General features: G+C 50.7%; 1 protein-coding gene across 1 annotated transcript; it reads left to right on the forward strand.

Moving 5' to 3' along the window:
* Positions 1-1,115: 1,115 nt before the first annotated feature.
* On the forward strand, positions 1,116-31,965 carry ZBTB40 (zinc finger and BTB domain containing 40; the record flags this gene model as incomplete). Its single annotated transcript, XM_083802433.1, is given in 15 exon segments — positions 1,116-1,133; positions 1,137-1,157; positions 1,161-1,745; positions 1,749-1,848; positions 2,469-2,602; positions 9,622-9,817; positions 10,396-10,538; positions 14,986-15,034; positions 18,242-18,323; positions 18,325-18,367; positions 19,261-19,429; positions 23,936-24,261; positions 24,264-24,359; positions 24,821-25,318; positions 26,084-31,965. Coding segments are annotated over 15 exon segments (2,658 nt in total). The 3' UTR covers positions 26,282-31,965.
* Positions 31,966-55,091: the final 23,126 nt, after the last annotated feature.

The following is a 55,091-nucleotide window of genomic DNA, read 5'->3' on the forward strand; positions in this document are numbered from 1 at the left end:
GGAGGCCTCATGGCGGCCTGCAGCTCCCGCATGAGGGGAGGCCTCATGGCACCTTGCAGCTCCCTCACAAGGGGAGCAGAGGGACAGGCGCTGAGCTCTGCTCTCTGGGGACAGCGACAGGACCCGAGGGAACGGCATGGAGCTGTGACAGGGGAGGGTCAGGCTGGGTGTTACGAAAAGGTTCTTCACCGATAAGGTGGTTGGGCACTGGAATAGGCTCCCCGGGGTAGTGGTCACAGCACTGAGCCTGACGGAGTTCTGGAAGCGTTTGGACAACGGTCCCAGACATAGAGTTTGATTTTTGGGTGGTCCTGTGCAGACCCAGGAGTTAGACTCAATGATCTTTGTGGGATGATTCTGAGTTGTGATTCTGGATAGTCTATGATTCTGTGATCCCAGTCTTCCCTGTCTACTTGTCCTCCTAGAAATTAAACCCTGGGGGGAAGACGTGGACCACATCATGTCCCTGATAAGTCAACGTATTAGGATTGTGGTGTGCCAAGAAGGGAGGTGCTGACAAGCCCAGACTGCAAGCAGTCATCTGCCTTCATTGCTCAGATGCTCCTGCTGATCTTAGCAGTGATGTGGGGAGAAACTTAACTGCTCCCAAACTACTTAGTGCTTTGTAGGTCAAAACCAGCACTTCACATTCTGCTCTGCATTTGATAGATAGTCTGAGCAGGTGTTCCTGCATTGGTTCCTTTAGTTCTTGGGTGCGGACAGTGTGTGGCACTGCAGTGCCTGATCTGAAGAGCACTCACACATCTTAGAGCTCTGTGGTAGGAGTCATGTCTGGGAGTTTCTTTTCTCCTTTTTGTAACTCCTGGGACTTAATTTTCACACCTAAGCTCTTCCTGAAATATTTATGTTTGAACAGTATCTGGACTCTGCATCTTTAGTCGGGTAAGTTGCTGAATTTGGGGAGTCTCAGTTAAGAATGGAGCCTCTTCTTGCTGTAACCGCTAAACCACAATATAATAAACTACTAGGGGGTGTAAACTGAAAAATGATTTTTGCTTCCTTTTGCTAGTAGGATCCTTTGTTTTTTCTTTAGCTGGAACTTGTGAAAGCAGTGTGGAGACCAAGGCAAGAGGAGGCCACTAGATCCTGGAGCCATGGAGCTTCCCAGTTACTGAAAGCAGTTGCTGCAGCAGCTGTAAACACTCTGCAAGGAGCAGCAGTTCTGCAATTGCACCGTCTTCATTGGGACTGTTCATTTTAGAGCACACAAGGTTGTTTTGGCTGCTGCCAGCCTGCTTTTTAAATCCTTGTTGGATAGCACAGACACCATCTCCATTGATGCTTCTGTGGTGACACCTGAGGAGTTTGCGCTGTTGCTGGAGATGATGTACACTGGCAAACTCCCAATGGGGAAACACAACTTCACCAAAGCCATCTCTGTGTCAGACAGTCTGCAGATGTTTGATGTGGCTGTTAGTTGCAAAAACCTCCTTAGAGACCTCCTCAGCTGTTCATCTCAGGATCAGATAGTGAGAGAGGTCTCCAGCCAGCCAGCAGACACATCTGGAAACAGCGCTGAAGCTGATAACCTCCCTCAGTCTGAAAAACCTCCTGCCGAAGAAAAAACAGATACCTTGCACCCTCAGAGAGTGTCCCCTTCTCCTGACTCTGCAGAAGCAGAAATGGAGGGAGATGTTTCTCTTCCTGACCAGGAGCTTACCACAAATCACATCCGGGTTCCACAGGACACGATGCTGAGCAGCTCAGGGTCCCTCAGGGCAGATTGAGGCTCTCATCCTGACCAGCCTGCCTGCACAGAGCAGTGTGGCTGTGCAGAAGAGGAGCCTGCTGAGCCTCTGGAGAAGAAAGGAAGAATGAGTGATTTAGGTGAGACTTTACTGGTCTGGGCACAGCACTGACTCTTAATGATTTACAACCCAGTTGCATTACACTTTCTTGGTATGGGGGATCTTTTTCTCTGCATTTCTTCATTCTAGTTTGCCCTGGGTTGGTAGCAGCACTGGTGTGTACCCCGGTTTTGTAGGGACTTTCTTCCTTTGGCACAGTTCCTTAGGCCTTTGTGATTGTTTCTCTCAGTGCTTTACCAAAGCTGTAGCGAGCAAAACTTTTCTATCCATGCATGTGATTGCATCTGATGTACAGTGGGATCTGTGTTAGTGCAGAACATGGGGTTGGTAACACAATCCTTGTAACAGTAAGTGCACAGAGTTGCCTGCTAATCCTACCTTATCTTTTAAACTTGTGTTCAGCATGGGAGGAAAACAGAGGCTGCAATGGATTTAAAATAAATGTTCCATTTATAACTAGTGTTAAATAAACTGTTGGTTTTTCCTCCAGGCTGCGTGATATCTTTAGAAGGGATTTGTGAGTCACAGTTTTCATATTACAGCAAATGTGCTGGTTACAAACTGATGCTTTTCAATCACATCATGCTTTTTGTGAATCCCTTCAATTAGCAAATAACTTATCTTGTTTCTCTCACACAGCAGCAGAGAGCAAAAGCTGTAAACTGGATTTCTTTCTTCGATATGAAAGTGTTTTCTCTGAGGCCCTTTCTGATGCCCAGGCTGTGCTCAGAAGACTAGAAGAATGCAGAGAAATTGATGCCTCTCAAAGGGAGGTAGGTGTGTTTATTGGAAAAATAATACAAGTCTTTTCTTCTCCACCCTGCTGAGGGCTAGAATAGTTTGGGCCCTGTTCAGGAAATATTTTCATGGGGAAACTGGGGCTCTGGTGCTTTGTTGTTTGAAGCAAATCGTGCTCACCTGAATGACACCCTTGAGAAGCATCTGTAAGAGCAAGCTGCTCGTGCATGTAGGTAAGGAGGTAAGTAAGTAGGTAAGGTGTCCTGCCCTGAAGACATCTTCAGTGCATGGTAGGAGAGCTCTGACATTCTTTCTGTTTATGGCATTCGCTTCGGGAACTGTATCAACACGGCAATGACTGACACATGAGATCCCAAAATAGACTTCCTGAGCCCATGGCGGAGGCTTGCCGTGGAGCATCTGCTCTGCTCTGCTTTGCAGGCCGTTCACCAGGAGTGTCACGGGCAGGGACGGATGTGTGGCATGTTGGCCTGCTGTCCCATGACGCTTCTCCTGGTGGTGTGCCACTTTAAAAGCAGTCATTGCAGATGAATGATGCTCAGGTTGGTGTTGGAAGATAGCTGAGTCTAGTGCTTGGTTAACACTCTAGGATATTGTGGGCTCTGAACAACAGATGCCAGCCATCATAATAGCTCAAAGCCACCAAAGAAACAGCAGGTTACATCTTCAGTGGCACCACTGAAGTTCCTGTATTTGTGTAGTGGCCGTGCAGGGAGACTTGGGGGCACTGCTTGAGCACAGTGTCTGGGGAAGAGCCACAGCCGTCATGCGTTTGCTCTGCTCACCTGGGCTGCTTCGGATGGAGCTGTTTTCAGGCCAGGCTGCCTGGCTGCACGAATTGCCCTCTATAGCTTTTCTGTATGTAAAGAAATAAGAGCATGGCAGTTTTGTGGCCAACGTTTTGGTGACTCTGTGGTTAGCCTGACTTCCGACGTCGAGAACTCATGTTCCCTGGATTGGAGGGCTGAGACCTGTAGCTCTTAGAAGCTGTCTGGGTTTCAGTCACCTGTACCCAGCGGTACCAGCATGTCTGTGTGACACGGGATGTTTTGGCCAAGACAGCTTTCTGCTTTTGAAAATCGAAGTCAACATCTTTACTAGAAAAAGAAAAAAGTATGACAGCAGGTAGGAGAATTCCCTTGAGTCAGGGAATACAGATTTATTTTCTGATGAGCCTTTGAATGTTCATGGGAGGAAAGTCTGTGTTCTCTTAGTGGCTGACCCCTTTGATCGTGTTCAATTTAAAAATGCTGAAGCTTTAGGAGGGAGATGGGGGTCCTAATTCATGGTTGCAGTTGCAAGCCCAGCCAGGCTGATGAGCACCTTTGAGTGCATTGCTCTCTGCATGCCTGCCGAAAGATTACATTTCTGTGTGTTTGTTCATCTTCCAGATTAAAAAATGATGTCAGGTTTAAGGTTTTACCCATTCCACACTTTGGTAATTGAGGCTCGACTGGAGCAGCACCTCTGGGAGGGTGCTGTGCTCAAGGGACGTGGACAGATGCTGCCAGAGGGCAGCCTGTGCCAGCGTGTCCCCCTCACCTGCTAACACCCCGTGCTGCAGGTAGGCAAGTACACTGCCTTGCTTCTGTAATGGCCTAGGAGCCCCATTTTCTGTTGCTTTGCAGTAACTATAATGTTTCGAGTTTCTTCAGGCCTGGCAGATGAGGTTGGTGGGCCCTTATTTGCCATATGCCCTGCCCGTTTTGCTCCCAAATGAGTTGTTGCTGTAGGGCCCAAATGGGAAGCTGTGGAGCTCAGAGACAGTCTGGGTATCTGACTGCAGAATGGCACCTGGACAATTTTTCTGTAGCTGTAAATAAATGCTGAATAAATGAGAAATGGATTTTCTTTAAGCCTTGCAGAAAAATCACTTCTCAGCTGCAACAAGCATGAAAAGTGTCAGCCCCAAAGGCAGTGGGGAGGGGGGATGCAGCTCAGTGTAAGTAAGGGCTTAGGTGAAAACTCTCAGCTCAGACTATTCCGTTGCTCTCTGAGCTCCTGCTGGGATAAGCAGGATCTGTCGGCGCTGGCACCGGGCTGGGCTCTGTTTTCAGCAGAGGGTGTTGCTTTTTCCCCTAAGGGCTCTGTGTTTGATTTGGGGCCACCATACAGTGGTATATTTCATGCTTAACGTGTAAGTTTAGCTCGGAAGAGCCCAGCTCAGGGTGTGTAATCAGGGCTGAAATTGTGTCAGTGGTAGAAAGTCATTGGATTTTTTCCTCTCTCTTTATTATTATTTTTTTGGTTCCTTTTTGTATTATTTTACCAGGTATTTGCTTGAAGTCTCTTGGGTGCCTCAGGGCAAGTAAAGTCAATTTGGAAGCCAGTGAGATGGCTGTAGACGCAACCACGCTGTGAGAGGAGCTGCCTTTTCTTCATGCTACGCGGTCTGGTGGGGAGTGCTTGCGGTGCTGCAGAGGAGAGTTCCCCCATCCCTCGTGCACGTCCTTTTGCTCACGAGTCCTTTGTGGGTACATTGTCTCTACAGGCAAGCAGTATTGGGTTTTTGACGCACAGCACTGGGGCTTGGGAGTGTTGGTGGGGGTTTTGCCAGCTGCTTTTAGAGCCAAGGCTGCTCTGGCTTTAAGCTCCTTAGGTTTCAGTGAGAGTTTGCTTTAGACATCACCCTCTGTTTCTGTTCCTTTGCTCGTGAGCTCGTCTGTGAATGGGTGCCTTGTTTCCTGCGGCAGGCCAGTAGCCCTATGTTCTATGGGGTTGTGCTGTGCTTCCTTTCAGCGTTGCTGCCTTATTTCCAGGTACATCCAGTAGAAGTTTAAGTTGCAGGAGTTTTTGCCTTGCTTTTGTCAGAATTTTTACTTTTCTCTAAGTTTGTTGCTACCTTCTGCTCCCTGGGCTGAAAAATGCAGATGTACCCTTATAAGTTGGTTTTCTATTTAAGATGATGTGTTTTTTTGGGGGGTTGTTTTTGTTTTGAAGTCTCTCTGTGTAACTCACATAAACTATTCCTATCTAATTTGGTTCTGGCCTGGATGAAACCTGCTTGGAAATGAGAACAAGACTGAAATTGCAGTAATTTGGGGAAGCGTAGAAGAGCTTTGCTGGTGTCAAGTCTTATCTTCCTGTGCTCTCTTAGAGAAACTCAATTCAAATTATTGCACAGCTCATTTGTTCCCTCTACTACTGGTTTCAGATGAAGTGGGGGAGCGTTGATTCTCTAGTGCAGAATAAATGTCGCTGTGCTTGTGGATCATTTCCACTGCATATGGGCCTGTCCAATTATCGCTGTCCTTCATTTGCAGCTGCAGGAATTTCTGGATGTGGCATAAAAAAGTTTGCTGTTACCTTCTGCATCCTGATGAGGAGCGCGAGCTTGCAGGTTTGCCTGTTTTCCTGGTGGCAAAGCTGCAGGAACCTTTTCATTGTTCCAGTCTCCTTGCACGGAAGTTTTGGCTGAGCTTTAATTCTTGTTGTGTACAGCAAGCAGGAGCCAGCATCCTCCGTGGCACCGTCCTGATGCTGGAGCCTCCCTCACAGGTCACTTACAAATGCAGGTCTGGGGGGGGCGTGGGGGAGAACCACAAACAAAACATTTCAGCGAACTGAACTAGCAGTGGGAACTTAGTTTTCCCCTGATTACTGTGTGCCAATGGTATATCATATATATAATGTATTATACCAGTGGTAACTGGTTGACTTCATGGCTCAGTTGTAGTCGAGGAGCTTTTCTGTGGGTCAGATGCGAGCTGGGTGCTGTGCTGTTCGTGCCATTGGCTCTGCAGGCAGTGGCTTTGTCTGGGCTGGGCTGTGGTTTTCTGATGGCTTTTTTATATTTGCTTTATGTTATGCACTTCAAAAAGTACTCAGTAAAAAAACAAACAAGCAAAAAAAACCCACACACAAAACTAAACCAACTTGCATTCACAGAGGCCTGGTTGTTACGTCTCTGAACTGGTTGCCTGCAGTCGGAGACTTTGCAGCTGGCAGTGGCTTGTGCAGCTTTCCTCAGGGAAGGGAGGTAGGGCTGAGTTATTGACGCAGAATTTACCGTGCTCAGGGGTCAGTCGTGGAGCTGAGTGTGTCTGGGCTTATGAGGGAAGGGTTTAAAGCAAGGTTCGACTGCCATGCTAAGCCTCCTGGCTTTCCAGCCCACCTCTTGGAGATCCCTCCCACCACTTTAGGTGCTTCCATTAGTACTGAAGCTGCTGTTTAAGGGAGATCACTCAGCAGCAGTAAAGTGGCTTTTTGCAGAGATCTCTTGCACCTGAGGCATGTCTCACAGTGGGAGCAGAAGCATGGATGAGATGTGAAAATCCACCTACAGGGAAAAGGCAAGGCTGTGGATTAGTGGCCAGCTGGATTTGTGGTTGCACCGCCTGCTGCTCTGCCTCTCTCCCCACATCCCTGCGTGAAATCTGCAGGCTCAGTTATGGGCCATTGCACATGGGATATGCACTACTTGCCCACTTGGTTTAAGTGTTCCCTGGGTCAGTCAGCAGCTGCAGCTGCCGAATGTCCCCCAGGACACTGCCCGGGACCGTACATGAATTTAGTTAGCTCAGCTCTTGCCTCAGACTCATGCCGTGTAGGGCTGGCCCCCAGCCCCTCCTCAGGCATCTCTGTCCCCACCCAAAAACCCTTACTCTCACAATCCTGTCCAGCTATCTTCCTATGAATTTTGTGTTTGGTGTGAGGAGGGGAGTTGGTGCCTGGCTGGGAGGGCACAGCACTTTTGTCCATTTCAAAAGCAGGTTGTGGCATGGCATGAGCAGCCTTGGGCATCTTCGTGGCCAAAGCTCCAGGGAGTGTTAGAAGAAGTAAAATAATTTGGAGCATGAAGGAGCAATGGGGAAGAGCAAGAGATCCTGCAGCAGGATGAGGGGATGTAGCAGCGTAGGAACTGAAGGTATTAGGAAAGAAATCCCCCAAATGGGGAAGATGATATGGAGATAGGGGACCTATCTCCTGTGGTGTTTCTTACCTTGGGGCTGCCGTGGAATTGAGGAGGGTTAAGATGAACTGGGGGGACGTTCTCATGGTGTGTGATCATTGAGGTACTGGTAGGACTGTGAGCATCTGGGGCGTTGCGGGCACCACAAATGACACCTGCAGTCACGGCTGAATTTCTCAGTGGACTTTGAGAAAGTCCACCACCATTTGGTGGTACAACTCAAGCTGAAGTCAGTTCTTAGTGACTTGGTCTCCCTGCCCCCAGGGAAACTGCCCCAGGCTGTCCCTTGCCCCAGTCTGGAAGCTGACTGCATGCTGCTTTTCGCCAATTTGGCCATGAAGGGTTTTGCAAGTGTCCCGTGCAGTGAAAGCCTGATAGATGAGGCTACAACATGTGGGCACCTTACCCCTGAATGGAAGCTGGGATTCCAGCTTAATATCACTATTTCTCCAGTTCTTCCAGGTTCTTTGGGAGCTGTTTTTGCTTCAAAGTAAGTCTAAAATGCACTGTGCACTCTTTCAAAACAATGCTAAAAGGCTGTTGCTCCCACTGAGCAACATGTCTGAGGAAAGGTCTTCCAGAAAGAGACTATAAATAGCAGAGCCTTTCAGTTTCTGAAAACTCATTTCCATTAACGAAAACCATGCACCGAGAAAGGGATGTTAAGTGGATCTCTGGGTAGTGATGCTGTGCTGATTTTAATTAAAAAATAAATAAATAAATTACAGCAATGCAAGTTACTTTTCGTACATATTAAAAACATGCATTTGGCAAGGTGCTGAGCACCTTCAGGAAGGTGAGATTCGAGACATTTTGCAGGATCGGTCTCAGCTGGTAGCGGCCAGACATGCAAACCTTGAGAACAAACATGATCTGGTTATCAAGTCTTATTAAAAATTGATGCTTGGATTAAAAAAAATACCTTTAAGCTTGTTCTTTGGCACATCTGCTGCATCTCTTTTTTTATTTTTTTCCTTTATAACAGAGCCCTTCATGTCCACGTCTCTCTGTTTGGCAGGAAAAATGCCGTTAGTGGGTAAGAACTGGGACTCCTGCAGCTCCCCCTCTGTGGATGCTCCTTGCAATAGGTCATTGCACTGTCACGCTGCCCTAAAATATGAGCATTTACACCTGCTAGGAAAAGCAAGTCCAGCATCCCCCTGGTGTGGCCTCAAGCAGTTACATTCAGTCTTTTTATCATAGAAATAAAAATGACAATGACAGCAGAAAATGGCCGTTATCTCAGGAGCTGGGCTAAGCTCTCCACTTCAAAGGTGCTTTTATAGCATCCCTGGAGTCTCTAATAAAGGACGCCTGCTCTGAAAGGCTGGCATCTCTTGTGGAGAGCTGGGGAGCGTGTGTCTTTAGGGGCAATATTTACAGCATTAAAGGGCTCCGGGGAAATGGGAGCAAGAGTTCCAGCTTATTTCTTTTCCTTTTACTTCCATAACTGCACAGGCTTGTTTGCCTCTGGTTGCTCTTTTGGGTCACTGGAGTGGATTTTGGAGCTCTGAGCTTGATAACCAGGTGTGCTGAGAGCCCACAACAGACAGCACTTGTGTGCCTTATCTCCAAAGCTTGCGCCCAAAGCTAGGAGATGCGACTCCATTGTGATTTGGGAATGAGAATTCCTAGAAGTCCCACCTAAAATGCTCTCTGCTTTCTATGCAAGTGCTCTCCTTGTTCTGCACTGAAATCTTGTATTCCCTCCTCTAGTCTTGGGCTTCTTAAATAGGTTTTTACAATCTTATGAGGTCAGTTAGCTATTGGCATTTTGCTGTTAGGAGAGCCCTTGTCCGAAGAGGTGTGTTTGGTGCTGGAACGGGGCCATTCACCAGCTCCCATCGGCAGAGCTCGCTGCAAGGAGAAGAGCTGGCAGGCAGGGCTTGTTGCCCTCCTTGCTGGGGCTGGTGGCCACAGCCCAGATATCTCCTGGGGCTGAATTCCATGCAGGCAGGGCCTCAGCGAGCTCAACCTGTGTTGGTGTGCATGTGTATATGGGTTTCTGTGTTTTATTCTTTTTCCTCCCCTCAACAAAACCCCCAGAATTCTGCTTTTTGCTTGTATCAGGCAGTTGGCTGTGTTGTTAAACCTTCCCTGCGCTTGCCTGTTCTCTTGTAGGCTCTGGTTGCCTGTCTGGCAGAGGCAGGGGAACGGTCGGTGTTCACAAAGCTGTTGGGCAAAGTGAAGGATGCTCAGCCCCTGGATGCACAGACCCTTGTGTCCTTACTGAAGCTGTTTCAAGATGTGAATCCCACGCTGAGAGCAGCCTTGCTGGAGAGGGAACAGGGCAGTGGAGAAGCCCTGCAGCAAACAGGTAGAGAACTGGGCACGGTTCTGGCAAAGTGAGTGGGTAACCATACAGGCAAAGCACCTTCAGAAACCTGGTCACATCCCCCTGGCAGGCTGCAGTGCTCCAGCATTTGTTCAATCCTTGTATCCTTACTCAGATACAGGAGGCTTATTGCGTGCTGGCCAAGATCCTGGAGTGTTTCTGTCCCACAGCAGCGGGTTGCGGGCGGCGCAGGGCTCTCCCCATTGCTGCCTGGAGGGTTGGATCGATGGCTGCAAAGCCAACGTGGGCCAGAGCACAGCTGAGCCTCTGGATTGAAAGCTCCTTTCTTAGTGGAGGCTGACACAAAGCAGTGGCCTTGCAAACCTGGTGTTAACCTCCAGCTTGCTTTATGGCTTTGTGCTCTGTTAGATAAATGAGACGTTTTCCTTTCACAGAGTTTAAAGAGAATCGTAAAGTGGTTTTTCTCTGCTGCTTGTGCTTGGGATGAGCTTTGCTATTCACTTAGATCTTACACAAAGTCTCACTCGCTTCAGGAGCCTGTCGGTTCCTTCAGACTGACTTGTTTCTTCTCTTGTGCTTCTGAATCCCTTTCCCCCAAGAGAGCACGAAAGAGGGAGAGATGCTGACTGCTCGTTTGCCGGGATGCAGGGAGGAGCTGATCCAGAGCGTGACACAGCTGAGCCCCATCACAGAGTTCCTGGAGGCAGCAGAAGAGGGATTCCTGACCGCCTCGGAGAAGCGGGTAACAAATCCGTGAGAAGGAAAGCTTTGTGGGCGAGGGGTGTACGTGTGTGTCTGCAAGGCACTGTCTTTCCACATGGTGTGCCAAGCGAGGGGCTAGCCTCACAGGGTGATTTCCCTTTGCGTGGCATGGACTGCTTGTGGGAGTTGTCTCACGTCCTGTGCTGAGCTGTGGGAATAATGAGAGCTGAACTGCGAAGGGAGCCTCGGGGTGAACTGTCCAGTATGCCAGACTGTCCCTAAAAGCTGCGACTGGGGCAGAGGAGGCACCCAGTGTTTCTCAGTCTCTTTAAATACCTTTTTGTGAGCCTGAAGAAGGCTCTGCAGTGGTTTGTTTTCAGCAGAAGCATTAAAACACTGTGCTGCCTGCATGTCATTATGTCCTTGTGTACTCAGTCATCAGCTTACCTTTCAGCTGGCTCTCCCAGCATCTGCTTTCTTTAACTCTGGGCACACAGTTGCCTGCAAGTGTAGCACGCCCATTGACTGATTTTTATTTATTTATTTGCTTATTGGTTGATGTCTAGAACGCAGCAGTTGGTGTGGAGGACTATTGCTTTCCTGTAAGCAGTTGCATTATGTATGTTGATTTGAAGAAGCCATGAAATAAATAAATAAAAAAAAAGCAGCGTAAAACCTGCTTTCTTTTGTGTTTTGAGGCGAGCTGGCTGTGCCCTGCCTGTGCAGCTGAAACTTGCAGGTGCCCTGGCGTGCTGTGTTCAGCACATAGCTTGCAGACCTCCTGTCCTAGTCTGTCACATCGGTTAGTTCCCCTGACGTAGGATTATAGGGACTGGAAAGCACTGTTGTGCTCAGTGACATGAATGATGTCTGCTTTCTGTCTGAGTGAGCCTGACCGGAGCTGCGACATGCTTCTTGAAAACCCTTGCTCATCTTGTAAATGCCTCGGTTTCTGTCCTGCTCCCTTGCACGCAATCCCTGACAAGGTTTCCAGCATGGGGCAGCCTTGGATATAGCTACAGCGGATTGTAGGAAGGCCAGAGAAAGTGCTGCCAACAGAGCATCCGCCTTGTCCTCGTGGGCTGGGGGGTGAGTAGCAGCTGATGAATTTTCTCCTCTGAAAGCAGCACGTCTGAGCCTGGGAGGAGATGTGAGAAGAGGGAGAGAGGTGTGAGTACAGCAAAGGACTTTGCGTCTGCCGGGGATGTTGTGGCTGTCAGCAGAGATCTGCAAGGGTGCTGAGCTCCCAGCCATAAAAACTGCTTCGGAAGTGGGGACTTCAGAATTTTTCACATACCCCTGTTCACATCGTAACCCAGCCTTTGCTTTTAAAAGCTGCACCTTTTCCCTGCGCTCTTTATTTTTTTTTTTTTTTGGGTGTGTGGTCTTCATAAATTCAGGTAGTTAAAATGCAGGCATTTTTTTTATCTCCCTTCCCATGTGGGGAAAAAAAAAAACACAACAAAAAACATTCTGCTGTCATAGTTCTGACCCTTGGGCATAGGATCCGGTATTTAATTGCGTGATCATACACTCTGGTGTTCACAGGACTTCTGCCTTGGTGAAGGGATAGTGTTATTCAATATTTCTTTTATCCTCTTCAGTTGCTGCCTGCTCCCAGACTGTTTGCTGCAGAGCCTCCAAATCCTGCTCTGAATACAAAATTCTTTTCTTCTCTATGGGTTCCCTTTTTGCCCTTGTTTTAGCTGCACTGGGAGGTGAGGCACAGGAAAGTCAGGTGCAAATTGCCAAGTGTAGACGGAACTGAGGAGCAGGGGCCCTAGGGGTCCTTTTGTCCTTTTTTTTTTTAAGGTCTGCTTTATTTGTTTGCGCTTTTTTTCTTTTTTTTTTTTTCCTAGACAAGTGGAAATGTGCATAATTATTTCAAAGTTAACTTGATTACAACAGTGGAACTGTGGCATATGTGCACTTGAGATCTCTGGTGTCTTAGGTGTGGCACTGGGAAAACTTACATGGAATTTAGCTGCCACCTCTGAAGGTTTCATCTTACCTGATTCTTGCAGAATCACACGAGAGCTCTGGGCTGGCAGAGGTATGATCAAGTTCTCCAAGGTTTCATAAAGATGAGACTTTTATTTTTCTTCTTGCAGTTACTGCCTCATTAGTGACACATTTATTCATCAAGAGAAACATGAGTCTTACATGTAATAGCCTTTTTTTCTAGACAACTAGGATCTTTCTCTGCCTGGTCCAAGCTGTGCATGGAGCAAGTCCGTTTTTCTTTGCTCAAAAAATACTACATGGTAAAGTGAAGCCCCTTTGCAAATCCCAGGTTTTGTAGAGAGCTTTTTATCTAGCGATTCCATTTTTTGAGTGCTTAACTTTGTGTCTTTATTAGTGTTTGTGATGAGGGGAGGTAGGGTGGAGGATCTGGGGTATGGCTTGGGTGCAAAATCTTAAGAAAAGAAAAACAAATTTGGATAAAATGGAAGGGAGGGGTAATCCCTTGTGCATGGTGTCCCATGGCTTAGGTTGTCACATAGTTCAAAGTCACCGGTCCACGGAACTGCCCTGAACTTGGAGCAGTAGAGTGGCTGTAAAAAAAGACCACAACACACCCATCCTTTTCTTCTGTCCAGACCTCTTCTAGAAGAGACTGGGCATTTTACCAGCCGGTAGCCGTCTGGTCTGTGTGTTGACATCTCACGTCATTAAAGTGTTGGCATTCCCCCTTCACATCTGATTGCGGTAAGGCAGGGCTCTCAGGTGACTGCAGACCTTGCTGCTACGGTTTCCAGCTTGCCTCGCCCCACCTTTCTCTTCCTGCTTTGCACACCTGGCTCCTGCTTACTTCTCGCACCATCCCTCCATCACTCTAATCCTCTCCAGCTCCCATGCGTGAGCTCCTGCTGCTTTTCCCTCTTGGCCTTTTATGTTGTTCCTGTTTACCTCCCCTTTAGCTCCAGTGCCTACACAACTTGGTGCCCAAATCGAACTGCCTCCGAGCTAGGACAAGTGTTAAAGACCACACAAGCAAGAATACCTGCCTAGGATATTCACTGCCTAGGATATGCGCTGACCTTGGGGGCTGCAGGGCCGGTTCTCACTCTTGGCTCTCCCAGCTGCTTTTCTGCAGTATGTTTTTTTTTTTGAGCTATCTGAAACTGGCTCTTATCTAACACGGGTCACAGAGGCCACCCCTGCAGCCCCCACTACCAAAACTCTACCACTTAACCCCAATACAGGCTGGTTGAAGTGCAGTGCAGATACCTGCCTGGGAGCAGCAACAGGTTCCAGTAGGCGCTCTCCAAAAGGATGCTATTCTTGTACCCCTCTTGTGTTCTCTTCAAAGAAGGCTTCAGACTGAGAGACCAAAAGTCAGCTTAGTGTGAATTAGACGGAAGGATATGCCAACAGGTTCACTAACAGAGTTTTGGCTATAAAAGGACAGATTTTTAGAAATGAGAGAAACTAATTAATGAGTTCAGCTGCTCATAAGAGCTCCGGAGGAGCTGTTGGATTCTCTTCTTTTATGTTAGAGGTATGAGAACTGTCTGAAGTTTGCATCCCCAACAAGAGAGGAGAATTTGTATGAGAGGTTGCAGACCTGAGTGAATGTATAACTTGAGGAGGAATATTAGGCCAAGTAGAGAACCTGCCAGGAATGGCTGGAACAGCAGACAGACAAAGAAGTTTACTTTAGAGGTCTGAAAATGTATGTATGAAGAGAGGCTTGCTGCATGTCAGACTGCTGGGAATCACAATGTATACTGAGATAAGTAACAAACGTTTAATTAAGTAAAGAAAAAGGATAATGAGAGGAGATGGCCCACAAACTCATGGCTGAGCCAAAGGACAAATCCAGGAGAGCTCTGGCGAAGAGATACAAGAATGGAAATTTTCTGAAGTGAAACCACAACTCAGAGAGCAAAGGGGATTCGGGCTAATCATCCAGCAGACCGGAGGAGCTCACACACATAGTTTTGAGAGCAATGGCAAGGTTTATGGGTGCATTTTTCAAGCTGGGAGTAGTCCCTACAATGGGGCTAAAACTAGGACGTGTGTAGGAGTGGGAAGCAGTGATCAGGCAACCAGAGCTATGGCTGCACAGGAATATGCACTGGAAAAGGCTGGAAGGCATGTGTAATTGAAGCACTGCACGTAAGTAAAGAAATGGGATAAAATGCAGCAAAGGTGTTCAAGTAAATTGTTTCTGCCTGACCTGGAATCTTTATTTGATGAGATAAAAATGGGGTTTTCTGCCTCAATCTAGACTTGAGCAAAGCATTTGAATTTCATATGGGGAAATTGTTAATCTAAAGGACGTGGTGATACTAAAAAGAGGATGTAGCTGATTGGGAAATAACTACAGGTTGTGCTGAAGGCAGGACTGACATGTTGAAGCAAGGTTACCGGTGGCTTTCTTGGTACTCAATTGATTGCATCACTAATGTTGTTGACACAAATATCAAACCACGCTAGGAGGACTTGCTGATGAGCAAAACTGGGAACTTTTGTCTACACAGAGGAAGATCTGCAAGTGGGAGAAGAATTACCTGTACGGAGATGTAAGCAGTGAGAACTGAATGATGAAGTAGTATAAAGTGAAGAGGGTGTGTTCAGTAACAAGAGGTAAGAGTAGTACCTTGTCTGAAATACTGTGTGCAGTTCTAGTCCGGTTCAAAAAGGATGAATTTGTACTGAAGTAGAGGCAGTTCTGCAGCTGTTAAGATCAGGGAAGTGGAGAAGCTATTTTAAAAGAGAAGCTGCTTTATTTAGACAAGTGAACTGAAGACTGAGAAGGAATATGATCATGTTCTTATAAAGAAATTGGAGAGGAGGAATAGAGTAAATACAGAGTTTAGAAGAGCTTTTTAAGCTAAAAGATAGTGTTGGCACATGAACTAGCGGGTATACACTGGCCATGAATAAATTTAAGCTGAAAATTAGAAGAATCAACAGGGGAATGAGACTGTAGAAGAGCTTTCCAACCAGAAGAAAGGGAGCAAAATGGATAACTAGTTTTAGGATAGATCTTAATAATTTTATTAATGGGAATGTATAACGTAGTGTTTATGACAGCAGTGAGATGGACTGGTAACCTACCAAGTTTCTTCCAGTTCTACATTTTAAATGCTTAGGAATGCAGAGAGTAGGTCAACGTGTATTTGTGAGATGGCTTTCCCCTGTAGGACCCTCAAGCAGGAATTTAGTAGGACCCTTGTGCAGGAATCTCTGTGTGTGTGTGTGTACACACACTTCTGTGATCCTCTGTCATTCCCCTTGAATCTGTCTGTCTGTACTGGTTATGCTGGGGAGGTGTTACAGTGGCATGCTAGAGCTTTTCCAAGCTACACTGATTATGTCTCACACATGAGATGTCTCATGTGGCCTCATCATAGAAATCATTCAATTAATAGAGTGTTTATTTAATGAGTCATCTTTTTTCATCTCATCTTCAAGTGACAAACAGAAAAAATGGGGGAAATGAGGGAAAAGAGACTGCCAATTTAGAAAGTATTTGCTAAGAATATTTAATGAAAAATTGTTTTGAACTCTGTCCTTGAAATATTTTTGTTTGTTTGTTAACAACTTCCAAGAGCAAGACTTGGTGTAAGAAACCACCCGGATAGTTTTCAAGGTTTCATATCATAAAGTCATCTAGGTTGGAAAAGACCTTCACGATCATAGAACCATAGACTCGTTTAGGTTGGATAAGACTTCTAAGATCATAAAGTCCCACTGTTAACCTCTAAGATTTGTGCATTTCTTTGTGGTTGTCAGAGATTGTGGGCTTTTTCCAGATCTAATCTTTGACACATGAACATGATTTCTGAGGGCTATCTTATTATCACCATTTTGCCCTCCTGTGGGAACTACTAGAGAGATATTTTTGCTCAATTAGCCTCTTGCCTTGTAATTTTCATTAACATTAGAAGTGACCATGCGGTTCTGAGGCTTTAATCTGCTCAGTGCCAGGGAGGCTTAGTTGGGCTTTGGTCCTCCCCTAGATCCAGGTAGTGTTTCTGCAGATCACGATCATTAACTTGTGGTCTCCTGGCTGGAGCAGAGTGTGCTGATGGGTGTTCCGTACTTAGTGTCCCCATTAGACATCTTTATCACAGACAGCTAGTCCCCTTCTTATTTCTGGTGTTTTTTGTTGTTGTTGTTTTTGTTGCCTGCCTATGGTGGCGCTGGGACTTGGAGTACTCAGCTCTCAGTTGGTGGAACAGCCTTCCAAGCTGCGGTGGGTTTAGGCACAAGTCTGAGCAATTCAGATAGAGTGGCAAATTTCACTGGCTCTGAAGTCACTTGAAAATTAAAAGCTAAATCAATATGCAGTGAAATGTAAATGATTGTTTAATAGAAAGCAAAACTGCACTCATAATGCTGATAACTTCTATAGCAAACATTCCCGACAGGCAGTTTGCTTTGTCATTTGTTAAGCACGATTGCTTTCTTGAAACACCAGACTCCCAACATGGTTAATTATCTAGTGGTAATACCCATTCCGAGGAGGAGCATTGCTTAATTACATAGAGTTGAATCTCCTCAAATTGCAGCTTGAACAAACAGAAGCACAAATATTTCTTATCATGAAAATGAAGAGGGAGGGAACGATTTGAGCTGCTAATGGTAGCCCTGGCCTGTCCTGTAATGTAGTGCTAAGAGACAGGACCAGTGGAGAATACGCTCTGGTTATGGAGCTCACCTCGGTATGATGGTGGGATGCTGGGAATGCATTTCTGACAACTCAAGTCCGTGTAATAAAATCAGAAACATTTTGATAGGATAAGGGGAAAAATATTTTTATTTGTAAACCACTCCCTGATCCATATGGGGCATATACAAGTCATACCTAAACCTTACAGCGCTAAAGTGCTCGATGAGTTTCCTTCAGCTTCGCCAAGATGTTTCCAGTAAGTCTTTTTCCAAGGAGTTTTTCATATTAGCTCAAAATCATTCCTTGATTTTTCCACATTCTCCACTGCCTCCTTCACCACCTTGGAGAGCTTTCTCTTCCTACCTTACACTGTGTGTCTCCTGGATCCCAAGGACTGTATTTTCTTGTCACCAAGCTGTGTGTTTTTCACTGCTTTCCTCCCAAGTAGTGCCTTGTGAGTAATTGATCTTTCTGTTTGGTACTGAACCGAAATGATTAAAAAATCTAAGCATGCAAACAAAAAATATGCACAGATGTCTTGGATGAACTATAGTTTTTTATTTTGGGTTCTCCTATGAAAGTATCACTATGCATCTTCTCCAATTTTGTAACTCTAGCAGTGGAAAAAAAATAGGTTCATCTATTTAGCAATTCCCAGTTTTATTTATCAACTAGTCTGGGGACAAGTACAATCATATATTATTTTTGGTACAGAGTGTATTTTCCCCAAATCTCTTCATTGCCCTGAGTAAGGATTGTTTTTTTCTTGAATTAGTCCACTGTATTCTCATACTGTGGTATCTAAAAAAGGTTGTGGTTTTACTCTAGCGTCATTGTTTCTCAGATTCATCAGGTCAAGCCTCAGCAGATTCAGCTTGGAATTAGATATGAGAGGAAGGAATGAGGTTGAAGTTGCATTTTTTTGGTGTAAGGGAGAGAAGAAGGTGTTACTGCCACTTTACAGTCACAAGTCTGGTTTGTGTTCCCTTAACATTAGCACCAACGATGACTCAGCCCACTCAGTTCCTGATTCTGTTGGACCGTATGGGTGTTAGGTCTTTAGGTTCTCCTTGGATTTTGTGTTTGTAAGTACCTTTATTTTTTATTTTCCTCTTCAGTGGCCACCAGTGAAAGCACAGCCATTGAGATCATCCTGCGGCACAGCAAGTTGATTTCGGAGGCCATTAGGCAGAGAGCGGACCTTGGCTCCAGGGGAAGCAGGACTCACAGAAGCAGTAAAAGAGGTATGAGGGGATGATGCAGCGTGTACCCCAGCTGCCTTTGGAGCCAGCACAATCTGGGGCTCAGATTCTGGACAAGCCCTAGCATGCACTGAAATCAGGGGATGTTACTTAGGCCAGGCAAGGCATTCGAAGTTGGAGGCATCCCTCTACTGAAGTGAGAGCATACTGGGTGTTTTATATAAATCTGCAGGAGGTTCTAGGTGAAATAAATTGCCAGTGAGCTTTTCAGTTATTAAAAATGTGGATATGCAGGCACACAAAATTCGGTTCTAGTCTGTGTAGGTGTTGAAGTCTTAGAGAAAGCAGAACTGCCAGTGGATTGAAAGGGTTTCCCTTTGAGTAAGTTGTCTGAGGACTTTATCTAACATGATAATGAAATACTCCTAGAAAGTGCACTGAGGATGCTGTGATTCTGTATCACCATCGTGCCTTGCCTGTTTGCCCTTTGACAAAACAAATGGTCTCTGTTCATTAGTATGTAGCTTTGAGCTTTTTCCGTGAAGCAATCTGCAGTTGCACATTCCTGTCCTGTTTAGCTGCTGTTGGAGATCTGGAAGTGTAAGGTGCATAATGGCATACACAGATTCTGTCTTTGGCTCTCCTTGCAGTGGCTGGCTGAAGATGATTTGGATTTGGAAGGGAGAGAAAAGCCCGGGGAAAGTCGTGTGTGAAAGACAGGTTTACAATTTGGGTAAACTTGTAATTCTGTAAGGCATTGAGGAACCTCTATTTCCATGGAGAAGTAGTTTTAAGTAAGCTAATACCAAATCAGAAAGTCTGAGAATGAATTTATTGTAACTTGGTTTAGTCCTGAAATTCTTTCAGCTCATGCACATGTATCAGTGGAAGGGCAAAGACTTGTTTGGAAAGATTTTTTCTTCTTACTTCTGTAGCTACTGAGTATTTCTGCTCAGAAGGAAAGTTCAGAGGCCTCCTTGAAAGCAGCTCTGAGTACAGCACAGGAGAAGTCTGTCCTGGCCATCAAGATCTGTCAGCTGCTGTGCAATGTCCATGAGTCTTTCCCAGACCTGCAGCCAGTGATACAGGAGCTAGGGCATGTGGGTAAGAAATGCACAGGCTTTCGTCCTTCTGTGGTCGTTTACATCCAGTACTGGGAGTTTTGGGTAGTCTGAGTTGTAGTGGACCTCAGTATCCTGGTGGTCTGAGATTGTTTCACAGAACTGCTCGCTAATGTTGGGGTTGTACTTGCAGGAGAATTCCCAGGGGTGATCTCTAGATAAATGCCTTGGAGTATGAATTTCTCCTGCTGCTAAAGTGCATCAGACAAACGTGTCTGCTTTCTGAGAGCTGTGGAGACTGACTGACCCCACACTGGTATTCCTTAAGTGTGCTTGCAATTCTCCATGCTAGCCTTTGCTCTGGAGACATTTAAGCAACTCATTTACATTGTTTGTATCTATGTTAGGCTATTTCTCAGAATTTGTATCCATACCTGTGGGGTTTCTTTGATTCTTCTTGTTGCATACTGTTGGATCTATATGAATTTGGACTTCCATTATAATCCGTTGACTTTGTATATGTGTGGATACTTCACAGACTGATTGTGAAAAGCTCACATCTGAGTGCACTTATCTTGTGAAAGGATGACAGTGATGGTGCAGTTTGTAGCCCCAGACTATTTTCTGAGTTAATTGTCTCACCATGCCTTAATTTGGTTTTGCTATGTATACACTTTGCGAAGCAAATGATCCCCTAGGAGAGTCCCACAGCGGTAGGGAAATGTTACATACTGTACCAGTTTGGCAAACGTAATTTCCTGAACTCCAGAAACAAATGCATAGCAATAACCATGTGTGAGACCCTGCCCTGAGCTGTGGGATGCTTTCCGGCTGAGCTGAATTGTGCCTCTGCATCCGTCATTTGAAGGAGGAATGCTTAACAGGATGTGGTACTTTAATGGAAAAGATAAGAGAGAAAAGTAGCTGCAGGTTTGCAATCTCCTGAATGCAAATGTGACTTGCTTATTCTGTTTTCTCACATGTTTTTATGCCATCATGTTTCCCAGTTCGTCCAGGTACAGATTTTTGGGGCTGCACAGTCTGGTGGATGTACATGGTGTGTCTTTTATCCAAGCACAGACAGCAGTTCAGCTCAGTCCATCCCTATTTACTTGTGGTGTTAGAGCTGCATAGCTTACGGTGCAGTCTGGGAACACTCACAGACTGCTTGCTAGTTAGAGTAAACAGCTTTTATTAAAGTCTTGTCTTTTTTTAAGGGGTAGGAAGTTTAATTGGTTGGTTTGAAAATTTAAGTCAGAGCCACGATTGGTCTTTATGAATGAACATAAGCCTCCTGGCTTTGACACTTGCCATTGTTTCATGTGTGTCGGTAACAAGCAAAGGAAATGTTCCCTCTGTGCCAGGAAGGGGTAGGAGGGAGAGGAGGGGTAAAGAGAGAGCTGCCATTCATTAGCTTGTCTCATTCGTGAGCAATAAGGAAAGGTTATTAGGGTGGTAGATGGGATTGGGTGGCTCAGAGCAGTGCATGCATAGAAGAAATCAAGGACTGGGCTTACTGCTCCAGCCATGGGGCTCAGAAGGTCGCACACTCTGCTCCTCTTCCTCAAGTTCCTCCTGCTTATTGACTTCCTTAGCCTTAATGGTCCCCTGAGAGATGTCCTATACTGTAGATCCATTATTCATGCTCAGTTCAGATTTAGGTTCCCTCTTACAATGCCAGAAGAGCTGCTGCCAATCCAGTTGGCTTTTTTGCCTGGTCATGGCTCTGGTGAAGGTTTCCAGAGTAAAGTTGATTCCTTCTTATCTGCCATTCCTTCTCTGTTTCCTGCTGAAGCTCTGGCCACCTGCTTCACTTCTCTTGACCCTGTCTAACCGTGAGATCACAGAATCACAGAATGTCTCGGGTTGGAAGGGACCTTAAAGATCATCCAGTTCCAACCCCCCTGCCATGGGCAGGGATGCCACCCACTAGATCAGGTTGCCCAGGGCCTCGTCCAACCTGGTCTTGAACAACTCCAGGGATTGGGCAACCTGTGACAGTGCCTCACCACCCTCTGAGTGAAGAATTTCCTCCTAACATTCTAGAGGGTGTAAGGCAATAAAAATTGCACGTGTCTTTGAACGTGCAGACCACCTTAGCTGTTTGATACCTTGCAGAGGGGAGTCAGCTGAATCGCTCCGGCAGATGCCTGCTTCTCTGGCCCTGATATCAAAGAGAGCAGACTGCTGTTACTAAGTGTCTTTGCAGGGCTTCAAGCCAAGGTTGAGACAAAATCAGGCAAGAAGCAACGTGAAAAACAAGAGCCCTGGAAAAATGGTATTTATTTGGCAAAGACGTTTTTGTATGAATCAATCAGAGAAGAGTTGCCAGTTACCAGTCTTTCTTTGGCATTCTATGGATCTTTACAATGAACTTCCTTATCTTAGTTTTTCTACTGGTCTCCTTAACTCTGGTATCACAGCTTACCAGCCCTGAATGTTGCAGATTGCAGTTATGGATCAACAGCCATGTGGCTCGTAGCATGAGATGTGAATGACAACTGAGAGCCTCATGTTTGAGAGATGTGAGCTTGCACTAAAAACGGAGAAAATCTCACATTTCTGAAGAACATATGTGCCCCATGGAGACACATGCAGTTTGCATTTCCATTTGAAAGCTACATTTTTTTAACATCTCTATCACAGAGAGAAAGAAAAGGTATTTCTGATACCTAATGTAGGTGAGCTGAACCACTTGGCAAGCACCAGGACTTCCTGTGGAGGAAGCTTCATCCTTTGATGCCGCGCTCAGCATCATCAAAGTAATGGGTTGGCTTCTCTGATGGAGGTGCAATATGAAGTCTGTTGTTTTTTCCTCAGGTCCCTTCTGTAGCTGGGTTGCTTTTACTATTGGCAGCTGGTGCTTAGAAGGACAAGGTTTGTCTGTTTCGGCCAACTCCATAGCCTCTTCACTAGCTAGCTGCTTTTCAGGTCTCTGTAGAGTCACTCCTTGGGAGATCTTGTTTGTCAAAATATGCATAATTTTCAAATCTCAGAGATGTGTCAATAACTCCAGACAAGAGGGTTTTTGTCTGCATAATGCTGCATTTAAAAAAGACAGTTGGCATTTAACGTAGGCCTGAAGTCAGCCATTGCAATTGTTAAATTGGAGGGTCTGCAAGTACAATTCCATGCTCTCCTGTATAAGTTTTGTCCATGGCTCCATGTATGTCAGCAAACATTTGAATGACCTTCATGTGCTTGCTGACATGGGATAGATGCAAAAATGTAGGCGGGGTTTTCTTCCAGCTTAAGCTAAGAAGTGGGAGGCAGAATGGTCATACATCAAGGGGGTCTTTGCTTCTGGAGTCACGTACTTGCATATCCAGTTCTGGTTTCCTTAAAGCTCATATCTTCATGTACATTCATCTCTTTTCAATGTTCAACATTTCTGGGAGGTTTAAAGATTCTTATTTGCTTAGATCAGAAAAACTGACAGTGTTGGTCACGGGAATGTGGGAAGAGACCTTAGAGGTGAAGGGTGCGTAGTGCTGTTTTGACAGAGGAAGGCAAACTGGAAAACAGTCTTACAGTCTGTTTTTCTCCCTTGATATATTCAGGGGTTGGTGGGTCACCGCTTGACATCATCAGATTTCTGAGTCAGTGTGCATTGGAATTATGTCAACTGGTTTCTAGTTGGTTGGAAATTCGGGGTGATATCACCATGCAGGGAGAAAAATTTTCTGAGCTCTTCCCATAGTGAGGAAGGCAGAAATGAAGTTTTTCAAATACAGGGTGAATTTACTGTACATTGGCAAAAAGTCTGCAGTGGTTTCCATGGCCACACAATCGCATGGTTCTCATTATAACAAAGAAGCCAAATATATCTGTTTGTATTTTGATTTCTTCCATATGTGTATTCCCTGTGGGTCTTTTCTGTAGAATGAGATCCTAGGTGAGTTTTCCAGCTTTTGCTTTTTGAGATGATGGTGTTACAGGGACTCAGAAAAGCATTAAAGTTTGTCAGAAGTGAATGTAATGAGTGATTTAAAATACCTCGGGGCCCTAACCAGAAGACTCAAAAAGGTTGTAGCAAGATTGTGTTCTCTTTCAAAGAGTTTGTGTTTGGGAAGTGTTCCTGAGGTGTCTTGTAATTAATGGCTGGATATCCACTCTCAGTGGCAGAGTTAGTGAGACAGTATCATCCCCGAGGCTCAGATCTTCAAACATTTAAGCACGGCCATAACTTCACACGTTTGAGCAAGAGGCAGACTCTTAGAAGCAACAATTGTTCCCATTCTCGCCAGGTGAGGAGCAAGCTCTTTGGAAAATCTGGATGTTGCTCTTGTCACCTAACCCAGCCCCTAGTATGTGTGGGTGGAAAAGTTAAAGGGTCGCTGCTTCGTGCCTTGTACCATGCATTGCCACGACTGCTCTTGGGCAGAGTCTCGTGTCACCATGGTGGTGTCTCATTGTGTCTACTGATGAGTGCCCATTCCTACTGCATAGGGGTGACTCCCTGCTCAGGAGCATTCAGGAGATGGGGAACCAGGGGGCTGGTGTTCAGTCCTGCTGGTCACCACTGAAACAGGAGTTGTTTTGTATACAGGGCTCTTGACGGAAGGAAGTGGAGAGGAAACTGGGATCAGGAAGCGGAAGGTGAACAGTGAGTCCCAAGTTGAAGCTCTGGACAAAGAAAAGGACAGGACAGGAGGTGCTGGGACCAAGGAACCGAAGGAACCACAAGAGAAAGCTTCTTCCAAGAAGAGTTTTATCTGCAAAGCTTGTAATAAGAGCTTCCGCTTCTATTGCCGCCTAAAGGTGCACATGAAACGTTGTCCGGTGACCAAAGGAAAGCAAATCCAGTGTAAGGAGTGCACTGAAGTCAAAGCTACAAAGAATGAGCTGGAGAAACATCAGCTGGAGGTCCACGGAGAGGTCAGATGGCCAAGAAGAAGAGGTGTCTCCCTGCGGCATGTGACATCTATGGCCGAGAGTTTGCTCATGCCTCAGGTAGGGTTGGTGATAGCAGGGTGGGAAAAGGGGGGTTTATTCTGGGGCCCTGTGCACACACTGTGAAGAAGACTGGACAATATAATAAAGTGACAGTCTGAAATCTCCTCCACCCTGCAGCTCTGTGAGCGCCATGTGTGGGAAATGCAGCTCAGCTTGTTTCTCCTGCCCCACTGAGCACAACTACTTTCTGATTAGTTCTTCCCTAATTGGTTTTCAGCTTGGCTCATCAAGAAAAAGTGGGGCTACTAGCAAATTTAAAAGCCTCCAAAAATAACTGAGCCGTTCCAATTCTGCGGCTGGCACAGCAGGACCAATAACAGGAGCTGAGTCTCTTTGTTCTCCTCGTGGCCAGCTTGCGGTGCCCAGGTGGGCTGGGATGAAGCTGCGGGAGGTGCCTGGCTGTCAGAAGCGGTCACTGGGTTCCTGTGCTGGGCACTGGTGCTGCCCTGCTGTCCTGCCCGTGTCCCCGGGGATGCAGTACCACAAGCTGGCGGAGCATTTCGACGAGAAGCCCTTCTCCTGTGAGGAGTGCGGGGCCAAGTTCGCAGCCAACTCCACGCTGAAGAACCACCTGCGGCTGCACACAGGGGACCGGCCCTTCATGTGCAAGCACTGCCCGATGACCTTTATGCAGGCCTCGGCCCTTGCCTACCGCACCAAGAAGAAGCACTCTGAGGATGAGCCTTCCCCACAGGAGCCCATCCCCAGGGGCATGAGGCTCAGCTTGCTCCATCCACCCCTTTCTGCTCTGCTTCTCCATCTGCCTCCTGGCTGCTGGCCTCTTTCTCCATCTTTTGTGAGAGCCCTGGGCCGCAGGCCATTCTCCCAGCTCCTTCAGCTTCTTCACCTGCATGTTTTCAGCTGGTGTCCCTGCTCATTCCCAGCTCTGCTAGGGCTCCATCCCCCTTTTCCAGGTTCTTCCACTAGCCACCCAGTTAGAAGCTTGTCCTCAGCAAGAGACATCAGCACAGAGAAACAAGGAACTGAACCCTGAGCACTGGGGTGTGAGGCGGATAGAACTAGCAGGAGACTGGAAAAAAAGGGAGATTTGCACGAGAAAGAACAGAGAAGGACCTGCCTGGACTTGGGGAGACCACATAAAGGGCCTGTTGTGTGGGGAAGGGCAAAGACTCCAACCCAGCTGGATGCCAGTCGTCGGTGTCCCTTCCTTTACCTCCACACATTCTTTTTCACAGGCTGCAACTCACATTCATAAACTGGTTTTTGGGAGCCGAGGGAGAGGGACTGACAGTGTGTGCAGAGGTGCCTGGTTACTCAGAGGCTATTAAAAGCCAGATGACATACCCCATGAGATGATAGCTGTTTTGTTGGAGGCCAAATGCTAGGCCTGAACCCGGACTCTTTCTCTTAATACCTCAGCCATCAGTGCAGAATAGCTTCTTGGATGAGGAAGCCTAGCGTGTAAGATCCCCTGGGCTGGCATTCCTCTAGTGTGTAATCACAGTGTGTTTATTGTCTATGACTACTTGTGGAGCTAAATTATAGCAATTTTGTGGAGAGAAATATTTAAATTGTTCTTCTGTTTTCTCTTTTGCATCATTAGTGTGTGTAGCTTAGAGTTTACCATTAGTCTCACGCCTATTGTAATTGCAGTCCTCTGGTGTGAAGCTAAATGTTATTGCCGGAACAGGGCCAGGAAAGAAGGAAAGATGTGTGTAGCAAAGCGATTGCAAAGAAAGTGATGCTGTAAGTGTCTCACTCCATTTTGTCTTCTGCACAGGAGATTCAGATGTCAGAGGAAGGAGCAGCAGAACGCATCATCTCTTTCGATGAAGCCCAGGTTGCAGGCTCCCAAGTCTTTGCGACATTGCCCGAATCCCAAGCGAGCCAAGCTGTCTCGGAGCTGGTGCCAGTGACTATGGAGGACTTGTTTGATGACAAAGTCACTCTGATTTGTGAAGAAACCAAAGGAGAGTGAGCAGTGGGTGCCCATGTGTGGCACCTGGTATACACTGGACTAGTTCAGGAGCCATACCTAGTCATGTTGCTCTAGCTGGGAGATTCATGGTTTCTGTGGAAAAGCAGGTCTGGATGGCACGTAGCAAGCACAGCATGGCCAAGGACAGGAGAGGTTTGTAGACTTTCATAAGGACCTGGGAAGTCTCACTGTCCCTGCAGTCAGCAGCTGCTGGCTCGGGTGAGTGCGACCAGCCATCCCACCCAGCTCACGAGAAATAAAGCAGCAGGAAGGAAGATGGGAAATGGGTTTTCTTCATGTGTGGTCCTCCACTGCCCTGAGTAGGGTGGAAAGGAGGCGACTAGTGCAGCCTAGAATGAAGTTGAGGTAGGGTGGACTTGTGAGACCAAAGAAAAAGCTGTCCTGAGAATTTAGGGTGGAAGAGAGGGAGATTTTATGTCTGAATCAGTGATATTCTCACAGATGCCAGTTAGTCTGCAGGGTGAGGAAGGGCTGTTTTATTTTGTCTGTTTCTCTCCCCTTTACCATCTTGCTGCCACTGAGCCAGCTGGAAAAGTCCCCTAGTGCAGAGATGCTGATTGGGCTTTTCTACTTGAGTGGAGTCTTCTTTGGGAATTGGGTTAAATGGCTCTGCAGCCATTTAGGTAATACCTGGCGCAGTGCAGGTCTAATCTCATCCACACTTCGGAGGTGACTGTGCATTACAAAGAAGGGTCAGAGCACGGGCTGGGCAACCACATCCTCTTTCTGAGCAGACAACAGCCCTGAGACCTTCCACCCTTTCTCTAATTCAGGGAGGAGATGACAAAGCTGCCACATCCAAGGAAGAAGGAGCTGTGCCTGTAAGCCAGGGCCCCTTGTTGCTTGGGTGTTTAATACAGTTACAGAGGGATTGTCGCTCATGAAGGTATTTCTGTCTGAGTGACTGCCGATAGCTGTTCCTCGTGGCACACAGGACATTGCTTTGTAAAATGCATTCGGATACCTGAAGTAAAGCTTGCCTCCTTGGTGCCAGGATGATGCAACAAATTCGTTGCAGCACACCGGTCCCTTTAAGAATAAATTTCATAAAGCCTTTTTATCTGCAGTTTCCTAAAATATAATCTGATAATTAATGGTTTGCTGAATCCATTATGAAGTGCAATTAGATAGATGCAGGGTTCCTGTGGCTCAGAGGGGACTGATAGCATTTATCTTCCTTTCCCTAATGCCAAAAGGTTGAACTCTGCCACTGCAATATTTACATACTGAGGGGTGATCCCTGCCACATCTTGCACCCCGAGACCCTGCAGTGAGCAATGGCTGGTTCATCACGCAGCCCGGAGCCCCAGGGGTGCAGGAGATGAACAGATTGGAGTTTTCCAGCAGCATCTTCTGCTGGCTGCTCGCAGCCACCAGGCAGAGCTGGACAAGCAGGAGCTTTTGTGCCAGCAAGACAGTTTGTTGTTCCTGTTACAGCTTGAAGAGTAGGAGTATGCAGCAAGGAGCGCCCCTGCCATGGGGACTGCACCATGGCTTGGTGGAGCTAATGTCGCATCGTTTTTTTCATGTTTTTGGGAGTCAGCAGGCATATGACCCTGCTGAAACGTTGCGCGTGTAAAGTGCTGCAGCCTTCCTCTCCCTCAGTTGTGTGCATGGTTTGTCCCCAGGGCTTTGCCGTGACAGTGAAATGGAGGAGGCGTTAAGTTGCCACTGAAACCAGGAGTGACCAGGAGATGGTGCTCGAGGTCTTGAGTAGTGCCAGTGGCCAGGAGCGTCCGCTCCTCTGAGCCTTTGTGGGCCAGCCCCAGCCCCTGGGCTGGCAGGCGCGGAGGGTCCTTGAGCTACTGCCAGGCTGCAGCAGGGCACCAAGCCCCGGCCATCACCGCTTAAAGGAGAGCCTGAAACTGGGCTGTGCCCACCTGTGGAGAGAGTAAAATACAGGTGCTGCTGAGGTGAAGTGATGGAAAAGCCTGGGAGCTCACAGTCCTTGCAGCCAGCAGCAGAGCAGAGGGGAGACTGCTGGAGAGCATCATGCATCCGTCCAGACACAGAGACACAGGAAGAGCTGTGCATTGTGCTCAGGCTGAGCACAGAGACAATGACAGAACAGACGAGCATGCCTTGAAGTGTGTAGGAAGGTATGTGATGGATTTTGCCCCACAGGTTGGAGAGGTGGGAGCTGATCCCCATTTTCTGGCTCCGTGGGGACTTGCAGCTGCAGAAATCTTGCACAGGTCCTGTGAGTGCTCTGTGGAGCAGGAGGTGAATTACCCAGGCTACAGCCTGTAGCACTGAGCTCCAGTGTCCAGTCCTTCCCTCTTCCCTCATCGCTCTCCCCTTGCTTGCACACTGTGTGTCTTCTTGAACCCTGCCACTGCAAGAACTTGTCTTCTGCCTGGCCATCCCGTGGCATGCTGTCTGCACTGTCCTGGTGGCTGCAGTGACCTTATTTTCCTCGAGCATTTGCTTGTGCATGTGCTTTTCGTGTGACAATTAGGATGCTTTAATCCACAGAACTGTAGGGTACCTTTATTCCTCCCCAGAGGCTGGTGAATAGGTGGGAGCTCACAGCAGGCCCTGGCATTGCTTTAAGTCCTAGCCCTGATTTGGGAGCCAACACTTGCAGGGAGCACTTGGCGCAATTGATCTCCTTTTGTGGCTGAAAAATGCAGGAGGAAGAGAAAAGGTTTAGCAGGGCTTAGTGGGAAGTTACCTTCTTTATAGCCCTCTTAATAAGGCACAGGGAGCTTGGCTAGGGAAGAGCATGCACATGAAGCACTTTGGTTTTGACTTGTTTGGTCCCTGTTGACCGAGCCTTGCCACGGTGACGTGTAAGGCAACATAAATCACACACTGGGCACCGTTCAGGCTCACGTCTCCTGTTTTAGGGCCATCTCTCCTGTCTGTGGCCCAGATTTGAGAGCTGCCCGCACCAGTCCCCAGGAGCTGTGCACCCATGGGTGGCCTGGTGCTGGTTGGGAACACCAGCTGAGGCGCAGTGCAGCTCTGGTGCCCTGTGGGGCTTCCAGGGAACTGAGGTGGCACAGCACATCTGCCTGCAAGAGCCTGGGTGGCCGTGTCCTCAGCAGGGCCCTGCCAGCAGCACACACTGAGGGAGAGCTCTGCAGCTGTGAAGGACACCATCAGACACTGCTCATACCTCTGCAAGGAGATAAGTCAGATCCCCTCCCCTTTCCAGTTTCTTCTTGGTCGGTGAAATGCGTGTGTCAGAGCAAAGTGCAGCGTTAGTGACGTCTTTGTCCTGCACGTTTCCCAGGGCACAGCCGAGTCTCAGTATGCGCAGTGCCAAAGGTACTGGTCACTACTGATTTCTCGTTATGCTGCATATCCTTTTTTCTATGTAAGAATAAAACATAGGGAACGAAGTACCTAGTTACGTGTGTCATCTGAAGCAGTTGATTGATTGGAAGGCAAAATCCCCATTTCGGACAAAGTAATGTTTGCAGATCTCATAGGTGCTGGGTGACCCATGTGGGACCCATTCTCTGTAAGGAAGGAGAGAAGCTGTTGCCAGGTCAGGCTGGAGCACGAGACTGCCCTGTCCCTTGCTGTGTCCTACTCCTGCAGGTGCCAGCTGCTTTTGGAAGAAAGGGCAGCGTGCTCATTACCTGGAGGGTAACGTCCCGTGGAGGAAGCTGGTTCCTGAACCAGATCAGTTAACAGCTGGTGCATGCCTGAGAAAGGTGGGCTTGTGTGTCTCCTTGTGTTAATTAGTGCCACTTAGGGTGCAAGGTTAAGCTTGTGCCTGTTAGAAAATGTCTGTTTTCTGTGCAGCTTTCATTCTGATCTGGTGTCTGACCCGTTCAGGGAGGAACCTCTGGAAAAAGGCAGGGTGCCACGGTGTACAGCAGGGTCCCTTAGCAGCCCTCACTTGGCGTTTCCCAATGCAAAGTGTAACGTGCAGCCTTACTGTGTTATTTTAACACAGCACGTGCAAACTCTGTGTTCTGGGATTATTATTATTTTCTTTAAATCCAACCCACCTGTGATTATGTACAAAGATACTGCTGCCCTGCCTAGGAGCAAGGGATGGAGGTGGCAGGGGCAAGGAGTGAGCCCTGTGCTTTCAGGAAGCCTGCGTGGACGTCGCTGAAGCCTCCCCAACCCCAGGCAGCATCCCAGGGGAGAGGAGAAGGGAGAGGGCACCAGCAGGCTGAAAGCCTTCGGCACAGGTTGTCTCTCCTGCAGCTGGCCCTGCTCGGCAGGCAGGCCCTGCCAGTCCCCGCACCGCAGCTGATGCTGATGTTTTGGCAGATTTCATTATCAGCCTGGCAGGCTGCCAGCGTGTCCCCGACGAATTCAAAGCCGAAAAGGGAAAACAACATTTCTAACGGGTTCCAGCTCAGCAAATGCTGAGCTGCATTTCACAGAGCAAAGACAAGACGATCCGGCAGCCTGAGGGAATTCCCCCTCCTGATATCCATGGCTTGCTGCAGAAAGCAGGAGCCAAAGCGCTTCCCCAGGAGAAGGGCTCAGTAATCTTTGGTAATGGCAAGGGTTGGCTGGCTAATGGAGAGGGCTCCGTCGCCTCTCCAGCATCAGTTAATGCGTCTAATCCCTCAACACGGTCTGCTGTACGGTGCAGTAAGTTGCAATGCGTCCTAATTTCCTCTGTTAAAACAGGAATTCCTTTTATCAGTTCTCCAGCCAGTCTTCAGCACATGGTGGGAGTGCAAACAGAAGCTTTCTCTTTGCCTTCCCAACCCCATTTATGATTACTCGAAGTAGGAAATCTGTCCAGGTTTCTAATCGTATTTAAACAAACCTGATAAAGTGAGCTATCTCTTAATCCATTTAATATGAGACACACGGCTGTTGTATAGAGCCTGCTGTTAAGTTGCTATATTTAACTCTCATCTACAAACGGGAGTGGGGCCGGGAAGCACCCATGAGCTGCGCGATGGCACCTGTTTCTCTGTGACCTGCAAGGAAACACAAAGTCCTTGCTGAAAAAGTGAGCAGATGAGACAGAGGCTGGAGGAGCAATAAGGAGCAGTGGGGATCCAAATTGCCTAGCATGTGGGCGCAGTCGAGCTGTGTGCATCTTAGCATCGCTAAATGTCAGGCTGTGTGTCTGGGAAGAGATGATGCTGGCTGCACGGAGACGGGAGGGGACTGCAGTCAGGAAATTGATGTCTGAAAGCATCCTGAGGACTGTTGGTCATCACAGGAGGAGCGTGGAGCTGTGAGTGACATCTGGGGGCTTTAGTAGTTGCTTTTGGCAGAAGCCGGAGGTGTTTACTCCTGCCCCCTGCTCTGAGCAGCGCTGCGACTGGATGTCATTCCTGTACAGCTGCTCACCCACAGCAGTGCATGACAAGCGAACGACAAACTGGAGACAGTGCAGACAATAACGACAAGCAGAAGTCAAGGGCTGGAAAATCTGCCTTATTGTGTGAGAGCAAAGGAGCTCGAATTGCTGGGCATGGCTAAGGAGTGACCCGGTGGAAGCCTTCACCTTCCCATGCCAGGGAAATGTGACCTGTAGCCCAGCAAAGGCAAAGCACTGAGGGGCATCAGTGCTAGTAAAGGTTTATGTGCACAGAGCACAGGTGCTTGGGTTTGCCTTATTTCCCTTCCCCTCTTGAACATCCTTGAGATGCCCAGCATTGAGGGCAACCTAGGCAGTGACCTTTTCAATTCTAACAGGAGCAGTCAGTCCCTATCTTGTTTTTGGGGAGTTCGGGGTCCAGTTTGCTGGACAAATATTTGTGTCATCCGCTGGATCAGGGATACCTAGAGCCCTGCAGCATATGGGAAGCCTAGTCTGGGCAGGGTGTGTGCTTGTGTCATTCTCTGTGCTTCCCTGACCTTTTCCCACTGAGCCCAAAGTCCCTTGTAACTGGGGAGGGTTGGTTGGGGTGGGTCTTTGGTACCCACGCAGGGTTTTGCTGTCTGGAGAGACTACACCCAGATGCCCATCCGGAAGGTCTCTGGTTGCTGGTAAATAACTCCCGTTCTGGCCTTCTGCAAGGGTTGCGGCGAAGGCTGTGTGCCAGGTGGAAGGTGGGTGGGATACCTGGAGGGATCCCTTGGCAATTAAAAACGCGTGGACAGTTCCCTGGACCCAACTTGTGCTGCTTGCTCTTTTTCCAGTCCAGAGGCCACATCAAGAGAGAATTTGGAGTGGGGCTCCATCAGCTGACACTTAATGCAGTAATAATACTACATTCATTTAGCCCACGGCACATCAGACCTTACGTTGTTTGTCGTGTCCCTGGGCATTCAGCAGCTGCTGTTACTGAGCTGTCCAGTGACAGGTAGGGCTTCTTCCAGCGTGGTTACAGATCGTAGTGAGTTCGGTGATACACAGGAGTAGGTCATCCGATCCCTGTGGCATGCATGAACTTCCATTTATCAACACCACGTTTCCCTTGCAGTGAAACCGGTTTCTGTTAGCAGTGAAATCCCTCTGCAGCTCCTCACAGCCTCTCTCATCGACTAACCCAGATAATCCTCTGCTATCTGCCACATCTCAGTAGACCTATTAAACACACAAAAGTTCTGGTGTCCTTGTGCATAACCAGAGTGGGTTGTATGATTTCATATCCCCCAGTGCAGGATGCTGTCAAAGTTTTATTGGAAGTCCAAATAAATAAACCATTCTTACTCATCCATTTCTCCTCAGTGGTAGGAGAGGGCTTTTCCTTTTTAGCAGAGAACAGCAGTGCTGTGCAGCTGATGGCACTGGGGACCGGGTGATGGGTTGTAGGATGTCGGAAGCCTTGTGTAATTGGCTTGGGTCTGCTTCAGCGGTACAGGAGGGTGAGGACAGGTAGGACGTGTTTCAGGGGTTCACAGTGACTTCCTTACAGGCTGAGGAAACCAAACTGTCAGCCCCGCTGTGCATCCAAGCTTTCTTTTGCCCGTATCCCTTTAGGATACACACACGACTGCTGAGCTTTGGCAGGCTCTGTCCCCTTCTCCACTCAGTCCTCGGAAGGCCAGCAGGGCAGTCGCACAACGAGAGCCTTGCTGCTGACACTTCTTGTTGGTCGTGTGTCGGCACTCGCCTCCCGCCCCTGCCGCCCTCCCCACTTCTCGCCGCAAACAACTCTACCTCTCCTGCATGCCTAATGCAAGGATTGCAGGCGGATGATTCAGCACCTGGAGAATTGCAGACGCCTGAGATATTATTTTGAGCATCTTGGAGCGGCTCTGGGAAGCAACAAGGGGACGAGGGTTCCTGCACTCCCCCATTTGGCAGTCGTGTCCCTGCGTGGCAGGCAGGTGCAGGATGCGGCCATGGGGCAGCCTGGTGTGCTCCCGACTGCCGCCTTCCTGCCCTGAGGCTTCTTGGCTGCTTTCCCCTACCACGGCTCTGCAGCTCTGGGCAGAGACGTGAGCTCACCTTGCCAAAGTGATCCAGCACGGTTTCCTTTTCCATGCCCTCAGCCATTTCCTATAGATCTGCTCACACTGGGCGCTCACGGGGAGAGGGCAGCGGAGCCCGGTGAGGAGCAGCAGGCCGGGCTCCTATCAGGCCACGGTCACTTCCCCTGAGGCAGGTCACTCAGACCTGAAGGTTGGAGGGACTGATTGGCGTTGGTTTAAATGTGAAAGCAGCCCGTCTCCTGGATGGGAAGCAGGAAGGAACTGTAAGCAGCTGGGATCAATGGTTGCGGGTCAGGGAGCTGAACACCCAGTTGGGGATGGGCTTCAGCAGGGGCTGTAGGACCCGAGCCCTGGGAGACATTGGCTGGGCCCTTAGGACTCAGACGTTGTCCTCTGCAGTGTTCTGTGACCTCCAGGAGCCTCCAGGCCTCCCCCAGAGCCCCTCTGTGGGGTTGGCCCTTTGTGCAGCCAGCATGGCCAGTCCAGGGGCGTCTGTGTGGGCCTGTGGATGCCAGGAGTTGAAGAGCCCTTTTTTCCCCCTGCCTCAGGAGGTTCCCTCAGCGATGATCTCTCCCAGCATGTCCAAGTGCCTGAATTTGTTTGGTTTCACTCCCCACCGCTGCCTTTCTGCTTCCTCTCTTCTCATACTGCAGACAAGGTGTCCGCAAGGTGGGCAGCACGATGGAAGAAGAGGATTATGATAAACTATTACCAGGGAGCGCTTTCTCCCTGCCTTTTTTTTTTTTTTTTATAAGCTCAAATAATGCAGAACACATCCACAGAGATTTTGTCTCAGCTTTCCCCCAAAACCTTTAGTCTATGATGAAGCCCAAGACATCTCCAGCACAAAGAATTTCATCTTTTTTTTTTTTTTTTAAAGTTGTGAACGCCTGAAAAGGGAGGTTTAGGAGAGAACAACCTTTAGTGTCACTTATAATCTCACTGCACGAGTCTCTGATATCCCTTGCTCAAATGAATACATACATCCAGCTTTTTCCCGAGCGTCCTTCAAGAAAATCAATGAGGAAACAGGATTTGCCATGCTGGTCTAGCTCGCCTAGGGTCTTCTCTTCAGAAGCAACTAGTCTCGTGCTCCAAAGGTGATAATCCTGTGCCAGGCACGCAAACGTTTCTTGCAACAGCCTGATGGGGAAAGAATTCTGCTCAGGGCACTGCACCCCCTCGGCATTTAAGTGAATGTTTCCCTGCCTTTGCCTTCACCTCATCCAGGTGACCTGGTCTCCTGTTTACTTCAGGAGAGGGCCCACAATTTCCCCAGTCTTCCTTTCATCGCTGACGCTCCTATAGGAGCCTTTCTGTTTGACCTTGATGTCTGTGGCCAAATTTAATTCTAAAAGGGCTTTGGCTTTCCTGACCTGCTCTCTGTCTGCTTGGGCAATGTCTCTGTATTCCTCCCAGACTGCATGTCCTTGCTTCCACCGTCTGTAGGCCTCCTTTTTCTGTCTGAGTTTGTCCAGGAGCATTTTGTCCTTCCATGCGAGCCTCCTGGCATTCTTGTCTGACTTTCTCTTCCTCCTCCAACAGATGTCGGGGTGCTTGAAGTCCCCCATGAGGACCAGGCCTAGTGAAGGTGAGGCTGCTTCTATCCGTCTATAGAGGGCCTCATCTGCTTGGGCTTACTGATCGGGGGGCCTGCAGCACACCTGGACTATGACGTCCCCTGTCCCTGCTCTCGCTGTAACCCTGACCAAACATAAAACTCTCAGCTCCTCGCCCATCCCCAGGCAGAGCTCCATGCACCCCAGGGGCTCGCTGGCACAGAGGGTGACTCCTGCTCCTTGTGTCCCCTGCCTGCCCTTCCTAACGAGCCTGTTTTCTCCCATCCCAGCACCCCAGTCACGGGAGCCACCCCAGCGTGTCTCCATGAGGACATACATCTCCAATCCGTTTAGTTATTCCCCATGTAGCATCAGCGTCTCTCTCTTTGTGTCCAGCCTCCATGCTGTTTGCCAGCCTGCTGCTGTCCTTGCAGGGCTCTCCTTTCTTCAAGGAAGCTGCTTCTACTCCATAAAGCTTAATGCCTGGCCCCCTTTCCCCCGGCAGGGCCAACCACCCTTCCCTCGGTGTTGTCGCTGCGGCTCCAAGCCACATGCTCCATCTGTGTCGGAGACACGGTGCCTATTGCTGCCTGCGGGCGCGTCCCAGCACACACAAGGTTGTTTTAACTTTACCCTTCTGCCTTCTGTTCACCGTCTTCCAGATCTGCCCTTTCCGATTTGCTCCACGCTGCTGTCTCCAGGGTCTCTCCAGCTCCAATCTGGCCTCATACACAGGCCGTTCCCGCTCCGAGGTAGCTCCAGTCTGTCCTTACTGGGGCTGGGGAAAGCTGTCACGGTGGCAGTGGTATTCATCTGGATAAGCTGGGCGTTCACTGAAGCCCCCTCGCCAGTCCGATCTGTAATGGGCTCAGGTCACCGTCATTTCTACCCAGGAACCATGCGCTGGGGCAGCTTGAATGTATTTCCTTTAGCAGTCACCCTGCTGAAAGAACAGATCCCACACGGGGTGCAGACTCGCTGCCCAGCACAAATCAGGGCCGCAAAGCCCAGCCCCTCATGCCCTGGCACCACCGTGGTGCTCCCGGCTGCACCTCGGGTGAGCGAATCCTGTCCGTTTGCAAGATTTCCTCTCCCACCGGGCCCACGGAGCCACGCTGATTCTTTAACGACAGCTGAGATTTGTGAGTATTGACTTCATTATTCAGTAATTAAAATATTCCAGCTTCATTGCGACACAGGAGTGCATTAATCATTTATAGTATTGCGTTTTTGATTCGACACCTTAGCAAACTTTAAAAGCAGCTGGTGCCATGTATTCTGCTGAAATCTGGAAATTAAATCTCAAAATGTACTAGTTCGTTGGCTTGAAAGATAGGAAAATGAGCTAGATTCACCATGAAAAGAGAAAAAAAAAAAAAAAAGGAAGAAAAAGAATGAAAGTCTTCTAAAAGTGACTGTAACCCCGCCTGGCTCATGGATGCACCCGCTGCCCGAGGCGGCGGCACTGGGCCTGGAGGGGACGGCGTCCGTCTCCACACATGACAGGGGGCTGGGGCTTGGCACGGCCGCTCCGACCCTCTGTCATTCTTGATGCAGCTTTGCGGAGTTTTAGCTCTGGTAATGAGATGGGTCCTTCGTCCTCGCTCAGAGGAGGGGCTCCTCGAGGGCCATATCTGGGCTGTGGGAGCTCCTTCCCCAGCCCCTCTCCCCCTTCGCCACGCCACCCCGTGCAACGTGCCAGCTCCCCTGAGCATCCCCTGAGCATCCCATCCCAAAGCTTTCTCCCTGGGGGCAGGAGGGCAGGAATGAGGTGGGCCGGACAGGTTTGCCAGCCCCAGCAGCCCGGTGGGTGCTCGCTTGCCAGGCTGGGGGCGTCGCTGTCACTGCAGGGAGTTCGGCAGCACCGAGTGTCCGTCCCCCTCCTCTGCCTCATCCTCTGTTATTGGCAAATGCTCTGAGGGCCTGTTTGTGCGAATCTCTTGTACACAGTGGGGTTCCCCATCGATCGCTTTATTCCTTCCATCAGCTCTTAGGAGACCCCTGAGGCTGTGTCTTTCCCTCTTGTCTGCGTCCTGAGATGAGCAGAAAGGACGGGGGCTGGGGCTGGGGCATGACTCGCTCTTGGCGTGTGCTGTGCAGGGTGTTTCGGAGGTAGGAAGGAGAGGGGAAGCTTCCTTTCGGACATGCTTCCCGCAGGACCTGCCCTTGAGCTGGCAGCCACGGCAACCTCAGCCCCTGATCCCCCTCCGGGTGGGGTGTCCCTGTCCCCATCCCTGTCCCCGACCCCTTTCGTCCCTGCTCCGCAGCCAGCGCCACCCCCTCTGCTCCCTTCACAGCCCAATTAGCTGTTTGCTTAAAGTACTGCTAACCTCACTTGATAAGTTTACCTAATTGCTTCACTTAAGTTAATTACTTCTTGGCTGAACAAGAAAGCAACATAATTGATGTCAAGGCGTATTTGTCACTTTGATTAATGCCCTGGGAGCAGGGAACTTGGCCCTGGCCCTGCACCCTTCTGTCCCGGCCGAGGCTCCGGCCGAGGCTGGCAGCACTCTGCAGGAGAGCAGAGGTGGGTGCAGCGTGCTGGTGATGCTCCCTCCTCTGCAGGGCCCTGGGAGCTTCCAGACTCTGTCGGTAAATCCCTTTACACGGTCCTGCCTTGGAAGCTGGGAGGCAGCCCCGTGCATCCGTAATGAGAGCGGCTGCCCGCGGTGTTGGGTGCCGCGCACGTTTTGTGTTCACCTGGCAGTGGGGAAAGAGGCGATGCTCGTGGCTCCGGGCTGCCCTGGGTGGACAGCAGGCTGGCCTCAAGGCGACAACCCCTGGCCAGACCCAGACCAAGCCCTGTGCAGTACTAAATTCAGCCTCTGCTCTGGCTGCTTGCAAGCTGCCACCGGGGTCAGGATGTGGCCCTAGGTGATGTCTTTGAGTCCTGGCTGTCCGTGGGGAGTTAGGTTAGGCAGCGGGATACTGGGCTGAGACCTCTCCTGCTAAATGAGGCTGGGGGCAATTGTCAGGGAGTTTGCACCCTCTTCTTTCTTTCAGAGGGTTTATTTTATTTTTCTTTCCCATTGCATCTGAAAGGAAATGGACTGAAGGATTTGAGGCAGTAGGTTAGCTCATAAAAAGCTTTCCTTGGGAGCGGCTGCTTGCCGGACTTGGGGTGAATGCCCCAGAGAAACGCCTCCCGCTCCAGCGAAATCTTCCTCCTGTGACCTGCACCGAGAGGTGAACTTTTGTGGGAAAGAAAGATAATCCCCTTTGCTCACCGGGACTGAAGGCTCTGTGATAAAAGCTTTATTCAAGATCAAAGACATATTCTTTTTCCTTTTCTTTTTTTTTTTTTCCTTTTTTTTTTTAAACTACTACCTTAAACAAAAAGTTTGGTTTACGCTGGATTGGAGCAGTGAGCGGTGACAGCTCCAGAGCTCCTCTCCTCGGCCACGCTGGTGCAGGGAGGCGAGGCGCCGCGACCATTATCCCTGCACAAAGAGGGTTCAGTGGCTCAGCTCCGCTTCCCGGCGCACGAAACCGCTCAGGATTCAGGTTCCCTTTCAGGCTGGGGATTATCCGGGCAGCTGGAGGAGCCTGGGGACCGATTCACGTTTGATCTTACTCAGCAGTTTCAGCTGCGTGAGCGTCAGGCTCCGCTCAAAGGTCTGAGCCCAAGGTGGGGTGACACGAGGGCTGGGGGTGCTGTGCCCATTTCTGCTTCCAAGGCCATAAGATGGCTACAGACTGCAGGGTTGTGTCTTCGTAACCACAACCCCAGCACTGGGGCCCTTTTTGTTGCTTTCTATCCTGCCCCTTCCAGCTGCTGACCCTCCTCTGCAGGTCTGGAGCCTAATAAAAGGCAAGCCTCAGCGACGCTCCTGAGGGCATCCTCTATCAACACTTGCAGATGCAGGACATCCCACGTTGGGGGGAACACTGAATTCTGAAGAAACCTAGAGGTGTGGCTGTTCCAGATCTTGGGGTACCCCACGCCATGGGACACCCAGTCTGTGGGACTCTCCCTGCGATGTGACATCCCTGTCACATCTACCCTGTCTCTGGACACCCTTTAGGTGACGTTGCAGGATGCCACATCCTGCAGGACAGAGGGGCAGCTGCACGGTGAGAAGCTCAGTCGGCAGCCCCACGCATTTCAAATGGTGAAACAAATCCCACGGGATCCTGCTTTCACCCTCAGCGCTTATTTTCACATCACAGCCCCGTCCTCCTGTCTGCAATACGGCCGAGGCTCTCTCGCTCACTTCCACAGCTACATCCTCTCCGTGTTTAGTCCGCTGTAAGATTAGGTACCATAGGTCGAGTTGTGTGCTCGGGATAACTCCTCTGAAGCTAATGGACTTATTATGGTCCCTCAGTTCAGAGCTAAGCTCAGCAAACCTGGTCTGAGTTCCCCTAGCAGCGGAAAAATCTCTCTCCAGGAATAAAATTCACTCTGTCTCCTGCCGTGCATTTTGCAGGGAGATAACCCTCACCCCTCTGTGAGCCCGGCCCGGCTCTGCAGCACCCATGCTTGGAGCCAAGCTGTGGGTCCCACCTGCATGTGGCGAGGAGCTTCAGCTGGCCTTTGTCAGCCTGTTGTGGTGAAAATCCATCAGTGCCACCCTGGGCACTGGAAAAGACCAACTCACCTTGCACCATTAGAGAAATAAAATAATTTACATGATCTTTCAAATTGCATCTCCAGCTGTTGAGCTGCAGCTCTGGAAATGTCGCTGGATTTTATCATGTTGTGGTACACACAGAAACACACGTGTGTGCCCAGGGATCCCCTCACATCTGAGCATCACACCAAGGACTCGCTGGTGGCTTCTTGGGGATCACGGTCCCTTTGCTGTGCGTCTGACCAGGCTGTATTTTTTTCCCCTTTCCTTTTGGTAAGTTCTGAGTGCTCCTGCTGGATAGACTCCAGCCACCTGCAGAGCCAGGTGCTTTTTCAACACCTCCTTCCAAGCAGCTGCCTGGTGATGGAGACGTGACTTCCCTGGGCTGGGGCAGGCACAGGGGGTGTCCCTCATGCCACGTCCGTCGCACATCGGCCTGCTGAGGCTGTGAAAACTGTGACGGGCCAGGAGAAACAAGCAGGGACAGGGACACTACACCCCTGGTGCTGGGACGTGGGTTGACCATCATCCCTCCAGCTGGCTCAGGAACAACTGTCTCACCAAATCAGCGTTAGGCTGGGAGAGGATAATTCCTGGCAGGACCGAGGAGCCGGGAAGAATGGACAAGCAGCTGTATGTCTGATAGGACGTCACTGCCAGCGCTCCGCTTGCCTTTTGCTCCTGCTACATGATTTTCCCCTGCACCTACAAGCAGATGCTGGCTTGGATGTGGCACCACGGAGACCACTACTGAGGTTGAAATGAGAGGAGGAAGGCCAGGGGACCCCAGGAAGAAGGGATAAGCTCGCACAGGTTTAGGAAAGAGGGGCAACTTTCCTTGTCCTGCCCATGAAAGCTGTGGCCCTATCACAGGCTGCTACCAACAAATGTTTGAAGAGGGATGGATGGGGATTGCTCCTGATCCCTGGTGGGCACAAGTCAGCAAACCCTTCTCTAAGACTCACCTTGGTCAGAGTGGAAATCAGCACGATGTCCTTATACGTCCCGTGGCTGCCGGGGACGTGGCCACGAGCTGTGCAGAGCAAGCTCCCTGAAAGCAGGCCGGGAAGAGGTGGGCAGAGGAGAAGGTTGCAGCTCTTCAGAGGGAAATTGTCCTTTTCTTTAGAGTCAAAACGCCACCATAGAAAGGGTCACTCTGGACACAGGGGACCTGGCGGCGTAGCAGCTGATGGAAGTGCGCTCTCACAGGGTAATCCAAGAGCTCTAATGATCTGCCTTTGATCTCCTATTCAACAGGGAGATTTATTACAGCTTTCATTTCAAGTCAGAACTGATGAATTTCAGTGGACCTGTCGAGTGGCTACAATCTGGAGGCATTTATCTTTCAGGAGGAAGCGACAGCCTCCTCTCTTTGTCTCTTGGAAATGATAGGGGGGTGACGTGGTACCGGGAGATACCTGCTGCGTGGCATCAAGGTCTGTCTGGCTCAGGGCAGGCTCCCTGCTCGAGCCCTGGCACAGCAGCTGCTGCTCCGGCCTTTCTGCTCCGGTACAGTGTTAATTACTTATTACACGTTGCTCTCAGTCTTCCCAGCTTTCACGGACACTCTGCAGGGGCTGGGGTCCCACATCGGGCAGCCTGTGGCATAGGGTTCCCTGGGTGCCTCCCCTGGGGCTGGAGGAAACCTGCGCTTCTCTAGCACAGGGTGGCCTGAGGATCTGGTGTCCAAAAGCGTGTCCTCTCCTCGCTGGGGTTGTGCAGGGTCTTCCATTGCCTTTAAGCTCTTTTCCACCAGAATCAACCCATTTTATCCTCCAGCTGCTTGAGGGTGCTGGGGAGAGCACGTTTTAGGTTTTTCCATGTAGATGTGTTTCCGCTGTCCTGTCTAACAGTGTTTTCTCTTAATGTCTCTCTGCCAAAGGTTTGCAGCAGCAGGGCCCTCACATGAGCTCTGGAGGGGCTTGGGCCCCTCTGCGACACATGGAGAAGGTGCTTTGTTCCCAGACTGGGGATCTTTGCTAAATAACAACAATTTTATCATTGCTAAGAGCCACAAAAGAGCTCTCAGATGTTATTTGAGGCTGTTCCTCAGGTAGGACCCGCTCCGGGCACCTCTTTGTGCTGTCCCTGCTGCTCCCTGCCTGCACCAGGTGGCAGCTATGGCAGGAGTGTGTTTTCTGCTGCATATTGGTGCTGGTTGGAGGTTTGGCTTGAAACGAGAGCTGCGTGCAATTGTTCAGCACCTCTGACTATTTCTCCCAGCATCCAGAGCTGGTCCCATTGCTTCATTTGGCCTCTACCTCGTCCCCATCTCTTGCACTGAGGAACCAGCTTTCACTTGGCCGGTGGCCGCACCTTCCCCTAGCACAGAGGAGTCACTGCTCTTGTCCTTGGAGCACTGCACGGGCGATGACAGCAGCCCTCCAAGCTCCCATCGCTGTCATGACTCCGGCAGGTCTCAGCACCCCTGCAGTCCTGCAGGGCTCTGCCTCCCCCCGCGGGCTCTGCGCTGGCAGCAGCTCCTCCGCAGGGCCCGGCGCTCTCCCTCCTCTGTCAGCAGACAACAAAGAGGCTCTGACGTGCTTCTGCTCCTGAGCAGGGATGGGGTCTCCTGGGACTGGCTTGGCTGCTTTCCCTGGCTTGTCTTGACTTCACCGGTGGTTATCTGAGCACGCTGCAAGCCCCGTGAGCCCCACGGCAGGCCCTCGGTGCTTTACTCCAGCGGGACCTCCGGCAGCAACGTGAAATCTTTCCTTTGCTCCAAGGATCCTGCCCACAGTAGCAGCAGGATTCCTGGGGTTTGGGGGGAGAAGAGCTGGGTACCAAGCACTGGTGCAGCCAAGGGCAAGAGAGATGTGGGGGTCCACGCAGGCAAGGAGCAAGAGCTTTGGAGACGTGGCACCTTTCCAAAGGACCTTTTGTGGGGAACCAGCGTGCAGGCAGACTGCTGGAGCTATCCAGAGTCATTGTGCAGTGGGACAGACAGGGTCCATCCTGGGAGCAATGCCTGGCTGGTTGCATTTCTGGGGCCGTGGTGGCTGTGGCTGTGGTTTAACCACTCCGTCCTGCCTGCTACCTGCTGCTCATCTGATGGTGGAACTGCACGCAGCATGGATGCTGGTGGCATCGTGCCGTGAGCCCTCTGCCCAGCGGGCTGTCCCGCTGTGCCATGTCATGCCCAGGGGGGCCTCAGGGTCAGAGGGGCCCTGTGAAAGCCCTGCTGTCCTCTGGCACACCCGCGAGCCGCACAGATGTGGGTACGGAGCTGCACACTCAGGCTGCGTGACCTGCTCTCCGTGCCTTGTCCCCATCCATCTCCGGGCTGCCCTGCTGCAGCCGTGCAGCACGGCAGCGATTTGTATGTGTGGGTGGCGGTGGCAGGGGAAGAGCCACCCGTTGTCAGCCTGTCCCCTAATCCATCCTGCAGACAAGCGGCTGCCTGCCTGCCTGGCAGATAGCACCGGGAGGGCTGCTGCTCCCTGCCAGGGACCGCTGAAGAGCAGTCCCCGTATTGATTGGCCCTGTCACCGCTTGAGGGATGTGTTCTTGTGACGAGATTCCAGCATCAGCAGTCTGCACACACGTCGGCTGCACCGAAGGCCACCGAGGCCTCCTTCCTTGGCAGGTACAGCAGGGACAGGGCCTGGGGCCACCTGCAGCGACACCTCCTGCCCCAGGGAGCCAGGGCACGAGGGTGGCTGAGGGTTATGGACGTGCAGCATGGGGGGAAGACCAAGACGATCTTGTGTCCGGGAATTCGGGTGACGAGGAGACGCTTGGTGCATGTCTGTGCTCACGACAGGAGTGCAGCTCACCATGGACGATAGAAATGTGGAGCCTTCCAGCTCGTGCTCTGTGCCTGCCAGATTTGATGGGCCTCGATGTCTTCAATGGCATAAAGGCTGCAGGAGCATGAGTGGGGCTACAGTGGTTTTTTTCATTGAGAATGCTGATTTGCTATTCTCCAAGCTGTTAGTATGAAATGGCTGGCTCGGACCAAAATACCTCTTTGGAAAGAGCTCAGCATTTCTAAAGTGACCTCTTTGGATGTTGTCAGAAGTCAAAAGCTCAGACTCTCTTCATTTAGAGCTGGGCTGTGCTCCGACAGGTGAGTGTTGGCTCCTCTTCTCCCGGTTGGAGTTTAAAAACTTTTTCACAGTTCTTCATGTGCTCGTGGGGACTGGGAAGTGTTCACTGGGGCCACGCTGCTTACTTGTTACAGCTTTATTGTTCGCTTGACTTCTGGACTGCTTTATCTTTTTATGGGGTCAGTGCTTTTTGAAGGACACCTTGCACCCTCACTAATGTGATTGCCTGGCCAGGCAAAGACAGAGTTATGAGCCGCACGTGGTTACAAGCCGCATTTGTGGCTCACCTGGGGAAGACGGTCCTACAGGTGGCAGGAGCAGGAGCTGGAGGGAATGGATGGCTTCATTCTGCCAGCACAAGGGAAAAGGACTCGGCTGAGGGTAGCAGATTTGGGCAGTGTGGGGCAAACTGTGGGTGGGGAGGTCCTGTGGTCACTGGTGGAAATATCTGACTGGTAATTCTGTTATTTGGATGGTTTTATCTGCTTCTGGAAGAAGAACAGCTACCCAATACCCGTGACAAGTTGTGATGCGCTGCATCAGCCTTTATATGCTACACCAGGCTCTGCAGCCACCTTTCCAAACTCTGCTCGCTCCTGTTCATGGGTTGTTTGTTTATCTCCGGAATGGGCAAATAAGATCCAGGTAGGTTTTTCACCTGCCCCCTCATTAACATAATGCTGAGCAGGAGAGCAGGTCTGAGTGGTGCTGTCAGGCTTCATTACAGGAATCCAGCCCAAAGAGACACGCGGCTGTGGGAGCTTGCTGCAAGGCCATCCGTCAAGCCAGACCCAACCGTCCCCATGCAGACAAAATGTCAGAGCTGCAGCAGAGAGAGGTGAGCAAGTGATTCCCCCTGCCCAGCACAGGCTGAACTGCACTCCCATTAATCCTTCCGGAGAACATAGCTCCTTTCTTGGGTAGCATTAAAGTGATCTTGGTTTTCTAGTTACACGTCTGTGTTCATGGTGCAGTCACCCCATTTCTGCCTTGCAGGCTGCCCAACGGGACCTGGGTTACTCACCACCGGACACCAGGGCTGATGCCAAGCACTAATGGATGATAAAGCTTTTCATGAATACCATGAAAACAAAGGTCAATTGTTGGCCTCTGTAACAAATAGTGCCTGAGCAAGATGCTGAAGGGATGCCCTTTCTTCCTTCGTGTCCCTCCTGCAAAACTCTGCCCTCTCCTGGGGAACAGCCCGTGGCAGAGGAAAAAGTATTTCAAGGGCATAAAAGCTTCTGTTTGGGATAGTCCTGGGAAAAACCTCTCCAGTAGAAGGAATGCTGTAGCCATAGACATCCAAAATGAAGACATGGAAAAACACAAGTGAAGCAATGGGCAGCAACATGTCCCACAGTCTGTGGGGGCTGAAGTAAGCAAGGTCATGGGAAATCACCTTGTGATCACTGTTGCCTCCCAAAGGGTAGAAAATTCAGTTTGTCATCGCCAGTCCAGGAGACGAGATGCCATGACACGCAAGTGATCCTGGCCAGACCGCTTGGGCACACCTGTGGGTGCTGGTACGTATGTGGGGATGAGGGGACAGGGTCATCTTGGAAAGGGCATCAAACAAAATCCCCTTCCCTTTCATGCAGTCCCCCACTGAGGTCTTACATTATTTTCCTTCATTTTGAGCTTATCAGCAGGTTTGTTTCTTAGTGAAAACAAGCAGGTTTAAACAGGGACGTCTCAAGATCAGTTTCCGAGGAGTGCCTCATGCGGGACATCGTGTCCATCGTGCTGGCCCCTGGGCTGATGCCGTGTCCATGCCTGGCACGTGCATTTCCCTTTCCCTCTTCAAGTCCACTTCGTAACCCCGTGTGATGCCAGGGACACAATGGCCATCCTCCTCATGGGCTTGCCGAGTCACTGAGAAAATGTCCTGAAAAGGGGGTCCCACGGCGTGCAAGGCTCTCTGGGCTCGGTGAGGGGGGATGTGTGGGGAGCTGGCACCCAGGCTGGCAGGAGGCTCAGTCCCTGTCTGCACGGGCAGAGCTAGAAAAACCTCCCCAGGCTGGGGCGTGCAATGCAAAGTCTCAGTCTGAGCCCCTGCTTGGTGCACGGCTGCCTCTAACGTCGTTAAAGCAGAACACGGTGACACTTTAAGCCCTTTCTCCCTAACGGGAAGCGGCATGCAGAGTGAAAGGTTAATGAAGGTAGCCGTGCCTCGCCGAATCTGAGCTCTCCCCATCCCCAGGCACCTTCTCTTGCTCGCCTATTAGCGTCCGCACTGGATGGCTGGGCCTGGCTGGGTTTGCCAGCACAGGAGGCGGTGGTGCAGGGCTGGACAGGAGGAGACACCAGCTGCTCCTCTCCTTGCACGCGGCGGATGAAAGGAGCGATCCTCCACACGTCTGGTTGGGAAGGCCCCTCGCACTGCTGCGCTCCTCCTGTTGCAGCAGGTGCCTTGGGAGCTGAGGATCACAACAGCAGGAATAAAGAGCGCGACTGCTCTTGTCATTCATGCTCGGTGGCAAGCGACGGAGATGTTTGCCCCCGTCGGGGCAGGATGCTGCCACTGCTGTCCCAGGTAAGGTGAGCTGCTGTGACCCCAGGCTGGTGAAGTGAAAAGCAGAGCCATTGGAGCCTGCAGCGTCCCAGCCACTCACCTCAGAGAGAGAAGATGATTAACAACCCAGAGCTGCAAGAAATTTGTTTCTGGCATGGCTGTCTACCTGCCCTACTGCTCTCTTGCTGAGGCTGCTGCCAGCCAAAGCTATAGGGTTTCTGGGGGAGTGCAAGGGGATGAGGTGAAATGCTGAAAATCCTGATCAAGAGAGGGCAGGCTGGATTTGAATCTCCAGCTTGGGCAGCACGTTGCCCAAGGTGACCAGGCTGGGACACCACCAGCTGCAGGCTGGCTGGCCAGATGCTCGCCAAAAGCAACCGCAGTGGACTTGCCCAGTGAGCTCTAAGCACAGCGTCTCCTTCCAGGTCAGCCTGCTGACCTTGGCAAACTGTTGCTTCTGCTTCAGGCCCTCATCCTGCCCATTGGATTTTGAGTTCCACAGCAGAAACGCGTACTCATAACCCTCACACTGGCTTCCCTGCTTGCTGCACTTGCCGGCTCCTCTGGCCTAGAAAATCAGGGCCGTGGGCTGCACGCAGCCCAGTCTGCGTGATCCCCATAAGGTCCCCACACGCCCCATCCAGACACTTTGGTGCTGGACACAAGGCTGGGAAAGGCAGCCAAATACCAAGACGGTGGAGAAGAAACTCCTCACTACTCACCTTGAAGTATTATCTTTTGGATCTGTACCTCCTTGTACTCCTCCATCCAAAATCTAGGGCGAATCCCCAGTAAGCAGCTAACGATTTGCAGGAGACATTCAGCCCCGTCCTGTAGCGACCTTTCTAACAAAACCTTCAGCTAAAGCCTCAGTTCAAGCACCAAGTGTGCTCACAATGGCAGAGCTAATCTCTCCGTCTGTGCTGGTACAATTTGCATTATCCCAGGGAAATGTCACAGGTTACATGCTCTGGGGCAAGTTCTGCTCCATGTTCTCCTGCGGTTCAAGGGGGAATTGGCCGTGCTTCCTGCCTCTGACCTGCCCTGATCCTCACTCAGAGCCGTGTGAAATCTGCAGCCAACAGCACAGTGCTCTTGGCTCAAAGACATGATGTGTAAAGACACAGGAGTGTAACTAGTGCCACTCAAAATCCCATCACATCAGCTCGGTAATGAAAGTAACAGCTCTATCCAAAAGCAGCTGACATCTCAAGGTTTTGGGCTGATGTGGAAACCTCTGCTTAGAGATTCAGGGCAGGCAGAGGAAGCTGGATGCCCTGGGCTGGCAGGGCTGGGGAAAGAGCCAGCAGTGGCTGCCTGGGTACCTCCTGGGTAGGCAGCAATACCGTGCTCAGCCCCTCGGGAGAGGGAAGGATGGTGTGAGGCAAAGCCTGGGAGAGAGCAGAGTGTTGGTACTCATCCAAAGGAGCAGCATTTCTGGGCAAATACCTGGGTTGGGCTGAGCTGGAGCTAGATGTCAACCCAGTTTTGTCCGTGCTGAGGAACAGTCACTGACGGGAGATGCTCCGACTGGTCTTGGTGCCACCAGCCACCACTCATGGAGGGTCTCGTGGGCTTTGAATCCCCGTGAGCTCTTGTTGCATTCATCTCTGGCAGGCACCCGCTTTGGAGACACAGGGCATGCAGGGTTTGGGTTGGGGGAGTCACTACCAGGGGGTTAGGAGGGTTACTAGGGTTACTAACCCTAACCCTAACCCTAGTTAGCAGTGAGCAGGAGGAGTCACTACCCTCTTTTTCAGATCGCTGCCAAGCATTAAAGCAGAGGAGCTCTGCCTCGGGCTCCGCTGGCTCTGCTGCAGCTTTCCAGGGCTGGGCTCCGTGCCCAGGTATCCTCAGGACCCCTCCCAGGTGCTCTGCTACCCCTGGGCAGCAGGACACTGCCGTCTGTCTGTGGGGGGGGGGGGCTCAAGGAAAGCACAGCATGGAAAAAGGCAGCCTTCAGGAGACCAGAAGGGAGTTTTCGCGACATGGATCCTGGCTTTGAACCCCCCTTGGGTGCCTGTGCTCTCGCCACAAGTGCTGAACAACGCACTGACTTCAGGAGCCACCCGTTCCCAGACTGGGGCGGGAGAGGGCCCCTCTCTCCTTGCTAACGAGGCAGCTCTGCTAACGAGGCAGCCCCTCGTTAGCATGGGCTCGGGATGCTGTGGCCGGCAGGTTGGCTCTGCGGGCAGGAGCACGGGGACAGCACTGACCTGCCTTTGCTGTCTCCTCTCTGAGTGCCAGCCCGTCCCCCTTAATGGGGAGCTTTGAAATGACTCTTTCATTTATCCTAATGCAATAAGAGCCCGGTTTGAGTGTGGTTTTTGTGTCGGAGCAAACTGTCTCTGCTCCCTGGAAAGGCAGTATTATGCTGTCTCTCGCACTCCAATATGCTAATACACCAACTCCCTGCAATTTCATTTTCAACAGGGACTAATTTAAAAGAAATGACCAGCCTGCCAGTGGACTTCAAAGATATCTTTTGATGAGTTTTAGCAGCTTCAGCAAAACTCTAATTTGAATTTCAGTGGCTGCCGTGTGATTTTCTCGGTGACAGTTAAGAGAGATGATAGCACCAGCTCCATCTGTCATTGGAGCCTCTTCTCTTCCCTCTTTTCACTGATTTGTTACAGAGGGGGGGAAGTGGAGAGGGGAAAAGTTGAAAGAGAGGGTGGTGAAATTCGGGTGCCCTTGCACACGGAGGGAAAGGGGAGAGCTGAAAGGCAGGGAGAGGTGTGGAGGGGATGGGGAGCAGGCGGCTGGCCGGGCAGGGCAGGGTGCTGAGGCCAGGCAGGGTGCTGAGGCCAGGCAGGGTGCTGTGGCAGTGCCAGGGCAGCCCTTCCAGCACAGGCAGTGCACTGGGGGTTTTGACAGAGCAGTGTAATGGCTCAGGCAATCTGGGTTAAACTGATAATGGCACAGAGAACGCTTTCACAGGGAAATTAGCAAGCCTTTTCTGTCCAAGCTGGCTGCCCAGGCCAGGAGTCTGAGGAAGACGAGCTCTTGAAATGGGGGAAAATGACAGCTTTGGGGCTCATCTGTCAAAAACTGTCTCTGCCAAGCTCTGTGCAGCCCCTGCAAACTTATCCCCCGGGAGTTTCGATCCCCTTGGTGGTTCGATGCATTTTGTAGAGGTGCAGCAGTAGACAGGCAGTGCTGCAAACAGCGAGATGTGTCTGGCTGGTGTTCACAAGCTGCTCACCGAGACCCAGTCCTGGTGAAAGACAGGGGTCAGGGCACCACCAGGAAATGCCAGACAGCAGGGACTCTGTTCACGTTGTAGTTGGCATGAGGGGTGCTGGCCTCACCTGCCGGAGAGCCCCAGCGGCCTGTCCTCCACCCCAGCACCACATGCATTTCTCCCGACAAAGGCTGCAGAGCATCCTGGCTGGATGCACAGCCCGGCTCCCACTTGCCTCCTCTTGTCTGGAGCTGCCCCTGTTATGGTTGTCACCAGCGATTTCATGCTCCCTCTTATGTCTTCAGTTTCCCTTGTCAGAGACAGCTTCATCGCCGGCTCCCCGGTGCCGTGGGGAGTCCTCTCACGCTGAGCTGGCAGCTTTGGGGGCAGAGGCGCTGTGGCCTTTTGTTCGCAGAGACCCAGATTTACATCCTCTGTCTGATGCCTGTGGACAGAGCCATGGCCGGGTGCACGAAAGCACAGGTCCTCGGCACCCGAGCTTGCCCCCGTCTCACAGGGGAGCTCTGCCCTGGGTGACAAGAGCCGCTCGGGGCCGCCGCGGCTGCCGGGGCATTGGGCCGCATGGGAGCAGCTGTCAATCCCGCAGCAAACCCCAGGCAACCTGATCAGGACCTGCTCAGCCTGTGTAAAATCTGGGATTACAGACAGGTTCGAGTGCCCCTTGTTCCCGATTACAGCTGCTCCTTGAGCCCTGGGCTGGGAGTCCTGCTGGCAAAGCCCCGGTTTGTGTGTGCTTTCTGGTGCCCTGCATTGCTGGCTGGTTCCTGGGGATGGGATGCTCCCAGTTCAGGTTTCTTCGTGCTGAGTATCCTGTTAGTGCTTCACCCAGCATCGACGCCTGGCTGGGCCCCTGCCCTGGCAGAAAAGCCCAGAGAAGGGAGGTCTGTGCTCCATGTGCTGGTGAACGTACCGCCCCTGCACCCCGGGTCTGTGCGCGCCCAAATATCTGGGAGCCCAGCACCACAGGGGTCAGTGCCAGGCGGTGCTCATGTGGGACATGCCGTGGGGCCAAAGTGGGGTGGCAGGACCTCACGAGCTGGAGGTGGTATCTCTCTGTTGGGCCTGCATGGAGGAGGTCCTGGAGATGCGCCTGAGGACCATCCTCAGCTTGGATCAGCTGCACGGATGCCCTGCCAGCTTTGTGGGGTCTCTGCATCATACAAGAAGGTGACGAGGGAAGGAATGGCATGAGCAGTGAGGAAAACCTGCAAAAAAAAAAAATGGCAAAGAGAGCAGGTAGGTGAGACTCCTGGAAGGCAGCTGCAAGGCAAAGGGGAGGTTGTACCCTGAGCCTGCTGAGCCTGCAAGCTCACGGGGCCGGGGCCAAGGCTGCTGGTATTGCCAGCAGGGACAATGACACTGCCCTGTGCTTCCAAGCACGCCCCTCTTTTCAGGTTAGCAGAGTTAATCCTACTGCTAACGAACGCAGCGCTTCCCCATCCCACCCCTCGGCCGTGCTCTTCGAGCAGGCTCCACGCGGCCTGGAGACCCCTGGGGGGCAGGCTGGGGGGCTGGGGGTCCCTGCTGCCCCCATTGTCTCCCGCAGCAAAGAGCTGGGGTTGGTGTCGTCTAAGCCCATCTGACAGCGTCGCCGGGGCTCTGCAGGCAGAGAGCGGTGCTCCCAGAGCCACCCGTCCCCCTGAGACCCGCCGTGAAATCGCTCCGACGTTAGGCACTTCCTAATAAAGCTGTCACAGACACCCCCATTATCTCCCGGCTCAGCCCCCTGCCCTCTGTTTAACCAGATAATCCGCTTTTTAAAGATACACTTTCCTCTGGCTCAGTGGAAGCTCAGGTCTGTCCCAGTTCCTTGTCACCGAGGCACACTGAGGAATTATCAGCACGCAGGCCTTTTTTATTTTTCTTTGTCATTGTGTGATACTGAAAAGTCTATTTTGTGGCTAATTATGCTGGCATCTGTGTGCCTCCCTTGGCGTGCATTTGAGCTTGTCCCTGCCGCAGTGGAACCGCATCTCTTTCCATTAGACATGCAGAGCTCAGACCTGAAACTTGCCCCAGCCCCGTGCACAATGCTGATGTCTGGGGGCTTCATCCATCCTTTTGTCCCCAGCCCTGGGAATTTCCCCTTTCTCTACCGGGGCGGGTTTTCTTTCCAGCAGGAAGGTCTGCCACCAGACAGGGGCTGCAGTGTGTGCCTGGGCTGGAGAAGGTTCTGGGGCCCAGACTGCAAATTTTGACTGTGGTTCCCTGCGGGGACAGTTTTGGTGTTTCCTGAAGGAGGCTGGGTGAAGGAGAGGGATCAGCATCTTGGGGGAAAGAGCCCGTTAACAACCCCACCGAGCTGCCAACTGGGGCCTCACAGCGGAGGCGCTGGCCAGCCAAGGGACATCAAACAGGGCTCCAAAGGCGGTGACAAAACGCTGACCGTCAGGAGGCACTTCTGTGCTCTGTGGATATCGAAGCACTGGCACAGGCTGCCCAGAGAGGTTGTGGAGTCTTCTCCTTGGAGAGCTTCAAAAGCCACCTGCGTGTGGGCACCCTGCTCTGCGTGACCCTGCTGGAGCAGAGGGTGCCGGACCTCCAGGGTTTCCTTCCAAGCTCAGCTGGCCCGTGATTCTGTGATTCCTGGCATGGCTCTGCAGGGAAGAGACAGGGTGGAAACGGTTAATCCTAAAACTGTGCTAAAACTGTACAGTTTTGCTGTGAGGCAGGAAGGTGGCAGGGGAGAGGTCACCACAAACCCCACCACTTCCAGGCTCTGCTGGTGGTGCTGGTCAGGCTCGGGGTGACACATGGCCATGACCTGGAAACCCAGCTCAATAATCATTCAGTCATGAACCAAGAGACTTCAAAGACCAGCTCTAATTGCTAATGCTTTGATTAGTCGCAGGGGAAATGTGGTGTAAAGCATCGCGCCATGCCCTGGTCATGTGAAAAAAAAGCAACATATCAGCCTAGAGAGGTTGTTGATTTATTTATGGACTGAACTACCATCTCATGGGATGATGAAGTATCTAAACGCGCTAACCTTGCTGAGGCAGAGCACCTGTGACACCTACAGACCTCACAGAACCTCAGCCCGCTCCAGATATAATTACCCAAGTTCACACCAACGTGTCTGGGGTTAAATTACCGCTTTGGAGAACTACTGGAGCAACACTACGGATTTCTGTCAGATCAGACGTGTGACATCGTTTAGCAGAATAAAAAAGAGCCTTATCAGGCGTGTGCCAGCCTGAGCGTTTGTTCAGCTCTGCAAGCAGCCAGGCTGGCCGCAGCCGAGGACGGCCACCCGCTGTACCACGGATCGGGGAGATGCTGCCCTGCGGTGGAGATGGGTCCCAGCACTGCTCTGCTGGGCGCACAGAGAAGCTGATCCATGCAGCATGAGCCTTGCCTGAAGAAAGCGTTGTTAGCATGATGCTGGCAGCTTTCTGACGGCAGAGATGGGACCACGCTGTGCAAGACCCACGGGTGGAAATGTCTCTGAGCTGCTGCTCTGATGAGTCTTGATATACGAGACTCTCTTGTGTGGAACCACAGAGAGACACATGGTGCATCTTCTTATTCTGGCATGAAAGGATGAAAAGACAGAAATTAAAGAGGGCAGTGCAGCAGCTGAGCAGAGGATCATCTGAAGCTGGGAACAAGACCCTCACAATCTGTTCCTCAGTGTTAGAGATGCCCCTGCAGCAACACAGGGCCTGGGAACTGCAGCAGTGAGCTCTCCCCAGGGGATGGCATCTCCACTGAAAGGGAGGAAATGAGTTTTCCACATGCATTAAGACAAGACACGCCAGCATGAAGGAAGATGTTCCACGTGCCCAGAAATGCACGGGGGACTGCTGCGTCCTGGTGTCTCATCACAGAGGATAGAGCAGAAAGTGAAATCATGAAAATGATAATGGGTGGAGAACGATTACCACATGAGAAGAGAGCAGAAGGGAGCTATTTAGTTTGAGAGGGGATGAATGAGAGAGAGCACAGTGAGATGGAGATAATAATGAATGGGACAGGGAAGACACGTCTCCTAGTCACCCTTGCTAGAGAGAGGTGCCTGGGGAACTAAAAGGGCCCTTCTGTACTTTCTGGCAGAGCAATTCAAGTGGTCTGACTGTGGGACTCGGGGCTGCGTGAAGCAGAGGGCAAATCACCAGCTCGTTTCTGCTGGAGCCAATGCTGGAGCGCATTTCGCTCCATCTCCCTCCACCTTCCTGCCAGCACTGAGCAAGGCAGGATCTCTGATCTGTTCTGTTTGCTCCCCCAAACGTCAGCGATCCCCAGCAGCTTGTTAGTGCAGCTTTCTGGCTGTGGTCACCTGTGGGCATGAAGGCCATTGTGGTGAGACTGCCAGGTACAAAATGGCTTGGTTCCCTCGGGCAATGGCTCTCAGACGGTGTGGGGCATTGAATGCCTTCCTGAGGAGTTGCTTTGCCTTCTGGCAACACAGTTTGGAGAGCCCCCACCCCAGCAGCGAGCTGCACTTCCCCACCCCACCGCGTCACCGCCAGGTTGCACCCCAGGGCAGTGAATGCAAGCAGGGAAAGCAGTCTGCTGCCTTGCTGGGCACTGCCAGCACGTGTGGCTGGGCAAGGGGCTTTGGAAACTGGGAAATACTGCCTGAGAAGCTGCTGGGGACAGTAAATTAAAGGTGATGGGGAACCAGCTGCCAGGGACCTGCATTGCACAGAGGAGGGGGTGAGGTGAGCAGTGAAAGGATCCCCGTAGGCTTTAGGAGTGGTCAGAAGTGACTTACCCACCTACAGGGAATGGGGAAGGAAAGGAGCACTAAGAACATCTCTTTACATGTCCCTTCTCTCACCCTTCCTCAGCATTAGAAAAGGATTTGGCTCCTGGGGCTGCCGAGGCTTCATGGTGTGACAAGGGAGTCGCTCTGTCCAGTCCTTGGGGAGAGAGGCAAGACACCAGGTCCCGGTGCCCTCTTTCTGATGCCAATATCAGATTGTTGGAGGAACAGGTCCACACAGCCCCATACTTCTGTACTGCTCCTGAACCCACACACAGTGGGCCGTCCACGGTTTTCCCTGTCCGCCAGCCTGGCTGCTGGTGGCTATGCTGCTGATGGTGCCGTGGTGCATGTGTGCTGCACCCACAGAGCTTAATTAGGATCTTTTTTTTTCTTTTTTTTTTCTTTTTTTTTTTTTTTTTTACTGGGGCTGCTAGCGTGACAGTCCAAAAGGCTCTGCTGCGGTGGGGAGGTGCTTTGCACGGCATTTCCATCATAATTCTCATCCCCTGCTGAGCAACTGAGCCCTGGCCTATCTGTCCCTGTTTGGGCCAGATGGAGCAGGTGGGGATGGAAAAGACCCCCGGGCTGCTCCTCCTTGCTGCATCCCCACAGCATCCCCTAAGGTTTTCCCAGCCACGCTCTGCTAAACAATCCCACCTTGTAGACGCGGCAGGGTGCAAAGCAGCTTCTCTGCCCTGTGGTCCTGCTCTGGCCCGGCCGGAGCACAAGCATGGTGGCGGCAGGTCTTCCACTTGTCCCCAGCCCGAACCGATGAGCGATGCGTGTGGAGGGCTCGGGGTGAGCTTCAAGGAAGCCCCCCGGCTGCTGCGTTCAAAGCTGCATCTCTGCAGGAGGA

Source organism: Anser anser (assembly GCF_964211835.1).
Source record: "Anser anser genome assembly, chromosome: 17".
Classification (NCBI taxonomy): Eukaryota; Metazoa; Chordata; class Aves; order Anseriformes; family Anatidae; genus Anser; species Anser anser.